This window comes from Phyllopteryx taeniolatus, chromosome 5, assembly GCF_024500385.1.
Source record: "Phyllopteryx taeniolatus isolate TA_2022b chromosome 5, UOR_Ptae_1.2, whole genome shotgun sequence".
In the NCBI taxonomy this organism is placed as follows: domain Eukaryota; kingdom Metazoa; phylum Chordata; class Actinopteri; order Syngnathiformes; family Syngnathidae; genus Phyllopteryx; species Phyllopteryx taeniolatus.
Genome location: NC_084506.1, coordinates 10,274,982 through 10,347,070, shown reverse-complemented (window position 1 = coordinate 10,347,070; position 72,089 = coordinate 10,274,982). Strand labels below are relative to the sequence as shown.

Below are 72,089 nucleotides of genomic sequence, written 5' to 3'. Positions count from 1 at the left end.
CTCAGAGTTGTGGCCGGGCGGATGCATAGTGTGGAGCTTGGGGGATGGACAGTGCATTTTCTTCCTCTCGGGGGCGCTCTTCCCCCGAGGGGGAGGCTCGGTTTCACTCCCCTAACCTCGCCAGTGCCTCCCCTCGCTCTCTTCCGCCCGGACTTTTTTTCACTCGGATTCAGCGCCATTTGGCTTGGATACGGCGGGGTCCCTCGCCAGTGTGCTCGTCCCCTGGCGCGGGCCCCGGTCGCCTCGTCTCGCCTTCCGGACCTACCTATTGTGGAGTCGCGCCGCCGAAGAGCAGTAAGACGCGTGAATACGAGTCGCGCCGCCGCCGAGCCGTAAGTCGCGTGAATACGAGTCGCGCAGCCAGAGAGCCAGTAAGACGCGTGAAGAGAGACGCGCCGCCGGAGAGCTTGTAAGCCGCGTGAATTGGAGTCGTGACTAGGATCCGAAGGAGCCAGCCGCAACAGAGGAGGTGATGCCGGACCAGCACGTGAACCAACAAATTGGACCTTAGTCAGGTTGGTGGGATGAGGGTGGCTGGGGTTGGTGCTAGTGGGGGGGGGTCGCGTGGTGGGTGGATTCCGGCCGGGTCCACTATGGAGGACCGGACACCTCACCCATTCCGGATCCTAATCTTAACCTCAGTGGGAGTCCAGCCCTAAACCTAATTTTTGGAGATGCGCGACACTAGTTGTGCCAGTAAATTCGGGGGAGGTGGCCTTAATTCCGAGGCCCCTCAACCCTAACCCGAACGGGCTATAACCCCAATATGGGAGAAACCGTTAACCCCTGGGATGGGCCGACATTAAGGTCTCAAAATAAATAAATAAATAAATAAATTAATTAACTAAAATTGAACTAAAGTTAACTAAAACAATGGAAAAACACCAAATTGGGTCAAATAATACAAACAGACTGCGGGGAAAATTCAACTTAACTGAAAAAACAATTGAAAAACACCAAATGGAGTCAAATAAAACAAACAACACTATTTTTTTGTAAAATAAGCACAAACAACACAAATTTTGGTAAAAGATAGGGTTAGTAGACAAAATGCATACTTACTGGTTCCGGGTTGGATGCTCTAAATGAGCCGCCCGATGAAGTGAGCTGCGCCTGATGAAGACCAAAATCGGTCGAAATATTGCGCAACAGGCTTACTTGGAGTTAGGGAGAGCTAGAGGAAGGATGTAATGGGGGTGCCACATCATTATAATATGGTTGTTTTTGGGCGGATATGCCATTTGTTGTTTTTGGTGTGGGGGTGCCTTTTTTGTGTGTGTGTGTGCTGTTTCAAATGGGGTGACTCTTGAACCTAAAATTAGGACATCATTAAAATAATACAAAAAAATCAATTCAACCAAAATGGAGGAAGGCTATATATAAAAAAATCAATTCAACTAAAATGGAGGAAGGCTGGAGCCAATTGGAATGGATGGAGGATGGACCCTAAATTAACATCAGGTAAAAAAACTAAATTAAAGGTGACTCAACCAAAATAGGAAAACAAATACAATGTAGGGTAAACAAATACTCACAATCTCATTGGACAAAATGGAGGACGGACGGAGCCAATTGGAATGGATGGAGGATGGACCCAAAATTTACATAATGCAAAAAAAACTAAATTAAAGGTGATTCAACCAAAATAAGTCAAAACAAATACAAAGTAGGGTGAAAAATACTCACACTTTCATTGGACAAAGTAAACAAACAGAAAAGTCAAATAAGGACACAGTGGGAACAAAAATAATTTTATTAAACGGAACTAAAACCGCGTCTCAGAGTTGTGGCCGGGCGGATGCATAGTGTGAGCTTGGGGGATGGACAGTGCATTTTCTTCCTCTCGGGGGCGCTCTTCCCCCGAGGGGGAGGCTCGGTTTCACTCCCCTAACCTCGCCAGTGCCTCCCCCTCGCTCTCTTCCGCCCGGACTTTTTTTCACTCGGATTCAGCGCCATTTGGCTTGGATACGGCGGGGTCCCTCGCCAGTGTGCTCGTCCCCTGGCGCGGGCCCCGGTCGCCTCGTCTCGCCTTCCGGACCTTACCTATTGTGGAGTCGCGCCGCCGAAGAGCAGTAAGACGCGTGAATACGAGTCGCGCCGCCGCCGAGCCGTAAGTCGCGTGAATACGAGTCGCGCAGCCAGAGAGCCAGTAAGACGCGTGAAGAGAGACGCGCCGCCGGAGAGCTTGTAAGCCGCGTGAATTGGAGTCGTGACTAGGATCCGAAGGAGCCAGCCGCAACAGAGGAGGTGATGCCGGACCAGCACGTGAACCAACAAATTGGACCTTAGTCAGGTTGGTGGGATGAGGGTGGCTGGGGTTGGTGCTAGTGGGGGGGGTCGCGTGGTGGGTGGATTCCGGCCGGGTCCACTATGGAGGACCGGACACCTCACCCATTCCGGATCCTAATCTTAACCTCAGTGGGAGTCCAGCCCTAAACCTAATTTTTGGAGATGCGCGACACTAGTTGTGCCAGTAAATTCGGGGGAGGTGGCCTTAATTCCGAGGCCCCTCAACCCTAACCCGAACGGGCTATAACCCCAATATGGGAGAAACCGTTAACCCCTGGGATGGGCCGACATTAAGGTCTCAAAATAAATAAATAAATAAATAAATTAATTAACTAAAATTGAACTAAAGTTAACTAAAACAATGGAAAAACACCAAATTGGGTCAAATAATACAAACAGACTGCGGGGAAAATTCAACTTAACTGAAAAAAACAATTGAAAAACACCAAATGGAGTCAAATAAAACAAACAACACTATTTTTTTGTAAAATAAGCACAAACAACACAAATTTTGGTAAAAGATAGGTTAGTAGACAAAATGCATACTTACTGGTTCCGGGTTGGATGCTCTAAATGAGCCGCCCGATGAAGTGAGCTGCGCCTGATGAAGACCAAAATCGGTCGAAATATTGCGCAACAGGCTTACTTGGAGTTAGGGAGAGCTAGAGGAAGGATGTAATGGGGGTGCCACATCATTATAATATGGTTGTTTTTGGGCGGATATGCCATTTGTTGTTTTTGGTGTGGGGGTGCCTTTTTTGTGTGTGTGTGTGCTGTTTCAAATGGGGTGACTCTTGAACCTAAAATTAGGACATCATTAAAATAATACAAAAAAATCAATTCAACCAAAATGGAGGAAGGCTATATATAAAAAAATCAATTCAACTAAAATGGAGGAAGGCTGGAGCCAATTGGAATGGATGGAGGATGGACCCTAAATTAACATCAGGTAAAAAAACTAAATTAAAGGTGACTCAACCAAAATAGGAAAACAAATACAATGTAGGGTAAACAAATACTCACAATCTCATTGGACAAAATGGAGGACGGACGGAGCCAATTGGAATGGATGGAGGATGGACCCAAAATTTACATAATGCAAAAAAACTAAATTAAAGGTGATTCAACCAAAATAAGTCAAAACAAATACAAAGTAGGGTGAAAAAATACTCACACTTTCATTGGACAAAGTAAACAAACAGAAAAGTCAAATAAGGACACAGTGGGAACAAAAATAATTTTATTAAACGGAACTAAAACCGCGTCTCAGAGTTGTGGCCGGGCGGATGCATAGTGTGGAGCTTGGGGGATGGACAGTGCATTTTCTTCCTCTCGGGGGCGCTCTTCCCCCGAGGGGGAGGCTCGGTTTCACTCCCCTAACCTCGCCAGTGCCTCCCCCTCGCTCTCTTCCGCCCGGACTTTTTTTCACTCGGATTCAGCGCCATTTGGCTTGGATACGGCGGGGGTCCCTCGCCAGTGTGCTCGTCCCCTGGCGCGGGCCCCGGTCGCCTCGTCTCGCCTTCCGGACCTTACCTATTGTGGAGTCGCGCCGCCGAAGAGCAGTAAGACGCGTGAATACGAGTCGCGCCGCCGCCGAGCCGTAAGTCGCGTGAATACGAGTCGCGCAGCCAGAGAGCCAGTAAGACGCGTGAAGAGAGACGCGCCGCCGGAGAGCTTGTAAGCCGCGTGAATTGGAGTCGTGACTAGGATCCGAAGGAGCCAGCCGCAACAGAGGAGGTGATGCCGGACCAGCACGTGAACCAACAAATTGGACCTTAGTCAGGTTGGTGGGATGAGGGTGGCTGGGGTTGGTGCTAGTGGGGGGGGTCGCGTGGTGGGTGGATTCCGGCCGGGTCCACTATGGAGGACCGGACACCTCACCCATTCCGGATCCTAATCTTAACCTCAGTGGGAGTCCAGCCCTAAACCTAATTTTTGGAGATGCGCGACACTAGTTGTGCCAGTAAATTCGGGGGAGGTGGCCTTAATTCCGAGGCCCCTCAACCCTAACCCGAACGGGCTATAACCCCAATATGGGAGAAACCGTTAACCCCTGGGATGGGCCGACATTAAGGTCTCAAAATAAATAAATAAATAAATAAATTAATTAACTAAAATTGAACTAAAGTTAACTAAAACAATGGAAAAACACCAAATTGGGTCAAATAATACAAACAGACTGCGGGGAAAATTCAACTTAACTGAAAAAACAATTGAAAAACACCAAATGGAGTCAAATAAAACAAACAACACTATTTTTTTGTAAAATAAGCACAAACAACACAAATTTTGGTAAAAGATAGGGTTAGTAGACAAAATGCATACTTACTGGTTCCGGGTTGGATGCTCTAAATGAGCCGCCCGATGAAGTGAGCTGCGCCTGATGAAGACCAAAATCGGTCGAAATATTGCGCAACAGGCTTACTTGGAGTTAGGGAGAGCTAGAGGAAGGATGTAATGGGGGTGCCACATCATTATAATATGGTTGTTTTTGGCGGATATGCCATTTGTTGTTTTTGGTGTGGGGGTGCCTTTTTTGTGTGTGTGTGTGCTGTTTCAAATGGGGTGACTCTTGAACCTAAAATTAGGACATCATTAAAATAATACAAAAAAATCAATTCAACCAAAATGGAGGAAGGCTATATATAAAAAAATCAATTCAACTAAAATGGAGGAAGGCTGGAGCCAATTGGAATGGATGGAGGATGGACCCTAAATTAACATCAGGTAAAAAAAACTAAATTAAAGGTGACTCAACCAAAATAGGAAAACAAATACAATGTAGGGTAAACAAATACTCACAATCTCATTGGACAAAATGGAGGACGGACGGAGCCAATTGGAATGGATGGAGGATGGACCCAAAATTTACATAATGCAAAAAAACTAAATTAAAGGTGATTCAACCAAAATAAGTCAAAACAAATACAAAGTAGGGTGAAAAAATACTCACACTTTCATTGGACAAAGTAAACAAACAGAAAAGTCAAATAAGGACACAGTGGGAACAAAAATAATTTTATTAAACGGAACTAAAACCGCGTCTCAGAGTTGTGGCCGGGCGGATGCATAGTGTGGAGCTTGGGGGATGGACAGTGCATTTTCTTCCTCTCGGGGGCGCTCTTCCCCCGAGGGGGAGGCTCGGTTTCACTCCCCTAACCTCGCCAGTGCCTCCCCCTCGCTCTCTTCCGCCCGGACTTTTTTTCACTCGGATTCAGCGCCATTTGGCTTGGATACGGCGGGGTCCCTCGCCAGTGTGCTCGTCCCCTGGCGCGGGCCCCGGTCGCCTCGTCTCGCCTTCCGGACCTTACCTATTGTGGAGTCGCGCCGCCGAAGAGCAGTAAGACGCGTGAATACGAGTCGCGCCGCCGCCGAGCCGTAAGTCGCGTGAATACGAGTCGCGCAGCCAGAGAGCCAGTAAGACGCGTGAAGAGAGACGCGCCGCCGGAGAGCTTGTAAGCCGCGTGAATTGGAGTCGTGACTAGGATCCGAAGGAGCCAGCCGCAACAGAGGAGGTGATGCCGGACCAGCACGTGAACCAACAAATTGGACCTTAGTCAGGTTGGTGGGATGAGGGTGGCTGGGGTTGGTGCTAGTGGGGGGGGTCGCGTGGTGGGTGGATTCCGGCCGGGTCCACTATGGAGGACCGGACACCTCACCCATTCCGGATCCTAATCTTAACCTCAGTGGGAGTCCAGCCCTAAACCTAATTTTTGGAGATGCGCGACACTAGTTGTGCCAGTAAATTCGGGGGAGGTGGCCTTAATTCCGAGGCCCCTCAACCCTAACCCGAACGGGCTATAACCCCAATATGGGAGAAACCGTTAACCCCTGGGATGGGCCGACATTAAGGTCTCAAAATAAATAAATAAATAAATAAATTAATTAACTAAAATTGAACTAAAGTTAACTAAAACAATGGAAAAACACCAAATTGGGTCAAATAATACAAACAGACTGCGGGGAAAATTCAACTTAACTGAAAAAACAATTGAAAAACACCAAATGGAGTCAAATAAAACAAACAACACTATTTTTTTGTAAAATAAGCACAAACAACACAAATTTTGGTAAAAGATAGGGTTAGTAGACAAAATGCATACTTACTGGTTCCGGGTTGGATGCTCTAAATGAGCCGCCCGATGAAGTGAGCTGCGCCTGATGAAGACCAAAATCGGTCGAAATATTGCGCAACAGGCTTACTTGGAGTTAGGGAGAGCTAGAGGAAGGATGTAATGGGGGTGCCACATCATTATAATATGGTTGTTTTTGGGCGGATATGCCATTTGTTGTTTTTGGTGTGGGGGTGCCTTTTTTGTGTGTGTGTGTGCTGTTTCAAATGGGGTGACTCTTGAACCTAAAATTAGGACATCATTAAAATAATACAAAAAAATCAATTCAACCAAAATGGAGGAAGGCTATATATAAAAAAATCAATTCAACTAAAATGGAGGAAGGCTGGAGCCAATTGGAATGGATGGAGGATGGACCCTAAATTAACATCAGGTAAAAAAACTAAATTAAAGGTGACTCAACCAAAATAGGAAAACAAATACAATGTAGGGTAAACAAATACTCACAATCTCATTGGACAAAATGGAGGACGGACGGAGCCAATTGGAATGGATGGAGGATGGACCCAAAATTTACATAATGCAAAAAAACTAAATTAAAGGTGATTCAACCAAAATAAGTCAAAACAAATACAAAGTAGGGTGAAAAAATACTCACACTTTCATTGGACAAAGTAAACAAACAGAAAAGTCAAATAAGGACACAGTGGGAACAAAAATAATTTTATTAAACGGAACTAAAACCGCGTCTCAGAGTTGTGGCCGGGCGGATGCATAGTGTGGAGCTTGGGGGATGGACAGTGCATTTTCTTCCTCTCGGGGGCGCTCTTCCCCCGAGGGGGAGGCTCGGTTTCACTCCCCTAACCTCGCCAGTGCCTCCCCCTCGCTCTCTTCCGCCCGGACTTTTTTTCACTCGGATTCAGCGCCATTTGGCTTGGATACGGCGGGGTCCCTCGCCAGTGTGCTCGTCCCCTGGCGCGGGCCCCGGTCGCCTCGTCTCGCCTTCCGGACCTTACCTATTGTGGAGTCGCGCCGCCGAAGAGCAGTAAGACGCGTGAATACGAGTCGCGCCGCCGCCGAGCCGTAAGTCGCGTGAATACGAGTCGCGCAGCCAGAGAGCCAGTAAGACGCGTGAAGAGAGACGCGCCGCCGGAGAGCTTGTAAGCCGCGTGAATTGGAGTCGTGACTAGGATCCGAAGGAGCCAGCCGCAACAGAGGAGGTGATGCCGGACCAGCACGTGAACCAACAAATTGGACCTTAGTCAGGTTGGTGGGATGAGGGTGGCTGGGGTTGGTGCTAGTGGGGGGGGTCGCGTGGTGGGTGGATTCCGGCCGGGTCCACTATGGAGGACCGGACACCTCACCCATTCCGGATCCTAATCTTAACCTCAGTGGGAGTCCAGCCCTAAACCTAATTTTTGGAGATGCGCGACACTAGTTGTGCCAGTAAATTCGGGGGAGGTGGCCTTAATTCCGAGGCCCCTCAACCCTAACCCGAACGGGCTATAACCCCAATATGGGAGAAACCGTTAACCCCTGGGATGGGCCGACATTAAGGTCTCAAAATAAATAAATAAATAAATAAATTAATTAACTAAAATTGAACTAAAGTTAACTAAAACAATGGAAAAACACCAAATTGGGTCAAATAATACAAACAGACTGCGGGGAAAATTCAACTTAACTGAAAAAAACAATTGAAAAACACCAAATGGAGTCAAATAAAACAAACAACACTATTTTTTTGTAAAATAAGCACAAACAACACAAATTTTGGTAAAAGATAGGGTTAGTAGACAAAATGCATACTTACTGGTTCCGGGTTGGATGCTCTAAATGAGCCGCCCGATGAAGTGAGCTGCGCCTGATGAAGACCAAAATCGGTCGAAATATTGCGCAACAGGCTTACTTGGAGTTAGGGAGAGCTAGAGGAAGGATGTAATGGGGGTGCCACATCATTATAATATGGTTGTTTTTGGGCGGATATGCCATTTGTTGTTTTTGGTGTGGGGGTGCCTTTTTTGTGTGTGTGTGTGCTGTTTCAAATGGGGTGACTCTTGAACCTAAAATTAGGACATCATTAAAATAATACAAAAAAATCAATTCAACCAAAATGGAGGAAGGCTATATATAAAAAAATCAATTCAACTAAAATGGAGGAAGGCTGGAGCCAATTGGAATGGATGGAGGATGGACCCTAAATTAACATCAGGTAAAAAAACTAAATTAAAGGTGACTCAACCAAAATAGGAAAACAAATACAATGTAGGGTAAACAAATACTCACAATCTCATTGGACAAAATGGAGGACGGACGGAGCCAATTGGAATGGATGGAGGATGGACCCAAAATTTACATAATGCAAAAAAACTAAATTAAAGGTGATTCAACCAAAATAAGTCAAAACAAATACAAAGTAGGGTGAAAAAATACTCACACTTTCATTGGACAAAGTAAACAAACAGAAAAGTCAAATAAGGACACAGTGGGAACAAAAATAATTTTATTAAACGGAACTAAAACCGCGTCTCAGAGTTGTGGCCGGGCGGATGCATAGTGTGGAGCTTGGGGGATGGACAGTGCATTTTCTTCCTCTCGGGGGCGCTCTTCCCCCGAGGGGGAGGCTCGGTTTCACTCCCCTAACCTCGCCAGTGCCTCCCCCTCGCTCTCTTCCGCCCGGACTTTTTTTCACTCGGATTCAGCGCCATTTGGCTTGGATACGGCGGGGTCCCTCGCCAGTGTGCTCGTCCCCTGGCGCGGGCCCCGGTCGCCTCGTCTCGCCTTCCGGACCTTACCTATTGTGGAGTCGCGCCGCCGAAGAGCAGTAAGACGCGTGAATACGAGTCGCGCCGCCGCCGAGCCGTAAGTCGCGTGAATACGAGTCGCGCAGCCAGAGAGCCAGTAAGACGCGTGAAGAGAGACGCGCCGCCGGAGAGCTTGTAAGCCGCGTGAATTGGAGTCGTGACTAGGATCCGAAGGAGCCAGCCGCAACAGAGGAGGTGATGCCGGACCAGCACGTGAACCAACAAATTGGACCTTAGTCAGGTTGGTGGGATGAGGGTGGCTGGGGTTGGTGCTAGTGGGGGGGGGTCGCGTGGTGGGTGGATTCCGGCCGGGTCCACTATGGAGGACCGGACACCTCACCCATTCCGGATCCTAATCTTAACCTCAGTGGGAGTCCAGCCCTAAACCTAATTTTTGGAGATGCGCGACACTAGTTGTGCCAGTAAATTCGGGGGAGGTGGCCTTAATTCCGAGGCCCCTCAACCCTAACCCGAACGGGCTATAACCCCAATATGGGAGAAACCGTTAACCCCTGGGATGGGCCGACATTAAGGTCTCAAAATAAATAAATAAATAAATAAATTAATTAACTAAAATTGAACTAAAGTTAACTAAAACAATGGAAAAACACCAAATTGGGTCAAATAATACAAACAGACTGCGGGGAAAATTCAACTTAACTGAAAAAACAATTGAAAAACACCAAATGGAGTCAAATAAAACAAACAACACTATTTTTTTGTAAAATAAGCACAAACAACACAAATTTTGGTAAAAGATAGGGTTAGTAGACAAAATGCATACTTACTGGTTCCGGGTTGGATGCTCTAAATGAGCCGCCCGATGAAGTGAGCTGCGCCTGATGAAGACCAAAATCGGTCGAAATATTGCGCAACAGGCTTACTTGGAGTTAGGGAGAGCTAGAGGAAGGATGTAATGGGGGTGCCACATCATTATAATATGGTTGTTTTTGGGCGGATATGCCATTTGTTGTTTTTGGTGTGGGGGTGCCTTTTTTGTGTGTGTGTGTGCTGTTTCAAATGGGGTGACTCTTGAACCTAAAATTAGGACATCATTAAAATAATACAAAAAAAATCAATTCAACCAAAATGGAGGAAGGCTATATATAAAAAAATCAATTCAACTAAAATGGAGGAAGGCTGGAGCCAATTGGAATGGATGGAGGATGGACCCTAAATTAACATCAGGTAAAAAAACTAAATTAAAGGTGACTCAACCAAAATAGGAAAACAAATACAATGTAGGGTAAACAAATACTCACAATCTCATTGGACAAAATGGAGGACGGACGGAGCCAATTGGAATGGATGGAGGATGGACCCAAAATTTACATAATGCAAAAAAACTAAATTAAAGGTGATTCAACCAAAATAAGTCAAAACAAATACAAAGTAGGGTGAAAAAATACTCACACTTTCATTGGACAAAGTAAACAAACAGAAAAGTCAAATAAGGACACAGTGGGAACAAAAATAATTTTATTAAACGGAACTAAAACCGCGTCTCAGAGTTGTGGCCGGGCGGATGCATAGTGTGGAGCTTGGGGGATGGACAGTGCATTTTCTTCCTCTCGGGGGCGCTCTTCCCCCGAGGGGGAGGCTCGGTTTCACTCCCCTAACCTCGCCAGTGCCTCCCCCTCGCTCTCTTCCGCCCGGACTTTTTTTCACTCGGATTCAGCGCCATTTGGCTTGGATACGGCGGGGTCCCTCGCCAGTGTGCTCGTCCCCTGGCGCGGGCCCCGGTCGCCTCGTCTCGCCTTCCGGACCTTACCTATTGTGGAGTCGCGCCGCCGAAGAGCAGTAAGACGCGTGAATACGAGTCGCGCCGCCGCCGAGCCGTAAGTCGCGTGAATACGAGTCGCGCAGCCAGAGAGCCAGTAAGACGCGTGAAGAGAGACGCGCCGCCGGAGAGCTTGTAAGCCGCGTGAATTGGAGTCGTGACTAGGATCCGAAGGAGCCAGCCGCAACAGAGGAGGTGATGCCGGACCAGCACGTGAACCAACAAATTGGACCTTAGTCAGGTTGGTGGGATGAGGGTGGCTGGGGTTGGTGCTAGTGGGGGGGGTCGCGTGGTGGGTGGATTCCGGCCGGGTCCACTATGGAGGACCGGACACCTCACCCATTCCGGATCCTAATCTTAACCTCAGTGGGAGTCCAGCCCTAAACCTAATTTTTGGAGATGCGCGACACTAGTTGTGCCAGTAAATTCGGGGGAGGTGGCCTTAATTCCGAGGCCCCTCAACCCTAACCCGAACGGGCTATAACCCCAATATGGGAGAAACCGTTAACCCCTGGGATGGGCCGACATTAAGGTCTCAAAATAAATAAATAAATAAATAAATTAATTAACTAAAATTGAACTAAAGTTAACTAAAACAATGGAAAAACACCAAATTGGGTCAAATAATACAAACAGACTGCGGGGAAAATTCAACTTAACTGAAAAAACAATTGAAAAACACCAAATGGAGTCAAATAAAACAAACAACACTATTTTTTTGTAAAATAAGCACAAACAACACAAATTTTGGTAAAAGATAGGGTTAGTAGACAAAATGCATACTTACTGGTTCCGGGTTGGATGCTCTAAATGAGCCGCCCGATGAAGTGAGCTGCGCCTGATGAAGACCAAAATCGGTCGAAATATTGCGCAACAGGCTTACTTGGAGTTAGGGAGAGCTAGAGGAAGGATGTAATGGGGGTGCCACATCATTATAATATGGTTGTTTTTGGGCGGATATGCCATTTGTTGTTTTTGGTGTGGGGGTGCCTTTTTTGTGTGTGTGTGTGCTGTTTCAAATGGGGTGACTCTTGAACCTAAAATTAGGACATCATTAAAATAATACAAAAAAATCAATTCAACCAAAATGGAGGAAGGCTATATATAAAAAAATCAATTCAACTAAAATGGAGGAAGGCTGGAGCCAATTGGAATGGATGGAGGATGGACCCTAAATTAACATCAGGTAAAAAAACTAAATTAAAGGTGACTCAACCAAAATAGGAAAACAAATACAATGTAGGGTAAACAAATACTCACAATCTCATTGGACAAAATGGAGGACGGACGGAGCCAATTGGAATGGATGGAGGATGGACCCAAAATTTACATAATGCAAAAAAACTAAATTAAAGGTGATTCAACCAAAATAAGTCAAAACAAATACAAAGTAGGGTGAAAAAATACTCACACTTTCATTGGACAAAGTAAACAAACAGAAAAGTCAAATAAGGACACAGTGGGAACAAAAATAATTTTATTAAACGGAACTAAAACCGCGTCTCAGAGTTGTGGCCGGGCGGATGCATAGTGTGGAGCTTGGGGGATGGACAGTGCATTTTCTTCCTCTCGGGGGCGCTCTTCCCCCGAGGGGGAGGCTCGGTTTCACTCCCCTAACCCTAACCTAACCCTAACCCTAACCTAACCTAACCTAACCTAACTAACCTAACCCTAACCCTAACCCTAACCCTAACCCTAAAAAATTGTTCTGTCGTTTGGCATCAGTAGCCGATGCAATAAATCCAAAGAGACAACGATTAAAACGGTACAAGGAGCAATTAAGGCCTCGAAGAAAAAGTTTCCATATGCGGAAATTTGGGTGCCGCTCATTAATTTCTCAGCCGCTCTCCCAGCGGATGAGAAAGAAAATCTACAGACCCTCAATGACCATATTGAGAGGAATATGGGTCACATTCCACTCTTGCCGGAGGGTCTGTTCGAGGTGGAGGACGATGAGGTCCATTGGACCCGGGAAACCGCGGCGGCTATGCTGGACCATTGGATCCGCTTTTTAAACTCCATCGCCCTCTAAGGCTACACAAAGAGGGGGGCGAGAGACCCAAGTCCTTCGTCGCACAAGATGTGGTCGTCCTAGCCAAAAATTTCCTTCTAACGGAACCACAGCATCGGTTACTCAGCAGAGGCTTATCATTTATACCATCTATAGATATCGAACGTGATCAGAAAACACAATTCCAATTTGACATACAAAATTACCATCGCAGATTAAAATTGGCTTTTTATTTCAGAAATTCACATAGGAGGGAACGGCCGCCTTTTGTCGCCCCTTCCATCTGGACACCGGCTACGACGGATATGCCGCCACAAGTCCAGCAGGTGATTGAAGAGGATCTGGTAACAATTAAAAAACATTTCATTCCGAAAAAAGAGAAATACAATTTAGCACCGGAAGAGGTGAAGGCGCTGCGGGATTTAATTTATGCCAAACACATTGTGATTAAGCCGGCCGACAAGGGGTCGGCAATGGTCGTGCTCGGACGGGACCAGTATATCATGGAAGCACAGAGACAATTAGACGATAAAAACTATTATAAAAAATTGGACAAACCCATATTTTGGGAAACAATGCCAAAAGTGGCTCAAATTGTTCGGGAATTAAAAAAGAAGAAATTTATCAATGGGAAACAATCACGCTATTTAATAGGGGAATCGGAACCGAGGGAACGTCGGTTTTATATTTTGCCAAAAATACATAAGGATCCTACCACATGGACTGTACCTTATGAAGTCCCTCCAGGCAGACCGATCGTCTCAGATTGCGGCAGTGACACGTATGCCACAGCAGAGTTTCTGGATTTCTATCTCACCCCGCTGTCCACAAGACACCCGTCGTATGTGCGAGATACGTACCAATTCGTAGACATGGTCAAAAAGATTAGGACAAAAACGGACTTCTTCTTCTTCACAATGGACGTAGAGAGCCTGTACACCAACATTCCGATCCAGGCGGGAATGGAGAGTGTGAGGAAGATCTTACAAAGATATCCGGATCCAAAACGACCGGATGTGGAATTACTACAGTTGCTAGAAATAAATCTGACGAGAAATGATTTTATCTTTAATGAAAATTATTATCTACAAATTAAAGGGACAGCTATGGGGAAGAAATTCGCCCCAGCGTATGCAAACATTTTTATGGCTATATGGGAAGAAGAGGTTTTTACAAAGTGTGATAAAAAACCAGACCGCTACATCCGTTACCTGGACGACATATTTGGAATTTGGACATATTCGGAGGAAGAATTTCACCAATTTGTGGATACTTTGAATGCACACAACAATTCGATACAGCTCAAGACGGAGGTCAACCGCCAATCGATTGACTTTTTGGATACCACCGTCTTCAAAGGGACAAAATTTCAACAAAATTATAAATTGGATATAAAAGTGCACTTCAAAATTACTGACACGCATGCATTGGTTCATAAAACCAGCTTTCATCCAACGCATATGTTTCGGGGAATCGTGAAGTCACAGATTTTGCGCTTTGCTCGGATATGCACAAAAAGGCAAAACTTTCACGAGGCGGTGACGATTTTGTTTAAGGTTTTACGGAAAAGAGGATATGGGAGGTCATTTCTCAGACGTTGCCTAAGGACATTTTTGGAGAGAAGAGAAGAAACAAAGGAGGACATTCTCCCCTTGATCACCTCATACTTCACAGTTGGGAATTTATTACACAAAAAAATAAAAGCAGATTTTGAGGGAAAATTGGGATGTGCTGCAGGAGGGCCAAATTTTAGAATCATATCGGCATATCGGCGGAACAAAAATTTAAAGGACTTACTTATTCGGGCAAGGTTACCGTCGTTGAAAATTAAAAAACCACAACCATTGAGCAAATATTTTATTAAACTCAAATTCGTCAGGAATGCAGTGGATAAAACAATCATTAAAATTGAACAAGGATTTAGTCCCAAATCAACCAACTGTGTCTATCTCATATTGTGCAAGAAGTGTGGACTGCAGTATGTCGGGGAAACTTCCAACACATTGATGACCCGCATCACACAACACAGATATAATGTGAACCACAAGAAAGATTTACACACACCACTGGTTCAGCATTTCTTGATCCATGGATTGGGAGCGTTGAGGGTAGCGGGATTACAAAGGAATATCCTGTGGACAGAGAGAGAGAGAAAGACCATGGAACGGCGATGGATATTCCGATTGGGGTCTAAAGTGCCAGGGGGATTGAATGTAGCGCACCATTAGGGAATACGGTTCGGATACCCTACCCTAAAGGCCACCCTAATCCTACAAACCCCTCCTCTCTCTTATCTGACTAAATTCTATCCATTCATAACCCACACCCCCTTACCTGTCTAACCCGAACCCTAGTCCTATCCTATCCCCATTTCCAACCCTAACCCTAACCACTTCCATCTTCCTGTCCCCAATTCCCAACCATTTCCTATCTTTCTATTTCACCCCCTTATCCAACACTATCCCCTTATCTTAACATTCTATCCACTTATCCTACCCTAACCCTAATCTTAACCACTCCCTTTTAATTCTTAATTTTTAATTCTTAACTCTATTATATCTCCTTATCCAAACCTAACTCCTAATCTTAACCACTCACATCCCTATCTAACTCTAGCCCTATCCTATCCCCATTTCCAACCCCTAATCTTAAACCCTAACCACTTCAAACCCTAACCACTTCAAACCCTAACCACTTCATTCCTATCCCTATTTCCAACTTTAACCCTAGGGGGAACAAAGTTTATTACAATTACATCACAAAAAGTTAAAAAGACCCAAAAAAGCAAAACAATTGGTAAAATACATTAAAAAATATAAAACAGCATAAAAAGCCAAAAAAACTATACAATTATTAAAATGTTATTAAACGAGTTATAAGGTTAAAATATCAATACATGGACAAAGGTTCAATTGCAAGATGGCAATTATGCAGAAGGATTGGCAATTATGGGGTTAATTTAAAGTGGGTTTTACTTTGCACATATTCTTTTAAAAGATCTTTTTTAAAATAGGACCAAAAAACAACGGGTATAAAAGGGGAGGGCGTTTTCACTAGCTCAGTTTGGTTTGGGAGTTTGAACAGTCAACATCACTTATTTTTACAGTGCATTTATTAAATTCAGTGTGCCAGGACCTGAGGAAGGCTCCTTAGAGCCGAAACGTTGTCAAGGCACACCGTTTGGTCGACAAAAGTTTTTTTTGGGGATTTTCTCTTTTTTTGTTTTTTGTTGTTATAATTAGAGATATATTACAAATTCATAACTGTTAATAAATAGCACGTCCAAAACATAAATTATTACATAAATAACAAAGGCGACTCTATAAAACTCAATTGAAAATACAAAAAAGAAAATTTGAACTAAGATGACTGGTGGAGAGTGGAAAGTGGTCCACTATGACCGGCGTGGCCAGCAGGCACGCCGCCAGGAATGGGGAAATGGAGACGGGAGATGGCGTAGGGGGATGGACCGTGCATCTCCCCCCCGATCCCGGAAGGGGAATTATTTCCCCTATACTGGGAGAGGGAGGGTTCGGTTCCCCTCACCTACCCAGCCAGTGCCTCCCCCACGCCCACCCCGTCAAAATTATCCCCCTTACCGCTCATATGCGGCAGTAGTACGCCAGGGCCGACCAGCCCCGACGAGACAGGGGTTCATGCCGTCAGTTGGGGACACCAACGTTAAGCGACAAGCGGCCACTCCTGAATTCAGGAAGTTGGCACAGAAATTTCTTGCTGTCATCAAGGTGGTTCACCACTTAAATAATGTGGATCGGAGTGGGGACAAACCGGAGCCTAGGATGATAGCTAGGATGGTTGAAGTCTTGTCATCCATGATAAGACCAGCCTTACCAAGGGCAAATACATTACAGTACGTGGTGGCCAACGCAAAAAACTGGGGCCACACGACGTGTCAAATTCTGGCAGAACACTATGAAGAAGTGTTGGGGGAACTATTGGATGATCTCACAGCCCTCCTCACCCCAGATTGGAAGGTAGCCTACGAGGTGGCAGTCCGTTGGGCTAGGAGGAGATTCAGCCATATTACACAGGAGGTTATTGATCATGCGGAAGCAATCATTGTAGAAAGAGCGGACTCCAGAGACGCGGATAGGGCGCCTGCTCCGCGACAACTCCTGCCGGTGGTGCAGCCGGCCCGGGCCCCTCGTCTGCCTCAAGCGAGTCAGACGATGGATACCCGGGACCAGGTTTTGCCCACCGCGGAGGACCCGCGGGAGCAGAGACAAGTCAAAAGACAGGGGACCAGGCCCAGTGGGGGGCTTAGGACAACGGTAGTGCCTGTACAGCCTCCTCCAACGGAGGAGGAGCTGGAGACACCGCGGTTGTCCAGGCGTACCCGGGGAGTGGTCCTCACTGAAGACAATATAGAGGAGGAACTGGGGTTACCTCAAATTGAGGACCCAGAGAACAGGGTAGTCCTGGAATCACAGGCGCGCACCTCCTCTCCTGTAGGTAGGGTAGTGCGTACACCGATTCCGTTGGGGTTCGATCACCTCTTTGATGGGTCCATGTCAGACCAGGAGGGGGAGACAAATTTGACCCTGGGCCCGGACCAGGTCCAAGTGCATAGGGAGGCGGAAGACGGTGAGATCTTCCAGGACTCCTCGGACCGGTTCGTAGAGCCGGAACCCCAACGTTTCTCGGTGACCGCACATCGCCATACCCAGAGACGCTTGATGGACTGGAATCTCACAGTTAAAAAGAAATGGCTTATTATCGGGGACTCGAATCTCACCAAGATTCCCGATTTTTTTAATGCAAACTTGCAGATTGACGCCTATCCGGGGGGTCATTTCCGCCATGGGCAAACGCTGATGGAAAAGACAGAGGCATCACCGGAATTGATTGTGGAAAAAATTGTTCTGTCGTTTGGCATCAATAGCCGATGCAATAAATCCAAAGAGACAACGATTAAAACGGTACAAGGAGCAATTAGGGCCTCGAAGAAAAAGTTTCCATATGCGGAAATTTGGGTGCCGCTCATTAATTTCTCAGCCGCTCTCCCAGCGGATGAGAAAGAAAATCTACAGACCCTCAATGACCATATTGAGAGGAATATGGGTCACATTCCACTCTTGCCGGAGGGTCTGTTCGAGGTGGAGGACGATGAGGTCCATTGGACCCGGGAAACCGCGGCGGCTATGCTGGACCATTGGATCCGCTTTTTAAACTCCATCGCCCTCTAAGGCTACACAAAGAGGGGGGCGAGAGACCCAAGTCCTTCGTCGCACAAGATGTGGTCGTCCTAGCCAAAAATTTCCTTCTAACGGAACCACAGCATCGGTTACTCAGCAGAGGCTTATCATTTATACCATCTATAGATATCGAACGTGATCAGAAAACACAATTCCAATTTGACATACAAAATTACCATCGCAGATTAAAATTGGCTTTTTATTTCAGAAATTCACATAGGAGGGAACGGCCGCCTTTTGTCGCCCCTTCCATCTGGACACCGGCTACGACGGATATGCCGCCACAAGTCCAGCAGGTGATTGAAGAGGATCTGGTAACAATTAAAAAACATTTCATTCCGAAAAAAGAGAAATACAATTTAGCACCGGAAGAGGTGAAGGCGCTGCGGGATTTAATTTATGCCAAACACATTGTGATTAAGCCGGCCGACAAGGGGTCGGCAATGGTCGTGCTCGGACGGGACCAGTATATCATGGAAGCACAGAGACAATTAGACGATAAAAACTATTATAAAAAATTGGACAAACCCATATTTTGGGAAACAATGCCAAAAGTGGCTCAAATTGTTCGGGAATTAAAAAAGAAGAAATTTATCAATGGGAAACAATCACGCTATTTAATAGGGGAATCGGAACCGAGGGAACGTCGGTTTTATATTTTGCCAAAAATACATAAGGATCCTACCACATGGACTGTACCTTATGAAGTCCCTCCAGGCAGACCGATCGTCTCAGATTGCGGCAGTGACACGTATGCCACAGCAGAGTTTCTGGATTTCTATCTCACCCCGCTGTCCACAAGACACCCGTCGTATGTGCGAGATACGTACCAATTCGTAGACATGGTCAAAAAGATTAGGACAAAAACGGACTTCTTCTTCTTCACAATGGACGTAGAGAGCCTGTACACCAACATTCCGATCCAGGCGGGAATGGAGAGTGTGAGGAAGATCTTACAAAGATATCCGGATCCAAAACGACCGGATGTGGAATTACTACAGTTGCTAGAAATAAATCTGACGAGAAATGATTTTATCTTTAATGAAAATTATTATCTACAAATTAAAGGGACAGCTATGGGGAAGAAATTCGCCCCAGCGTATGCAAACATTTTTATGGCTATATGGGAAGAAGAGGTTTTTACAAAGTGTGATAAAAAACCAGACCGCTACATCCGTTACCTGGACGACATATTTGGAATTTGGACATATTCGGAGGAAGAATTTCACCAATTTGTGGATACTTTGAATGCACACAACAATTCGATACAGCTCAAGACGGAGGTCAACCGCCAATCGATTGACTTTTTGGATACCACCGTCTTCAAAGGGACAAAATTTCAACAAAATTATAAATTGGATATAAAAGTGCACTTCAAAATTACTGACACGCATGCATTGGTTCATAAAACCAGCTTTCATCCAACGCATATGTTTCGGGGAATCGTGAAGTCACAGATTTTGCGCTTTGCTCGGATATGCACAAAAAGGCAAAACTTTCACGAGGCGGTGACGATTTTGTTTAAGGTTTTACGGAAAAGAGGATATGGGAGGTCATTTCTCAGACGTTGCCTAAGGACATTTTTGGAGAGAAGAGAAGAAACAAAGGAGGACATTCTCCCCTTGATCACCTCATACTTCACAGTTGGGAATTTATTACACAAAAAAATAAAAGCAGATTTTGAGGGAAAATTGGGATGTGCTGCAGGAGGGCCAAATTTTAGAATCATATCGGCATATCGGCGGAACAAAAATTTAAAGGACTTACTTATTCGGGCAAGGTTACCGTCGTTGAAAATTAAAAAACCACAACCATTGAGCAAATATTTTATTAAACTCAAATTCGTCAGGAATGCAGTGGATAAAACAATCATTAAAATTGAACAAGGATTTAGTCCCAAATCAACCAACTGTGTCTATCTCATATTGTGCAAGAAGTGTGGACTGCAGTATGTCGGGGAAACTTCCAACACATTGATGACCCGCATCACACAACACAGATATAATGTGAACCACAAGAAAGATTTACACACACCACTGGTTCAGCATTTCTTGATCCATGGATTGGGAGCGTTGAGGGTAGCGGGATTACAAAGGAATATCCTGTGGACAGAGAGAGAGAGAAAGACCATGGAACGGCGATGGATATTCCGATTGGGGTCTAAAGTGCCAGGGGGATTGAATGTAGCGCACCATTAGGGAATACGGTTCGGATACCCTACCCTAAAGGCCACCCTAATCCTACAAACCCCTCCTCTCTCTTATCTGACTAAATTCTATCCATTCATAACCCACACCCCCTTACCTGTCTAACCCGAACCCTAGTCCTATCCTATCCCCATTTCCAACCCTAACCCTAACCACTTCCATCTTCCTGTCCCCAATTCCCAACCATTTCCTATCTTTCTATTTCACCCCCTTATCCAACACTATCCCCTTATCTTAACATTCTATCCACTTATCCTACCCTAACCCTAATCTTAACCACTCCCTTTTAATTCTTAATTTTTAATTCTTAACTCTATTATATCTCCTTATCCAAACCTAACTCCTAATCTTAACCACTCACATCCCTATCTAACTCTAGCCCTATCCTATCCCCATTTCCAACCCCTAATCTTAAACCCTAACCACTTCAAACCCTAACCACTTCAAACCCTAACCACTTCATTCCTATCCCTATTTCCAACTTTAACCCTAGGGGGAACAAAGTTTATTACAATTACATCACAAAAAGTTAAAAAGACCCAAAAAAGCAAAACAATTGGTAAAATACATTAAAAAATATAAAACAGCATAAAAAGCCAAAAAAACTATACAATTATTAAAATGTTATTAAACGAGTTATAAGGTTAAAATATCAATACATGGACAAAGGTTCAATTGCAAGATGGCAATTATGCAGAAGGATTGGCAATTATGGGGTTAATTTAAAGTGGGTTTTACTTTGCACATATTCTTTTAAAAGATCTTTTTTAAAATAGGACCAAAAAACAACGGGTATAAAAGGGGAGGGCGTTTTCACTAGCTCAGTTTGGTTTGGGAGTTTGAACAGTCAACATCACTTATTTTTACAGTGCATTTATTAAATTCAGTGTGCCAGGACCTGAGGAAGGCTCCTTAGAGCCGAAACGTTGTCAAGGCACACCGTTTGGTCGACAAAAGTTTTTTTTGGGGATTTTCTCTTTTTTTGTTTTTTGTTGTTATAATTAGAGATATATTACAAATTCATAACTGTTAATAAATAGCACGTCCAAAACATAAATTATTACATAAATAACAAAGGCGACTCTATAAAACTCAATTGAAAATACAAAAAAGAAAATTTGAACTAAGATGACTGGTGGAGAGTGGAAAGTGGTCCACTATGACCGGCGTGGCCAGCAGGCACGCCGCCAGGAATGGGGAAATGGAGACGGGAGATGGCGTAGGGGGATGGACCGTGCATCTCCCCCCCGATCCCGGAAGGGGAATTATTTCCCCTATACTGGGAGAGGGAGGGTTCGGTTCCCCTCACCTACCCAGCCAGTGCCTCCCCCACGCCCACCCCGTCAAAATTATCCCCCTTACCGCTCATATGCGGCAGTAGTACGCCAGGGCCGACCAGCCCCGACGAGACAGGGGTTCATGCCGTCAGTTGGGGACACCAACGTTAAGCGACAAGCGGCCACTCCTGAATTCAGGAAGTTGGCACAGAAATTTCTTGCTGTCATCAAGGTGGTTCACCACTTAAATAATGTGGATCGGAGTGGGGACAAACCGGAGCCTAGGATGATAGCTAGGATGGTTGAAGTCTTGTCATCCATGATAAGACCAGCCTTACCAAGGGCAAATACATTACAGTACGTGGTGGCCAACGCAAAAAACTGGGGCCACACGACGTGTCAAATTCTGGCAGAACACTATGAAGAAGTGTTGGGGGAACTATTGGATGATCTCACAGCCCTCCTCACCCCAGATTGGAAGGTAGCCTACGAGGTGGCAGTCCGTTGGGCTAGGAGGAGATTCAGCCATATTACACAGGAGGTTATTGATCATGCGGAAGCAATCATTGTAGAAAGAGCGGACTCCAGAGACGCGGATAGGGCGCCTGCTCCGCGACAACTCCTGCCGGTGGTGCAGCCGGCCCGGGCCCCTCGTCTGCCTCAAGCGAGTCAGACGATGGATACCCGGGACCAGGTTTTGCCCACCGCGGAGGACCCGCGGGAGCAGAGACAAGTCAAAAGACAGGGGACCAGGCCCAGTGGGGGGCTTAGGACAACGGTAGTGCCTGTACAGCCTCCTCCAACGGAGGAGGAGCTGGAGACACCGCGGTTGTCCAGGCGTACCCGGGGAGTGGTCCTCACTGAAGACAATATAGAGGAGGAACTGGGGTTACCTCAAATTGAGGACCCAGAGAACAGGGTAGTCCTGGAATCACAGGCGCGCACCTCCTCTCCTGTAGGTAGGGTAGTGCGTACACCGATTCCGTTGGGGTTCGATCACCTCTTTGATGGGTCCATGTCAGACCAGGAGGGGGAGACAAATTTGACCCTGGGCCCGGACCAGGTCCAAGTGCATAGGGAGGCGGAAGACGGTGAGATCTTCCAGGACTCCTCGGACCGGTTCGTAGAGCCGGAACCCCAACGTTTCTCGGTGACCGCACATCGCCATACCCAGAGACGCTTGATGGACTGGAATCTCACAGTTAAAAAGAAATGGCTTATTATCGGGGACTCGAATCTCACCAAGATTCCCGATTTTTTTAATGCAAACTTGCAGATTGACGCCTATCCGGGGGGTCATTTCCGCCATGGGCAAACGCTGATGGAAAAGACAGAGGCATCACCGGAATTGATTGTGGAAAAAATTGTTCTGTCGTTTGGCATCAATAGCCGATGCAATAAATCCAAAGAGACAACGATTAAAACGGTACAAGGAGCAATTAGGGCCTCGAAGAAAAAGTTTCCATATGCGGAAATTTGGGTGCCGCTCATTAATTTCTCAGCCGCTCTCCCAGCGGATGAGAAAGAAAATCTACAGACCCTCAATGACCATATTGAGAGGAATATGGGTCACATTCCACTCTTGCCGGAGGGTCTGTTCGAGGTGGAGGACGATGAGGTCCATTGGACCCGGGAAACCGCGGCGGCTATGCTGGACCATTGGATCCGCTTTTTAAACTCCATCGCCCTCTAAGGCTACACAAAGAGGGGGGCGAGAGACCCAAGTCCTTCGTCGCACAAGATGTGGTCGTCCTAGCCAAAAATTTCCTTCTAACGGAACCACAGCATCGGTTACTCAGCAGAGGCTTATCATTTATACCATCTATAGATATCGAACGTGATCAGAAAACACAATTCCAATTTGACATACAAAATTACCATCGCAGATTAAAATTGGCTTTTTATTTCAGAAATTCACATAGGAGGGAACGGCCGCCTTTTGTCGCCCCTTCCATCTGGACACCGGCTACGACGGATATGCCGCCACAAGTCCAGCAGGTGATTGAAGAGGATCTGGTAACAATTAAAAAACATTTCATTCCGAAAAAAGAGAAATACAATTTAGCACCGGAAGAGGTGAAGGCGCTGCGGGATTTAATTTATGCCAAACACATTGTGATTAAGCCGGCCGACAAGGGGTCGGCAATGGTCGTGCTCGGACGGGACCAGTATATCATGGAAGCACAGAGACAATTAGACGATAAAAACTATTATAAAAAATTGGACAAACCCATATTTTGGGAAACAATGCCAAAAGTGGCTCAAATTGTTCGGGAATTAAAAAAGAAGAAATTTATCAATGGGAAACAATCACGCTATTTAATAGGGGAATCGGAACCGAGGGAACGTCGGTTTTATATTTTGCCAAAAATACATAAGGATCCTACCACATGGACTGTACCTTATGAAGTCCCTCCAGGCAGACCGATCGTCTCAGATTGCGGCAGTGACACGTATGCCACAGCAGAGTTTCTGGATTTCTATCTCACCCCGCTGTCCACAAGACACCCGTCGTATGTGCGAGATACGTACCAATTCGTAGACATGGTCAAAAAGATTAGGACAAAAACGGACTTCTTCTTCTTCACAATGGACGTAGAGAGCCTGTACACCAACATTCCGATCCAGGCGGGAATGGAGAGTGTGAGGAAGATCTTACAAAGATATCCGGATCCAAAACGACCGGATGTGGAATTACTACAGTTGCTAGAAATAAATCTGACGAGAAATGATTTTATCTTTAATGAAAATTATTATCTACAAATTAAAGGGACAGCTATGGGGAAGAAATTCGCCCCAGCGTATGCAAACATTTTTATGGCTATATGGGAAGAAGAGGTTTTTACAAAGTGTGATAAAAAACCAGACCGCTACATCCGTTACCTGGACGACATATTTGGAATTTGGACATATTCGGAGGAAGAATTTCACCAATTTGTGGATACTTTGAATGCACACAACAATTCGATACAGCTCAAGACGGAGGTCAACCGCCAATCGATTGACTTTTTGGATACCACCGTCTTCAAAGGGACAAAATTTCAACAAAATTATAAATTGGATATAAAAGTGCACTTCAAAATTACTGACACGCATGCATTGGTTCATAAAACCAGCTTTCATCCAACGCATATGTTTCGGGGAATCGTGAAGTCACAGATTTTGCGCTTTGCTCGGATATGCACAAAAAGGCAAAACTTTCACGAGGCGGTGACGATTTTGTTTAAGGTTTTACGGAAAAGAGGATATGGGAGGTCATTTCTCAGACGTTGCCTAAGGACATTTTTGGAGAGAAGAGAAGAAACAAAGGAGGACATTCTCCCCTTGATCACCTCATACTTCACAGTTGGGAATTTATTACACAAAAAAATAAAAGCAGATTTTGAGGGAAAATTGGGATGTGCTGCAGGAGGGCCAAATTTTAGAATCATATCGGCATATCGGCGGAACAAAAATTTAAAGGACTTACTTATTCGGGCAAGGTTACCGTCGTTGAAAATTAAAAAACCACAACCATTGAGCAAATATTTTATTAAACTCAAATTCGTCAGGAATGCAGTGGATAAAACAATCATTAAAATTGAACAAGGATTTAGTCCCAAATCAACCAACTGTGTCTATCTCATATTGTGCAAGAAGTGTGGACTGCAGTATGTCGGGGAAACTTCCAACACATTGATGACCCGCATCACACAACACAGATATAATGTGAACCACAAGAAAGATTTACACACACCACTGGTTCAGCATTTCTTGATCCATGGATTGGGAGCGTTGAGGGTAGCGGGATTACAAAGGAATATCCTGTGGACAGAGAGAGAGAGAAAGACCATGGAACGGCGATGGATATTCCGATTGGGGTCTAAAGTGCCAGGGGGATTGAATGTAGCGCACCATTAGGGAATACGGTTCGGATACCCTACCCTAAAGGCCACCCTAATCCTACAAACCCCTCCTCTCTCTTATCTGACTAAATTCTATCCATTCATAACCCACACCCCCTTACCTGTCTAACCCGAACCCTAGTCCTATCCTATCCCCATTTCCAACCCTAACCCTAACCACTTCCATCTTCCTGTCCCCAATTCCCAACCATTTCCTATCTTTCTATTTCACCCCCTTATCCAACACTATCCCCTTATCTTAACATTCTATCCACTTATCCTACCCTAACCCTAATCTTAACCACTCCCTTTTAATTCTTAATTTTTAATTCTTAACTCTATTATATCTCCTTATCCAAACCTAACTCCTAATCTTAACCACTCACATCCCTATCTAACTCTAGCCCTATCCTATCCCCATTTCCAACCCCTAATCTTAAACCCTAACCACTTCAAACCCTAACCACTTCAAACCCTAACCACTTCATTCCTATCCCTATTTCCAACTTTAACCCTAGGGGGAACAAAGTTTATTACAATTACATCACAAAAAGTTAAAAAGACCCAAAAAAGCAAAACAATTGGTAAAATACATTAAAAAATATAAAACAGCATAAAAAGCCAAAAAAACTATACAATTATTAAAATGTTATTAAACGAGTTATAAGGTTAAAATATCAATACATGGACAAAGGTTCAATTGCAAGATGGCAATTATGCAGAAGGATTGGCAATTATGGGGTTAATTTAAAGTGGGTTTTACTTTGCACATATTCTTTTAAAAGATCTTTTTTAAAATAGGACCAAAAAACAACGGGTATAAAAGGGGAGGGCGTTTTCACTAGCTCAGTTTGGTTTGGGAGTTTGAACAGTCAACATCACTTATTTTTACAGTGCATTTATTAAATTCAGTGTGCCAGGACCTGAGGAAGGCTCCTTAGAGCCGAAACGTTGTCAAGGCACACCGTTTGGTCGACAAAAGTTTTTTTTGGGGATTTTCTCTTTTTTTGTTTTTTGTTGTTATAATTAGAGATATATTACAAATTCATAACTGTTAATAAATAGCACGTCCAAAACATAAATTATTACATAAATAACAAAGGCGACTCTATAAAACTCAATTGAAAATACAAAAAAGAAAATTTGAACTAAGATGACTGGTGGAGAGTGGAAAGTGGTCCACTATGACCGGCGTGGCCAGCAGGCACGCCGCCAGGAATGGGGAAATGGAGACGGGAGATGGCGTAGGGGGATGGACCGTGCATCTCCCCCCCGATCCCGGAAGGGGAATTATTTCCCCTATACTGGGAGAGGGAGGGTTCGGTTCCCCTCACCTACCCAGCCAGTGCCTCCCCCACGCCCACCCCGTCAAAATTATCCCCCTTACCGCTCATATGCGGCAGTAGTACGCCAGGGCCGACCAGCCCCGACGAGACAGGGGTTCATGCCGTCAGTTGGGGACACCAACGTTAAGCGACAAGCGGCCACTCCTGAATTCAGGAAGTTGGCACAGAAATTTCTTGCTGTCATCAAGGTGGTTCACCACTTAAATAATGTGGATCGGAGTGGGGACAAACCGGAGCCTAGGATGATAGCTAGGATGGTTGAAGTCTTGTCATCCATGATAAGACCAGCCTTACCAAGGGCAAATACATTACAGTACGTGGTGGCCAACGCAAAAAACTGGGGCCACACGACGTGTCAAATTCTGGCAGAACACTATGAAGAAGTGTTGGGGGAACTATTGGATGATCTCACAGCCCTCCTCACCCCAGATTGGAAGGTAGCCTACGAGGTGGCAGTCCGTTGGGCTAGGAGGAGATTCAGCCATATTACACAGGAGGTTATTGATCATGCGGAAGCAATCATTGTAGAAAGAGCGGACTCCAGAGACGCGGATAGGGCGCCTGCTCCGCGACAACTCCTGCCGGTGGTGCAGCCGGCCCGGGCCCCTCGTCTGCCTCAAGCGAGTCAGACGATGGATACCCGGGACCAGGTTTTGCCCACCGCGGAGGACCCGCGGGAGCAGAGACAAGTCAAAAGACAGGGGACCAGGCCCAGTGGGGGGCTTAGGACAACGGTAGTGCCTGTACAGCCTCCTCCAACGGAGGAGGAGCTGGAGACACCGCGGTTGTCCAGGCGTACCCGGGGAGTGGTCCTCACTGAAGACAATATAGAGGAGGAACTGGGGTTACCTCAAATTGAGGACCCAGAGAACAGGGTAGTCCTGGAATCACAGGCGCGCACCTCCTCTCCTGTAGGTAGGGTAGTGCGTACACCGATTCCGTTGGGGTTCGATCACCTCTTTGATGGGTCCATGTCAGACCAGGAGGGGGAGACAAATTTGACCCTGGGCCCGGACCAGGTCCAAGTGCATAGGGAGGCGGAAGACGGTGAGATCTTCCAGGACTCCTCGGACCGGTTCGTAGAGCCGGAACCCCAACGTTTCTCGGTGACCGCACATCGCCATACCCAGAGACGCTTGATGGACTGGAATCTCACAGTTAAAAAGAAATGGCTTATTATCGGGGACTCGAATCTCACCAAGATTCCCGATTTTTTTAATGCAAACTTGCAGATTGACGCCTATCCGGGGGGTCATTTCCGCCATGGGCAAACGCTGATGGAAAAGACAGAGGCATCACCGGAATTGATTGTGGAAAAAATTGTTCTGTCGTTTGGCATCAATAGCCGATGCAATAAATCCAAAGAGACAACGATTAAAACGGTACAAGGAGCAATTAGGGCCTCGAAGAAAAAGTTTCCATATGCGGAAATTTGGGTGCCGCTCATTAATTTCTCAGCCGCTCTCCCAGCGGATGAGAAAGAAAATCTACAGACCCTCAATGACCATATTGAGAGGAATATGGGTCACATTCCACTCTTGCCGGAGGGTCTGTTCGAGGTGGAGGACGATGAGGTCCATTGGACCCGGGAAACCGCGGCGGCTATGCTGGACCATTGGATCCGCTTTTTAAACTCCATCGCCCTCTAAGGCTACACAAAGAGGGGGGCGAGAGACCCAAGTCCTTCGTCGCACAAGATGTGGTCGTCCTAGCCAAAAATTTCCTTCTAACGGAACCACAGCATCGGTTACTCAGCAGAGGCTTATCATTTATACCATCTATAGATATCGAACGTGATCAGAAAACACAATTCCAATTTGACATACAAAATTACCATCGCAGATTAAAATTGGCTTTTTATTTCAGAAATTCACATAGGAGGGAACGGCCGCCTTTTGTCGCCCCTTCCATCTGGACACCGGCTACGACGGATATGCCGCCACAAGTCCAGCAGGTGATTGAAGAGGATCTGGTAACAATTAAAAAACATTTCATTCCGAAAAAAGAGAAATACAATTTAGCACCGGAAGAGGTGAAGGCGCTGCGGGATTTAATTTATGCCAAACACATTGTGATTAAGCCGGCCGACAAGGGGTCGGCAATGGTCGTGCTCGGACGGGACCAGTATATCATGGAAGCACAGAGACAATTAGACGATAAAAACTATTATAAAAAATTGGACAAACCCATATTTTGGGAAACAATGCCAAAAGTGGCTCAAATTGTTCGGGAATTAAAAAAGAAGAAATTTATCAATGGGAAACAATCACGCTATTTAATAGGGGAATCGGAACCGAGGGAACGTCGGTTTTATATTTTGCCAAAAATACATAAGGATCCTACCACATGGACTGTACCTTATGAAGTCCCTCCAGGCAGACCGATCGTCTCAGATTGCGGCAGTGACACGTATGCCACAGCAGAGTTTCTGGATTTCTATCTCACCCCGCTGTCCACAAGACACCCGTCGTATGTGCGAGATACGTACCAATTCGTAGACATGGTCAAAAAGATTAGGACAAAAACGGACTTCTTCTTCTTCACAATGGACGTAGAGAGCCTGTACACCAACATTCCGATCCAGGCGGGAATGGAGAGTGTGAGGAAGATCTTACAAAGATATCCGGATCCAAAACGACCGGATGTGGAATTACTACAGTTGCTAGAAATAAATCTGACGAGAAATGATTTTATCTTTAATGAAAATTATTATCTACAAATTAAAGGGACAGCTATGGGGAAGAAATTCGCCCCAGCGTATGCAAACATTTTTATGGCTATATGGGAAGAAGAGGTTTTTACAAAGTGTGATAAAAAACCAGACCGCTACATCCGTTACCTGGACGACATATTTGGAATTTGGACATATTCGGAGGAAGAATTTCACCAATTTGTGGATACTTTGAATGCACACAACAATTCGATACAGCTCAAGACGGAGGTCAACCGCCAATCGATTGACTTTTTGGATACCACCGTCTTCAAAGGGACAAAATTTCAACAAAATTATAAATTGGATATAAAAGTGCACTTCAAAATTACTGACACGCATGCATTGGTTCATAAAACCAGCTTTCATCCAACGCATATGTTTCGGGGAATCGTGAAGTCACAGATTTTGCGCTTTGCTCGGATATGCACAAAAAGGCAAAACTTTCACGAGGCGGTGACGATTTTGTTTAAGGTTTTACGGAAAAGAGGATATGGGAGGTCATTTCTCAGACGTTGCCTAAGGACATTTTTGGAGAGAAGAGAAGAAACAAAGGAGGACATTCTCCCCTTGATCACCTCATACTTCACAGTTGGGAATTTATTACACAAAAAAATAAAAGCAGATTTTGAGGGAAAATTGGGATGTGCTGCAGGAGGGCCAAATTTTAGAATCATATCGGCATATCGGCGGAACAAAAATTTAAAGGACTTACTTATTCGGGCAAGGTTACCGTCGTTGAAAATTAAAAAACCACAACCATTGAGCAAATATTTTATTAAACTCAAATTCGTCAGGAATGCAGTGGATAAAACAATCATTAAAATTGAACAAGGATTTAGTCCCAAATCAACCAACTGTGTCTATCTCATATTGTGCAAGAAGTGTGGACTGCAGTATGTCGGGGAAACTTCCAACACATTGATGACCCGCATCACACAACACAGATATAATGTGAACCACAAGAAAGATTTACACACACCACTGGTTCAGCATTTCTTGATCCATGGATTGGGAGCGTTGAGGGTAGCGGGATTACAAAGGAATATCCTGTGGACAGAGAGAGAGAGAAAGACCATGGAACGGCGATGGATATTCCGATTGGGGTCTAAAGTGCCAGGGGGATTGAATGTAGCGCACCATTAGGGAATACGGTTCGGATACCCTACCCTAAAGGCCACCCTAATCCTACAAACCCCTCCTCTCTCTTATCTGACTAAATTCTATCCATTCATAACCCACACCCCCTTACCTGTCTAACCCGAACCCTAGTCCTATCCTATCCCCATTTCCAACCCTAACCCTAACCACTTCCATCTTCCTGTCCCCAATTCCCAACCATTTCCTATCTTTCTATTTCACCCCCTTATCCAACACTATCCCCTTATCTTAACATTCTATCCACTTATCCTACCCTAACCCTAATCTTAACCACTCCCTTTTAATTCTTAATTTTTAATTCTTAACTCTATTATATCTCCTTATCCAAACCTAACTCCTAATCTTAACCACTCACATCCCTATCTAACTCTAGCCCTATCCTATCCCCATTTCCAACCCCTAATCTTAAACCCTAACCACTTCAAACCCTAACCACTTCAAACCCTAACCACTTCATTCCTATCCCTATTTCCAACTTTAACCCTAGGGGGAACAAAGTTTATTACAATTACATCACAAAAAGTTAAAAAGACCCAAAAAAGCAAAACAATTGGTAAAATACATTAAAAAATATAAAACAGCATAAAAAGCCAAAAAAACTATACAATTATTAAAATGTTATTAAACGAGTTATAAGGTTAAAATATCAATACATGGACAAAGGTTCAATTGCAAGATGGCAATTATGCAGAAGGATTGGCAATTATGGGGTTAATTTAAAGTGGGTTTTACTTTGCACATATTCTTTTAAAAGATCTTTTTTAAAATAGGACCAAAAAACAACGGGTATAAAAGGGGAGGGCGTTTTCACTAGCTCAGTTTGGTTTGGGAGTTTGAACAGTCAACATCACTTATTTTTACAGTGCATTTATTAAATTCAGTGTGCCAGGACCTGAGGAAGGCTCCTTAGAGCCGAAACGTTGTCAAGGCACACCGTTTGGTCGACAAAAGTTTTTTTTGGGGATTTTCTCTTTTTTTGTTTTTTGTTGTTATAATTAGAGATATATTACAAATTCATAACTGTTAATAAATAGCACGTCCAAAACATAAATTATTACATAAATAACAAAGGCGACTCTATAAAACTCAATTGAAAATACAAAAAAGAAAATTTGAACTAAGATGACTGGTGGAGAGTGGAAAGTGGTCCACTATGACCGGCGTGGCCAGCAGGCACGCCGCCAGGAATGGGGAAATGGAGACGGGAGATGGCGTAGGGGGATGGACCGTGCATCTCCCCCCCGATCCCGGAAGGGGAATTATTTCCCCTATACTGGGAGAGGGAGGGTTCGGTTCCCCTCACCTACCCAGCCAGTGCCTCCCCCACGCCCACCCCGTCAAAATTATCCCCCTTACCGCTCATATGCGGCAGTAGTACGCCAGGGCCGACCAGCCCCGACGAGACAGGGGTTCATGCCGTCAGTTGGGGACACCAACGTTAAGCGACAAGCGGCCACTCCTGAATTCAGGAAGTTGGCACAGAAATTTCTTGCTGTCATCAAGGTGGTTCACCACTTAAATAATGTGGATCGGAGTGGGGACAAACCGGAGCCTAGGATGATAGCTAGGATGGTTGAAGTCTTGTCATCCATGATAAGACCAGCCTTACCAAGGGCAAATACATTACAGTACGTGGTGGCCAACGCAAAAAACTGGGGCCACACGACGTGTCAAATTCTGGCAGAACACTATGAAGAAGTGTTGGGGGAACTATTGGATGATCTCACAGCCCTCCTCACCCCAGATTGGAAGGTAGCCTACGAGGTGGCAGTCCGTTGGGCTAGGAGGAGATTCAGCCATATTACACAGGAGGTTATTGATCATGCGGAAGCAATCATTGTAGAAAGAGCGGACTCCAGAGACGCGGATAGGGCGCCTGCTCCGCGACAACTCCTGCCGGTGGTGCAGCCGGCCCGGGCCCCTCGTCTGCCTCAAGCGAGTCAGACGATGGATACCCGGGACCAGGTTTTGCCCACCGCGGAGGACCCGCGGGAGCAGAGACAAGTCAAAAGACAGGGGACCAGGCCCAGTGGGGGGCTTAGGACAACGGTAGTGCCTGTACAGCCTCCTCCAACGGAGGAGGAGCTGGAGACACCGCGGTTGTCCAGGCGTACCCGGGGAGTGGTCCTCACTGAAGACAATATAGAGGAGGAACTGGGGTTACCTCAAATTGAGGACCCAGAGAACAGGGTAGTCCTGGAATCACAGGCGCGCACCTCCTCTCCTGTAGGTAGGGTAGTGCGTACACCGATTCCGTTGGGGTTCGATCACCTCTTTGATGGGTCCATGTCAGACCAGGAGGGGGAGACAAATTTGACCCTGGGCCCGGACCAGGTCCAAGTGCATAGGGAGGCGGAAGACGGTGAGATCTTCCAGGACTCCTCGGACCGGTTCGTAGAGCCGGAACCCCAACGTTTCTCGGTGACCGCACATCGCCATACCCAGAGACGCTTGATGGACTGGAATCTCACAGTTAAAAAGAAATGGCTTATTATCGGGGACTCGAATCTCACCAAGATTCCCGATTTTTTTAATGCAAACTTGCAGATTGACGCCTATCCGGGGGGTCATTTCCGCCATGGGCAAACGCTGATGGAAAAGACAGAGGCATCACCGGAATTGATTGTGGAAAAAATTGTTCTGTCGTTTGGCATCAATAGCCGATGCAATAAATCCAAAGAGACAACGATTAAAACGGTACAAGGAGCAATTAGGGCCTCGAAGAAAAAGTTTCCATATGCGGAAATTTGGGTGCCGCTCATTAATTTCTCAGCCGCTCTCCCAGCGGATGAGAAAGAAAATCTACAGACCCTCAATGACCATATTGAGAGGAATATGGGTCACATTCCACTCTTGCCGGAGGGTCTGTTCGAGGTGGAGGACGATGAGGTCCATTGGACCCGGGAAACCGCGGCGGCTATGCTGGACCATTGGATCCGCTTTTTAAACTCCATCGCCCTCTAAGGCTACACAAAGAGGGGGGCGAGAGACCCAAGTCCTTCGTCGCACAAGATGTGGTCGTCCTAGCCAAAAATTTCCTTCTAACGGAACCACAGCATCGGTTACTCAGCAGAGGCTTATCATTTATACCATCTATAGATATCGAACGTGATCAGAAAACACAATTCCAATTTGACATACAAAATTACCATCGCAGATTAAAATTGGCTTTTTATTTCAGAAATTCACATAGGAGGGAACGGCCGCCTTTTGTCGCCCCTTCCATCTGGACACCGGCTACGACGGATATGCCGCCACAAGTCCAGCAGGTGATTGAAGAGGATCTGGTAACAATTAAAAAACATTTCATTCCGAAAAAAGAGAAATACAATTTAGCACCGGAAGAGGTGAAGGCGCTGCGGGATTTAATTTATGCCAAACACATTGTGATTAAGCCGGCCGACAAGGGGTCGGCAATGGTCGTGCTCGGACGGGACCAGTATATCATGGAAGCACAGAGACAATTAGACGATAAAAACTATTATAAAAAATTGGACAAACCCATATTTTGGGAAACAATGCCAAAAGTGGCTCAAATTGTTCGGGAATTAAAAAAGAAGAAATTTATCAATGGGAAACAATCACGCTATTTAATAGGGGAATCGGAACCGAGGGAACGTCGGTTTTATATTTTGCCAAAAATACATAAGGATCCTACCACATGGACTGTACCTTATGAAGTCCCTCCAGGCAGACCGATCGTCTCAGATTGCGGCAGTGACACGTATGCCACAGCAGAGTTTCTGGATTTCTATCTCACCCCGCTGTCCACAAGACACCCGTCGTATGTGCGAGATACGTACCAATTCGTAGACATGGTCAAAAAGATTAGGACAAAAACGGACTTCTTCTTCTTCACAATGGACGTAGAGAGCCTGTACACCAACATTCCGATCCAGGCGGGAATGGAGAGTGTGAGGAAGATCTTACAAAGATATCCGGATCCAAAACGACCGGATGTGGAATTACTACAGTTGCTAGAAATAAATCTGACGAGAAATGATTTTATCTTTAATGAAAATTATTATCTACAAATTAAAGGGACAGCTATGGGGAAGAAATTCGCCCCAGCGTATGCAAACATTTTTATGGCTATATGGGAAGAAGAGGTTTTTACAAAGTGTGATAAAAAACCAGACCGCTACATCCGTTACCTGGACGACATATTTGGAATTTGGACATATTCGGAGGAAGAATTTCACCAATTTGTGGATACTTTGAATGCACACAACAATTCGATACAGCTCAAGACGGAGGTCAACCGCCAATCGATTGACTTTTTGGATACCACCGTCTTCAAAGGGACAAAATTTCAACAAAATTATAAATTGGATATAAAAGTGCACTTCAAAATTACTGACACGCATGCATTGGTTCATAAAACCAGCTTTCATCCAACGCATATGTTTCGGGGAATCGTGAAGTCACAGATTTTGCGCTTTGCTCGGATATGCACAAAAAGGCAAAACTTTCACGAGGCGGTGACGATTTTGTTTAAGGTTTTACGGAAAAGAGGATATGGGAGGTCATTTCTCAGACGTTGCCTAAGGACATTTTTGGAGAGAAGAGAAGAAACAAAGGAGGACATTCTCCCCTTGATCACCTCATACTTCACAGTTGGGAATTTATTACACAAAAAAATAAAAGCAGATTTTGAGGGAAAATTGGGATGTGCTGCAGGAGGGCCAAATTTTAGAATCATATCGGCATATCGGAGAAACAAAAATTTAAAGGACTTACTTATTCGGGCAAGGTTACCGTCGTTGAAAATTAAAAAACCACAACCATTGAGCAAATATTTTATTAAACTCAAATTCGTCAGGAATGCAGTGGATAAAACAATCATTAAAATTGAACAAGGATTTAGTCCCAAATCAACCAACTGTGTCTATCTCATATTGTGCAAGAAGTGTGGACTGCAGTATGTCGGGGAAACTTCCAACACATTGATGACCCGCATCACACAACACAGATATAATGTGAACCACAAGAAAGATTTACACACACCACTGGTTCAGCATTTCTTGATCCATGGATTGGGAGCGTTGAGGGTAGCGGGATTACAAAGGAATATCCTGTGGACAGAGAGAGAGAGAAAGACCATGGAACGGCGATGGATATTCCGATTGGGGTCTAAAGTGCCAGGGGGATTGAATGTAGCGCACCATTAGGGAATACGGTTCGGATACCCTACCCTAAAGGCCACCCTAATCCTACAAACCCCTCCTCTCTCTTATCTGACTAAATTCTATCCATTCATAACCCACACCCCCTTACCTGTCTAACCCGAACCCTAGTCCTATCCTATCCCCATTTCCAACCCTAACCACTTCCATCTTCCTGTCCCCAATTCCCAACCATTTCCTATCTTTCTATTTCACCCCCTTATCCAACACTATCCCCTTATCTTAACATTCTATCCACTTATCCTACCCTAACCCTAATCTTAACCACTCCCTTTTAATTCTTAATTTTTAATTCTTAACTCTATTATATCTCCTTATCCAAACCTAACTCCTAATCTTAACCACTCACATCCCTATCTAACTCTAGCCCTATCCTATCCCCATTTCCAACCCCTAATCTTAAACCCTAACCACTTCAAACCCTAACCACTTCAAACCCTAACCACTTCATTCCTATCCCTATTTCCAACTTTAACCCTAGGGGGAACAAAGTTTATTACAATTACATCACAAAAAGTTAAAAAGACCCAAAAAAGCAAAACAATTGGTAAAATACATTAAAAAATATAAAACAGCATAAAAAGCCAAAAAAACTATACAATTATTAAAATGTTATTAAACGAGTTATAAGGTTAAAATATCAATACATGGACAAAGGTTCAATTGCAAGATGGCAATTATGCAGAAGGATTGGCAATTATGGGGTTAATTTAAAGTGGGTTTTACTTTGCACATATTCTTTTAAAAGATCTTTTTTAAAATAGGACCAAAAAACAACGGGTATAAAAGGGGAGGGCGTTTTCACTAGCTCAGTTTGGTTTGGGAGTTTGAACAGTCAACATCACTTATTTTTACAGTGCATTTATTAAATTCAGTGTGCCAGGACCTGAGGAAGGCTCCTTAGAGCCGAAACGTTGTCAAGGCACACCGTTTGGTCGACAAAAGTTTTTTTTGGGGATTTTCTCTTTTTTTGTTTTTTGTTGTTATAATTAGAGATATATTACAAATTCATAACTGTTAATAAATAGCACGTCCAAAACATAAATTATTACATAAATAACAAAGGCGACTCTATAAAACTCAATTGAAAATACAAAAAAGAAAATTTGAACTAAGATGACTGGTGGAGAGTGGAAAGTGGTCCACTATGACCGGCGTGGCCAGCAGGCACGCCGCCAGGAATGGGGAAATGGAGACGGGAGATGGCGTAGGGGGATGGACCGTGCATCTCCCCCCCGATCCCGGAAGGGGAATTATTTCCCCTATACTGGGAGAGGGAGGGTTCGGTTCCCCTCACCTAACTCTAACCCTAGCATAGAAATAAATAAATAAAAAGATATCATTGGGTAAAACAGAGATAAAAACCATTAAAATACTTGAACTACACATGGAAAACAATTAAAACACCAATACATTCGAACAAACTTTAGATAAAAAGTAAAAAAATCAAAAGTGGTATAAGGATTAAAAACAATTAAAAAATAAGGAATATAGTTAAAATACATTATAGTTGTAGTTTTCCAATAGGGAAACTCATTAACACTAAATGGCATGGGGGGATTATAGGGTTAATGGAAAAAGTGAAAAATAAATTCAGTTCATTGTTGGGAGAAAACTTTATGCAAATGAGGGAGTATATAAAAGCCAGCGCACACTAAGAGCCTCAGTTCGTTTTTGACCAGTGTAGTGTTAACATCAATAGCTGTGCTTGGGGAATCTGTGTGCCAGGGACCTGAAGAAGGCTCACAAGAGCCGAAACGTCGTCCAGGCACACGGGGATACAATTCTTGGGGGGTTTTTTTTGGTTGTTTTTGTGTTTTGGTTTTTTTCAATTGTTTTTGGTCTTTTGGTTGGTTATTATAAAAATACATTACAAATTGATACCTTGGCTAATAGATACAAAACAAAGCAAACAATTCATTACTTATATAACCAAGGCGAATTCATTAATTATATAACCAAGGCGAATTCATTAATTATATAACCAAGGCGAACTCAGAATTGGTGGACCAATAATAAAAAAGTAAAAAATACAAATAAACAAATAATTAAATAATTACATCATAAGTGACAGAGCATGGGTTGGGATGGCCAGTGGACTACGGTCCGCTATGGAGGACGTGGCCGGGTGGACCGTCAACAACAGGGGCGGCGGGAGGACGGGTATTGGCGCGGGGGGATGGACCGTGCACTTCCTTCCCAATCCCGGAGTGGGGATTATATCCCCAACCCCGGGAGAGGGAGGGATCGGTTTCATTCCCCTAACCTAACCCTAACCCTAAGGGAAATGGGTTTAATCAAGTAGGGCGATAGGATAGGGAATTCATATAGGTATAAAAACAATTAGAGGATGATTTTGGGTTATAGGACAGTTAAAACACTATATAACAATAAAAAAACAGAAAAACTATAAAACATATTAAAAAACAAAAACAGTTAATAAGATATAAATAAAGTTTCAATTTTGGTTAAAAGGGTTAAATACAGTTAAAATAGAGCTTATTTGGTGCATATAGGAGTAAAAGACAACAATATAGGGTTAATTTGAAGTTATGTTACTTTTAACATATGTTACTTTAAACACAAGTTAAAAAGTTGGTTTAAAAAAAGAGAAGCATAGAAAAGGCAGACATGCCCAGAAGCCTCAGTTTGTTTTGGATTTCGGAGGGAGAACATCACCAAAGAGTATAGCTGCTTCGCTGTTGTTTTATTAAAAGTAAGTGTGCCACGACCTGAAGGCCCTTACAGGCCGAAACGTTGTCAGGGCACACGCATAATAGGCTGGTTATAGGTATTTTGTTTTGAATTGCAGATTTTTTTTTTTTATTGACCTGTTTGGTTTCTTTCATTCTAATACATAAATTGATACCGAAACTAATAAGAAACAACAAAAATAAAGATTACTTAAATAGCCAAGGCGAACTCAAATAAAACAAACAAATACCATGGAAGGTGGGGGTTTGACAGAGGTCCGCTATGGGCGGGGCCGCCAGCCCGCATACCCCAGGGATTATAACCAGGGTTATGGTAAGCAGAACCATGGGTGATGGACCGTGCACCATCCTTTCCCTCAGGAAGAGGGGGCAATGCCCCCAATTCCTGGTGGGGAAGAGTTCAGTTCCCCAAACCAACACGAAGTAGAAACTGTAAATCCATTGACAACTAAGCAAGTTACAGCTAAATTTCGGGCTTCTATTTTGAAATTTGGGGAAGGGGAGTTGTTCACAGTTTAATTTGAATGAGCTGAACAGAAATAGGAACGGTACAAATCCATTGACATACGTTACAGCAAAATTTGGAATTTCAGGCTTTTATTTACAAATTCCATCAAATTTCGGGAAGGGGAGTTCACAGCTTGGTTTGAGTGAGCTCAACACGTACAAGTACGAACAGTGCAAATCCACTGAAAATTAAGTTATGGCAAAAATACGAATTTCAGGCTTTTATTTTGAAATTGTCAAATTTGAGGAAGGGGAGTTGGTCACAGCTTGGTTTTAATGAGCTCACATAAGTAGGAACAGTGCAAATCCACTGAAATTAAAAAAGTAAGCTAAATTTGTAATTTCGGGCTTTTATTTTTAAATTTCGGGAAGCAGAGTTCTTCACAGGTTGGTTTGAATGAGCTGAACACTTACAAGTTCGGAAAGTGCAAATGGACATTCTTTATAATTTTAAAACAGGCCAAGTAAACAGCAGGTATAAAAAGGAATAACCTTTTCACTGACTCAGTTTGGTTTGGGAGTTAGTACATTAAACATCGCCGATTTGTGCATTGAATTTGGTGTGCCAAGATTTGAGAGGGAAACTGTCGAGGCACAAATAAAATTACATAAAGCAGACTCTATACAGTTAATTGGAAATTAAAAATTAAGAATGTAAGACAGTAAACATACGACAGTTGAAACATTGCTCAAAATGGCAACCGCGTTGACATCATATACAACCGACACTCCCGCCACGAGAACGACGGCAATTGTGCATTACAACGCCGCTAAAACAACAACACTCAAACTGCTTCGCGCCACACGCAAAGTGTAAAACGCCAAGCCAGCGACGCCATGTCGTCCATTATTCATTTGGCCGTCGAGTAAAGTTCAAACTTTGCTCAACAAAATGGCGACCACGTCGCAGCAGCGGCGACGTCATAGTCAAGCGACACTCCCGCCACGAGGACGACGGTAATTGTGCATTACAACACCGCTAAAACACCACGTAAACACTCAAACTACTTCGCGCCACACACGCAAAGTGTAAAACGCCAAGCCAGCGACGCCATGTCGTCCATTATTCATTTGGCCGTCGAGTAAAGTTCAAACTTTGCTCAACAAAATGGCGACCACGTCGCAGCAGCGGCGACGTCATATTCAAGCGACACTCCCGCCACGACGACAATTGTGCATAACACCGCTAAAACACCACATAAACACTCAAACTGCTTCGCACCACACGCAAAGTGTAAAACGCCAAGCCAGCGACGCCATGATGTCCATTATTCATTTGGCCGTCGAGTAAAGTTCAAACTTTGCTCAACAAAATGGCGACCACGTCGCAGCAGCGCCGACGTCATATTCAAGCGACACTCGCCACGAGGACGATGGTCAATTGTGCATTGCAACACCGCTAAAACCACAAAAACGCTCGAGACTCATTCGCGCAAAGTGTAAAACCCCAAGCCAGCGACGCCACGAAGCCAATTATGCACTCAGGCGTCGAACAAAGTTCAAACTTTGCTAAACAATGACTAACGCGGAGCTGCAGCGCTGCCGCGGTGACGTCATGTTTAAGGTCCAGTCCCGCCACGAGGACGACGGCAATTGTACGTTACAACACCGCTGAAACACTCAAAACGCCTTAACACCACTCACTCAAACGTGTAAAACGCCAAGCCCGGGACGCCACGGAGGCTATTACGCATCTGGCCGTCGAGTAAAGTTAAAACCTTGCGCTACAAAATGGCGACCCCGCATGTTCACTCAGCTGTATAAGCACAAATTAACGCATGTCAAATCACTCACAAGACGCTATCACAGTCCGAGTGCGTGCCAGAGTCAAACATGTCAAAAACACGCTCAAATAAGTCAAGACACAGCAAAAACAACGTTAATTGCTAGAGAGCATGAAGCAGCGTTCTTACCTTGGCTGGAACAGATGAAGGAGACATTAACATCACTCGCCTCAGCCGGTTAAGCGATCCAAACGGAAATAGATGTTTTGCATTAACCAATCATAGATGTTTTGCATTAACCAATCAGCTTAGTGTGCGCCAAATGCGACCAATCAGATGACCAAGTCCTAATTATGTCCTAGAACAGTCCATTTCTCGTGCTTGATTAAAGTCATTCACGTGATGCCAAAGTCTGCATTGTGCAAATAAAGTGAAAAATACCTCCACTTCTAAATAGAAAAGTAATGCACTTATATCCCAATTGTAGCCTCATGAGAATCAATGCAAATTAATTAAAACTGTAAAAATTGTACTACATTTATGGCAAAAGCTGCAGAATCCAAACTGTTTGGGGAATATTTGTTTTCTAAATATCTTTGAAAATATCACATTCGAATGAAAGACTTCCATTGTGTGTAGTGACCCTGAGCCATTCAGTTATTTCAAAAATAAAAACTGTGATGAAAATGAAACATATTCGACAACCTTTCCTCCTAGTACTAGTACAATGCACTGCAACAATCACTTAGTTTTCCAATACGGTTTATTCCTTACTGGATGGATTCACAAACATACAGAACACACTGAGGCATTTGACACGCACACCTGTCATGCAATAGTCCAGCTGAAAGCGGAGTTGTGTTGGGAAAAGAGGCAGAGTCAGTTTATGACAGAACACCTTTATAGCTCCTCACTCTAAACATTTCATTTATCAACAATTAAGAGAAATGACAACTTCATAGTGTCAGCTTTGTTGGTCACAATGTAGGGAGAATCTGCGACAAGCATTTTCATACAAACCCAACAAACTTGCATGCAGGTAATAAAACTTAAGTCAGACACGTCGGAAGCAGCAGCAGACGCACATTTATCACACCAAGTCATTTTAATTTCCAAAGCTTAGTTACATGACGGAAAAACTGGCAACACGCACACACTCGTGCAAACACCCAGCATTGCGGAATCATTGTTAACCCCATAAAATACTTTTTGGATTGAAAATGTCAGAGAGGTATTAATTATTTTTTTTTATTTTATTTTTTTTTTTAAATCACTACGCTTGCTACTTTGTGTTGAAAACAATCGGAGCTGGCACGCTGACATTCAATTATGTTAATGTCGCAACCTACATCGGCAGTGCGCAAACACGCGTGTTCTCAGGACAAAGGCTATTTCGGTGGGTGAGGCTCTCAAAAAGGAAAGGAGAATAAATTGGTGGACAATATGGAAAGGGGGGGAAAAGGAATGCTGTGTGAAAGCAGCTTCAAGTAGCTGGTCATGCAGCTGCAAATTTGACCTCACCAGGCCACTAGAGGGAAGCAAAGTAACCTGCTCAAAACAAGTCCACATTCCAATTTGTCTGCTAGATGACTTTGGGTGTGTTTTATCGGCTGTTCCAACCTGAGAGCGAGCGAGCGGTTTGACTTCTGCTTGTGGAGCTGTTCCTTCTCCCTCTTCACCTTGGGCATGATCTTAAGCTTCATGCTGCTTTTACTACAGGGACGCACCAACCCCTGGATGCACACACAATCACGTGTGGCACAACTCACACAAGCACGCACGCCAGGGTGTTTCGCAATCCTTACCTCCTCAGCACAGTGCATTAGTGGACACATCCAGTGGATGTCATGAAATGGTTTAAATACAGTTAAAATAGGTTATTTCATGGATATAGTAGTAAAAGACAACAACATGGGGTTAATTTGAAGTTATGTTACTTTTAACACAAGTTAAAATGTTTTAAAAAGAGGAGCATATAAAAGGCGGACAAGCCTCGAAGCCTCAGTTTGTTTTGGATTTCGGAGGGAGAACATCAAAGAGTATAGCTGCTTCGCTGTTGTTTTATTAAAAGTAAGTGTGCCACGACCTGAAGGCCCTTACAGGCCGAAACGTTGTCAGGGCACACGCATAATAGGCTGTTATAGGTATTTTGTTTTGAATTGCAGATTTTTTTGTTTTATTGACTTGTTTGGTTTCTTTCATTCTAATACATAAATTGATACCAAAACTAATAAGAAACAACAAAAATAAAGATGACTTAAATAGCCAAGGCGAACTCAAATAAAAGAAACAAATACCATGGAAGGTGGGGGTTTGACAGGTCCGCTATGGGCGGGGCCGCCAGCCCGCATACCCCAGGGATTATAACCAGGGTTATGGTAAACAGAACCATGGGTGGATGGACCGTGCACCATCCTTTCCCTCAGGAAGAGGGGGCAATGCCCCCAATTCCTGGTGGGGAAGAGTTCAGTTCCCCAAACCAACACGAAGTAGAAACTGTAAATCCATTGACAACTTAGCAAGTTACAGCTAAATTTCGGACTTATATTTTGAAATTTGGGGAAGGGGAGTTCAGTTTAATTTGAATGAGCTGAACAGAAATAGGAACGGTACAAATCCATTGACATACGTTACAGCAAAATTTGGAATTTCAGGCTTTTATTTACAAATTCCATCAAATTTCGGGAAGGGGAGTTCACAGCTTGGTTTGAGTGAGCTCAACACGTACAAGTACAAACAGTGCAAATCCACTGAAAATTAAGTTATGGCAAAAATACGAATTTCAGGCTTTTATTTTGAAATTGTCAAATTTGAGGAAGGGGAGTTGGTCACAGCTTGGTTTTAATGAGCTCACATAAGTAGGAACAGTGCAAATACACTGAAAATAAAAAAGTTATAGCCAAATTTGTAATTTCGGGCTCTTATTTTGAAATTTCGGGAAGCAGAGTTGTTCACAGGTTGGTTTGAATGAGCTGAACACTTACAAGTTTGGAACATGCAAATGGACATTCTTTATAATTTTAAAACAGGCCATGTAAACAGCAGGTATAAAAAGGAATAACCTTTTCACTGACTCAGTTTGGTTTGGGAGTTAGTACATTAAACATCGCCGATTTGTGCATTGAATTTGGTGTGCCAAGACCTGAGAGGGAAACTGTCGAGACAAATAAAATTACATAAAGCAGACTATACAGTTAATTGGAAATTAAAAATTAAGAATGTAAGACAGTAAACATACGACAGTTCAAACATTGCTCAAAATGGCAACCGCGTTGACATCATATACAACCGACACTCCCGCCACGAGAACGACGGCAATTGTGCATTACAACGCCGCTAAAACAACAACACTCAAACTGCTTCGCGCCACACGCAAAGTGTAAAACGCCAAGCCAGCGACGCCATGTCGTCCATTATTCATTTGGCCGTCGAGTAAAGTTCAAACTTTGCTCAACAAAATGGCGACCACGTCTCAGCAGCGGCGACGTCATATTCAAGCGACACTCCCGCCACGAGGACGACGGTAATTGTGCATTACAACACCGCTAAAACACCACGTAAACACTCAAACTACTTCGCGCCACACACGCAAAGTGTAAAACGCCAAGCCAGCGACGCCATGTCGTCCATTATTCATTTGGCCGTCGAGTAAAGTTGAAAGTTTGCTCAACAAAATGGCGACCACGTCGCAGCAGCGGCGACGTCATATTCAAGCGACGCTCGCCACGAGGACGATGGCAATTGTGCATTACAACACCGCTAAAACCACGAAAACGCTCGAGACTCATTCGCGCCACTCGCGCAAAGTGTAAAACCCCAAGCCAGCGACGCCACGAAGCCAATTATGCATTCGGGCGTCGAACAAAGTTCAAACTTTGCTAAACAATGACGAACGCGGAGCTGCCGCGGTGACGTCATGTTTAAGCGAGAGTCCCGCCAGGAGGACGACGGCAATTGTACATTAAAACACCGCTAAAAAACAAAAAATGCATTCACCCCACTCACGCAAAGTGTAAAAACACAAGCCAGCGACGCCACAAAGCCAATTATGCATCTGGGCGTCGAATAAAGTTCAAACCTTACGCTACAAAACGACGACCCCGCATGTTCACTCAGCTGTATAAGCACAAATTAACGCATGTCAAATCACTCACAAGACGAATCAAACATGTCAAAAACACGCTCAAATAAGTCAGTACACAGCAAAAACAACATTAATTGCTAGAGAGCGTGAAGCAGCGTGCTTACCTTGGCTGGAACAAATGAAGACGAAAGTAACGGCACTGGCCTCACCCGTTTAAGCGATCCAAACCGGAACTAGATGTTTTGCATTAACCAATCATAGATGTGTTGCATTAACCAATCAGCTTAGTCTGCGTATATTTTGGCGCCAAATGCGACCAATCAGATGACCAAGTCCTAATTATGTCCTAGAACTGTCCATTTCTCGTGCTTGATTCAAGTCATTCACGTGATGCCGAAGTCTGCTGTACTATTACTAGTAAATATTTTCAAAGACATTTAGAAAACAAATATTCCCCAAAAAGTTTGGATTCTGCAGCTTTTGCCATAAATGTAGTACAATTTTTACATAGTTGTTTAATTAGTTTGCATTGATTCTCATGAGGCCACAATTGGGATATAAGTGCATTACTTTTCTATTTACAAGTGGAGGTATTTTTCGCTTTATTTGCACAATGCACTGCAACAATCACTTAGTTTTCCAATACTGTTTATTCCTTACTGGATGGATTCACAAACAACATACAGAACACACTGAGGCATTTGACACGCACGCCTGTCATGCAATAGTCCAGCTGAAAGCAGAGTTGTGCTGGGAAAACAGGCAAAGTCAGTTTATGACAACACCTTTATAGCTCCTCACTCTAAACATTTCATTAATCAACAATTAAGAGAAATGACAAATTCATATTGTGTCAGCTTTGTTGGTCACAATGTATGTAGGGAGAAGCTGCGCCAAGCATTTTCATACAAACCGAACAAACTTACATGCGGGTATTAATAAAACTTACTTTTAAGTCAGACACGTTGGAAGCAGCAGCAGACGCACATTTATCACACCATCAAGTCATTTTAATTTCCAAAGCTTATCTTTGTTACATGACGGAACAACTGGCAACACGCACACACTCGTGCAAACACCCAGCATTGCGGAATCATTGTTAACCCCATTAAACCCTAACCCTGTAAAATACTTTTTGGATTGAAAATGTCAGAGAGGTATTCATTTTTTTTTAAATCACTACGCGTGCTACTTAGTGTTGAAAACAATCGGAGCTGGCACGCTGACATCTAATTATGTTAATGTTGCAAGCTACATCGGCAGTGTGCAAGCACGCATGTTCTCAGGACAAAGGCTATTTCGGTGGGTGAGGCTCTCGAAAAGGAAAGGAGAATACATTTGTGGACAATATGGAAAGGGGGGAAAAGGAATGCTGTGTGAAAGCAGCTTCAAGTAGCTGGCCATGCAGCTGCAAATTTTACCTCACCAGGCCACTAGAGGGAAGCAAAGTAACCTGCTCAAAACAGTCCACATTCCAATTTGTCTGCTAGATGACTTTGGGTGTGTTTTATCGGCTGTTCCAACCTGAGAGCGAGCGAGCGGTTTGACTTCTGCTTGTGGAGCTTTTCCTTCTCCCTCTTCACCTTGGGCATGATCTTAAGCTTCATGCTGCTTTTACTACAGGGACGCACCAACCCCTGGATGCACACCTCACACAAGCACGCACGCCAGGGTGTTTCGCAATCCTTACCTCCTCAGCACAGTGCATTAGTGGACAGATCCAGTGGATGTCATGAAATACAGTTAAAATAGGTTATTTAATGGATATAGTAGTAAAAGACAACAGGGTTAATTTGAAGTTATGTTACTTTTAACAACTTAAAATGTTTTAAAAAGGAGCATATAAAAGGCGGACAAGCCTCGAAGCCTTAGTTTGTTTTGGATTTCGGAGGGAGAACATCAAAGAGTATAGCTGCTTCGCTGTTTTATTAAAAGTAAGTGTGCCACGACCTGAAGGCCCTTACAGGCCGAAACGTTGTCAGGGCACACGCATAATAGGCTGTTATAGGTATTTTGTTTTGAATTGCAGATTTCTTTGTTTTATTGACTTGTTTGGTTTCTTTCATTCTAATACATAAATTGATACCAAAACTAATAAGAAACAACAAAAATAAAGATGACTTAAATAGCCAAGGCGAACTCAAATAAAAGAAACAAATACCATGGAAGGTGGGGGTTTGACAGGTCCGCTATGGGCGGGGCCGCCAGCCCGCATACCCCAGGGATTATAACCAGGGTTATGGTAAGCAGAACCATGGGTGGATGGACCGTGCACCATCCTTTCCCTCAGGAAGAGGGGGCAATGCCCCCAATTCCTGGTGGGGAAGAGTTCAGTTCCCCAAACCAACACGAAGTAGAAACTGTAAATCCATTGACAAATAAGGAAGTTAAAGCTAAATTTAGGGCTTAGATTTTGAAATTTGGGGAAGGGGAGTTGTTCACAGGTTAATTTGAATGAGCTGAACAGAAATAGGAACGGTACAAATCCATTGACATACGTTACAGCAAAATTTGGAATTTCAAGCTTTTATTTACAAATTCCATCAAATTTGGGGAAGGGGAGTTCACAGCTTGGTTTGAGTGAGCTCAACACGTACAAGTACGAACAGTGCAAATCCACTGAAAATTAAGTTACGGGAAAAATACGAATGTCAGGCTTTTATTTTGAAATTGTCAAATTTGAGGAAGGGGAGTTGTTCACAGCTTGGTTTGAATGAGCTCACAGAAGTAGGAACAGTGCAAATCCACTGAAAATAAAGTTACAGCTAAATTTAGAATTTTGGGCTTTTATTTTGAAATTTCGGGAAGCAGAGTTGTTCACAGGTTGGTTTAAATGAGCTGAACAATTAGAAGTTTGAACAGTGCGAATGGACATTCTTTAAAATTTTAAAACAGGCCAAGAAAACAGCGGGTATAAAAAGTAATAACCTTTTCACTGACTCAGTTTGGTTTGGGAGTTAGTACATTAAACAGCCCATTTGTGCATTGAATTTGGTGTGCCAAGACCTGAGAGAGGGAAAATGTCGAGGCACAGCATTTGGTTTATTGGGGGATTTTTATTAGAAATACATTATAAATTCATACCTATTAATATAGCACATCTAAAATAAATTACATAAGACTATACAATTCAGGGAATTTAAAAAATAATTTGAGACAGTAAACATACGACAGTTCGAACTTTCCTCAAAATGGCAATCGCGAAGCAGCAGCGTTAACGTCATATATAAGCGACAATCCCGCCACGAGGACGACGGCAATTGTGCATTACAACGCCGCTAAAACACCACGTAAAACACTCAAACTGCTTCACGCCACACGAAAAGTGTAAAACGCCAAGCCAGCGACGCCATGATGTCCATTATTCATTTGGCCGTCGAGTAAAGTTCAAACTTTGCTCAACAAAATGGCGACCACGTCGCAGCAGCGGCGACGTCATATTCAAGCGACACTCCCGCCACGAGAACGATGGCAATAGTGCATTATAACACCGCTAGCTAAAACACCACGTAAACACTCGAACTGCTTTGTGCCACACACGCAAAGGGTAAAACGCCAAGCCATCGACGCCACGAAGTCAATTATTCATTTGGCCGTCGAGTAAAGTTCAAACATTGCTCAACAAAATGGCGACCACGTCGCTGCAGCGGCGACGTCATATTCAAGCGACACTCCCGCCACGACGACAATTGTGCATAACACCGCTAAAACACCACGTAAACACTCAAACTGCTTCGCGCCACTCGCAAAGTGTAAAACGCCAAGCCAGCGACGCCATGATGTCCATTATTCATTTGGCCGTCGAGTAAAGTTCAAACTTTGCTCAACAAAATGGCGACCACGTCGCAGCAGCGCCGACGTCATATTCAAACGACACTCTCGCCACGAGGACGATGGTCAATTGTGCATTACAACACCGCTAAAACCACTTGACTCCTTCGCGCCACTCGCCCAAAGTGTAAACCCCAAGCCAGCGACGCCACTAAGCCAATTATGCATTTGGGCGTCGAACAAAGTTCAAACTTTGCTAAACACAATGACGACCGCGGAGCAGCAGCGCTGGCGCGTTGACGTCATGTTTAAGCGACAGTCCCGCCACGAGGACAACGGCAATTGTACGTTACAACACCGCTAAAACACTCAAAACGCCTTCACACCACTCACGCAATGTGTAAAACGCCAAGCCAAGAAGCCAATGATGCATTTGGGCGTCGAACAAAGTTCAAACTTTGCTAAACACAATGACCGCGGAGCAGCAGCGCTGCCGCGGTGACGTCATGTTTAAGCGACAGTCCCGCCACGAGGACGATAGCAATTGTACGTTACAACACCGCTAAAACACTCAAAACGCCTTCACACCACTCACTCAAATGTGTAAAACGCCAGGCCAGGGAAGCCACGAAGCCTATTACACAGCTAGCCGTCGAGTAAAGTTCAAACCTTGCGCTACAAAATGGCGACCCCGCATGTTCACTCAGCTGTATAAGCACAAATTAACGCATGTCAAATCACTCACAAGACGCTATCACACTCCGAGTGCGTGCCTGAATCAAACATGTCAAAAACACGCTCAAATAAATCAATACACAGCAAAAACAACATTAATTGCTAGTGCGTGAAGCAGCGTGCTTACCTTGGCTGGAACAAATCAAGAAGAAAGTAACGTCACTCGCCTCACCCGTTTAAGCGATCCAAACCGGAAATAGATGTTTTGCATTAACCAATCATAGATTTTTTGCATTAACCAATCAGCTTAGTGTGCGCCAAATGCGACCAATCAGATGACCAAGTCCTAATTATGTCCGACAACTGTCCATTTCTCGTGCTTGATTGAAGTCATTCACGTGATGCCGAAGTCTGCATTGTGCAAATAAAGTGAAAAATACCTCCACTTCTAAATAGAAAAGTAATGCACTTATATCCCAATTGTGGCCTCATGAGAATCAATGCAAATTAATTAAACAACTATGTAAAAATTGTACTACATTTATGGCAAAAGCTGCAGAATCCAAAATGTTTGGGGAATATTTGTTTTCTAAATTTCTTTGAAAATATCACATTCCAATGAAAGACTTCCATTGTGTGTAGTGACCCTGAGCCATTCAGTTATTTCAAAAATAAAAACTGTGATGAAAATGAAACATATTCGACAACCTTTCCTCCTAGTACAATGCACTGCAACAATCACTTAGTTTTCCAATACGGTTTATTCCTTACTGGATAGATTCACAAACAACATACAGAACACACTGAGGCATTTGACACGCACGCCTGTCATGCAATAGTCCAGCTGAAAGCAGAGTTGTGTTGGGAAAAGAGGCAAAGTCAGTTTATGACAGAACACCTTTATAGCTCCTCACTCGAAACATTTCATTAATCGACAATTAAGAGAAATGACAACTTCATATTGTGTCAGCTTTGTTGTATGTAGGGAGAAGCTGCGGCAAGCATTTTCATACAAACCGAACAAACTTACATGCAGGTATTAATAAAACTTACTTTTAAGTCAGACACGTTGGAAGCAGCAGACGCACATTTATCACACCATCAAGTCATTTTAATTTCCAAAGCTTATCTTTGTTACATGACGGAAAAACTGGCAACAAGCACACACTCGTGCAAACACCCAGCATTGCAGAATCATTGTTAACCCCATTAAATTACGTTCAAACAATCATTGATCAAATTAAATATACATGAGCTTTCTTTTTAAAACCCATATACACATTTCATTCATATGTTCAGAACAAGTTGATGATACAATTTCAAAAAGTTACACATTGTACACAAACATTTTATCTTCATCAATAAGTGATTCATGAGTCTACTTAAGCTTTGGCTTTAAGCTTCAAATGGATAACGTGTTCACCATGGTAACACGTTGGCCCAGCGCATCAGTGGACACAGGAGCAGGAACGCCACAGCCATGGATCACATCGATGGGTGTGCATTTTTACATTACATATTTAATAACCTCATCACAAATAAAAATTCATATTTTTCACCTAATTTGACGTAAACGCATGTACACGCACATTTCCCCCATCAAGGAGTCTGTAAAGTGCGAGCCCAGACACAGTAAACTTGAAATGAACGCCACATTGCACACACCACTGGAGTGTGTCGCTCTACTTGGCACAACACCACAAAAGCCATGAAGGCAAAAAGGCATCAGCACACACTGGATGCAGAAACAGCACCCGACGACAGTGGAGCTTGGCAATGCTCGACCGTGAGCGGAAACGAGCATGTTCCTGCACGCGCTATCATTTAGTATGCCCCCCACAGCAAGCATCAGCTTAGACTAAACATGCTTATGCAAACGACAAATTTGCCCAACTTTATTTCTTGATTGAGCCTATCGTGTTTATGAACGCACGGGGGGGGATGGTTGGGGGGACCTGGGTGTGGTGGGGTATTGTACAGCAAACCCACAAGAGCAAGACGCTAAGAACAGTTGGGAACTACTGGCAAAGCAAACATTCACATTGGTGCATTACATCTCGAGTCAGCTGATCGTGAACCACCCCCATGACCTCTTTAGTTGAGGTCACGACAAGCCAAACAAAGTCAAAACCACTTGAGCACCTTGCATGTGCACATCATTATCAGTATTATTATCAGTAGTATTATTAACAGCTCAACACACAAATACATTCAATGTTCTTTTCTGTTCAACGTCCAAGATTTCTGCACATCGGCTTCTGGTGTCATTGAAGGTTGCATGATGTAGAAACAAGGTGTCCCCGAAAAGTCTCATTTCAGTGTGAAGGCGGTTTCGATCGTGTCGTTTCTAAAAGATGGCTGCACTCTGCTGCATGCAAGCAACGTGTAGACACTGTTTATGACAAAATGACTTAATTGTAGGCTCTTTCATTAGCACAGCAGGCCAGTGGAGGAGAAATGCAAGTGACACCGCTTCGAAAAATAAATGCACAGTAAGGAAACGCAAAACAGCTAATCCTTGCCGCCTAGGCCGCAGTCAGGACAGCGGGTGCCGGCAGATAAGAGCACGGCCTCTCCTCACTCGCGGCGGTCAAGGTGAGGGGCCGGAAAAGATCATCAGTTGCCTGGCGATTCTGCTTCAGGAGTCGTGCACTTGACATCCCATGTTCCTAAAGTGGCACGACCACAGGCGATTACAAACTCCAAATGCACGCTCATACAAAAACAACACTGTATCCTATAGGTTGGATATCATTGCCGTTGGGTGGAATACTTGCATGTGCAAAACCATTACTTTTCAGGAAAACAAAATAACTACATCTTTATTAACACTGCATCATCAAAGAGCAAGTAATTTACAACGCTCAGTCATTTTTAAGAATAACAGTCCCACGTGTGGACTGAACAAGCGTATCAATTGGTGAAAAAATATGAAATTGAACAGATTTGGGTAAGTCACTGATGGTATAAAAAGGGAAGAACCCCCAGCTTTGTCACTTTGCATTTAGTTGTTGAACAAGTAACATCTCTTGAGAAACTGTATATATTGTTGAATTGTGTGCTCAGACCTGAGGAAGGCTTGGGTTAAGCCGAAACATAGTCAAGAGTGCACATAGGTAGAAATTGGAATTAAAACAAGTACATTAGATTAGGAACAGTTAGATTAGGAATCGTTAAAAACGATTTTGTTTGGTTAAAACTATTAATTTAGACTAAAACATTGATAAAAACACTCTTTTTTGATTTATTTGAGTTACACATACACAGAGGATACTATATCCGTTAAATAATAGTAGAAAACAAAAATATTGTTAGAATATAAAAAGTATTACTTATATAGCAAAGGCGAAACGATCATTATCTAAATAACCAAGGCGATATAAAAGGAAAAACTTAACGAACACAACGAAGTAAATTTAAAATTAAAAATTAAAAAGAAAAAAATACATACTAAAAAATAAAAGAAAAATAATAATATATTTACAAAACTATAAAAATAAAAACAAAATGACAGATGAGAGGTGGTCAGTGGTCCAGTGTGGACAACGTGGCCAAAATGGGAGACAAAGAGGTGGGAATCAGGGGGACTGGAGGTACCAGGGGTGGAAGGCCAGTGCATCTCCTTTTCTTACCGGGGGTCGGGCAGAGGTCTATCACCCTCGGAGAGGAAGGGTTCAGCCTTCTTTTCCTAACATCTCCTAAGCCGCTGAAGCCAATTCAAACAGTAAGACAGTTAATTAGCCACTTTACTGTCAATTATTCTCTCTTTCTTTTCTTCTCTTCCTTGGTGCCCACGCCTGAGGAAGACCCTAAAAGGGGCGAAACGTCGCGACGGGCACTCTATATCTCTCTCTCTCTCTCTCTGTCTCATTTCTTTTGGGCTCTTTTTCTTTTTTTCGTTTTTCAATTAGCTCATTTATTTACACATCTCACCACTAGAGGGCAATACAGCCCCACACATAATCCATGACACACACATAAATACAACATACCGTTCTTGTTTAAAAAAACAAAGCAATACAAGAAAATTGGATACAAGTAATAAAAAATAAATTCAGATAAAAGACAATACAACCAAAAAAAGTAAAAAAAAAAATTTTGGGGGGTTTGAATTGAGGATTTTTTTTTATTTTGACTTTTTGTTTTGTTTCTTTGATTCAAATACATTATAAATTAATACCAAAACTAATAAGAAACAAGAAAAATAAAGATTACTTATATAGCCAAGGCGAACTCAAATTAAGGAGGCAAATATCATGGGGGGTTGGAGAGAGGTCCGCTATGGGCGGGGCCGCCAGCCCACATACCCCAGGGATTGGAACCAGGATTACGGGAGGCGGAACCATGCACCATCCTTTCCTACAGGAAGAGGGGGCAATGCCCCCAATTCCTGGTGGGGAAGAGTTCAGTTCCCCAATCCTAACCTAACCCTAAGAACAAAATGATATAAAAGTCAAATTAGGACAAACAAACTTAAAACCTAAATTGGAGGATGGACGGAACACATTGTAACTAATGGCACGCCAAATTCGACGAAAAACAAAAAGAAAATTCTAAATTTAGAAAGTTAAGAAAAACTAAACAAAGACAATAAGAATAGAAAGTAGAGGGTTAGAAGAACAAAAAGAGAAACAACATAAGATAAACCCTAAACAAATAAAAAGAAGCCAAAAGAAAAGGAAAGAAACAGAGGAAGGGGAATTGGCGGAGTGGGGACTGGGGCAACATACGGGAGGGAGCGCTGTTTGAGGACCGTGCAACTATCCAGACCCTCGCAGGTCAGGAACTCAGTTTCTTACCCTAACCCAGAATGATAAAGAGAGTCCTTTGAATTGACTTCATTTGAACATGTACATCGGTTGCACGTGATTCAAATAGGTTAAAAATTATTTTATTTTTTTTTAGGAAAAGAGGGGTAAATGTCATTTTAACACATTTTAATAATGTGCAACCGATGTACATTTTCAAATGAAGTCAATTCAAAGGACTCTTTTTTTCAGTCCATGTGCTGGAGTAACAAGAAGCGATGAGGGCAATAGGCGGCATAAATGTTTGCCTTGATCAATTAATAGGGTTCCTCACAAATATCAGTGATTCATTAAATACACTGGTTAACAAATGAATTCCGAATCCTTGCCTCTATTACATTGTTGAAATCAAATGTTGCCAGGCATTAATTGTTCATCAGTGATAATTGGTCATGTGTCTCTGATGTGCAGGTTTATTATAAGTTTCACCTCTAAGTATCCCCAAAGCACCAACAGCTGCTGAAACGTGCGTACGCCAGCCAAGAAGTTGGCGTGAGGCACCACACATTTCCAGCCATTTCACTATTGATACATCTGACTTATTAACAGCAGAAGTGCCAAAAAAAATTTTCTTCTGGTCTCATCAACTCCTGTGACTTCGAGGGCACAGGCGGAACCTCAGGCCTCATATTAGTCCGCTGCGGAGTAATATTCACAATTACATCTGTGTGTTGATGGTGGATGCGTGGAATGGATCTAGCTGCCAGCGTTCAAGGAGTACGAAACAGTCTATGGCATCAGTGACGACGTATCCCCCCACCCCACCTCCAGGAAAGAAAAAAAAATAAATCAGAGCTATACGATTTACATCCCCAATTCCAATGAAGTTTGTACATCCATCCATCCATCCATCTTCTGAGCCGCTCATCCTCACAAGGGTCGCGGGAGTGCAGGAGCTTATCCCAGCTATAATCGGGCAGGAGGCGGGGTACACCCTCAACTGGTTGCCAGCCAATCGCAGGGCACATATAAACAAACATCCAGTTGCACTCATATTCACACCTACGGACAATTAACCTAGCATGCATGTTTTTGGGATGTGGGAGGAAAGGTGAACATGCAAACGCCACACAGGTGGGGCTGGGGATTGAACCCTGAGGCAGACGCTCTAACCAGTAGTCCACCGTGCCTGCGAAAAAAAAAGTAAAATTGAAACCGTAAATGAACAAAACTGAAAACCGAAAAAGCAGTCATCGCGTTTGAGATTTAAAAACTTTTGTGAGAATCTTTTTGGCACAAATCTGATTCCATAAGTATATACCAATATACTGTAGTCTATCTGCGTCTATGAATGGGTCACAGTCGAAGGACGCAAAGTGAAATATTCAGTCAAAGTCTGTAGGTGGCAGTATCACCCTAGAAGATGAACCCAACGAACGGAGAACAAGCTTCGAATAAATTACGTGATTACGTCACCTTTAGACCAGGAAGTGCTGTCGAATTGTCGGTTAAGCGAAACAATTCAAAGAGACTACCAATAGGTTGCGACATGGACGGTAGGTTATAATTTTAATTGTTTATCGGTTTAGCCTTACCAGCAACATAACTGTTTTGTGACAGGTAATGATTTTGTAGCTTGAGCTAGGATGTAGTTGTTTACACAACGTCAATGACAATGTGGGTCACTCCCTGAGAAACGTTTTAGCATGTCATTTCCCCGCATCTTCAAAAATGTGGTGTGCATTTCTTTTTAGCCGCCTTGCGTCAGTATTTGGATACAGTGGGTATGGAAAGTATTCAGACCCACTTAACCTTTTCACTCTTTGTTATATTGCAGCCATTTTCTAAAATCATTTAAGTTAAAAATTTCCCTCATTAATGTACACACAGCACCCCATATTGGAAGAACAAAACGGAATTGTTTAAATCTTTGCAGATTTATGAAAAAAAAACTGAAATATAACACAGCCATAAGTATCCACACCCTTTGCAGTGACACTCGTGTATGTATGTGTGTGTGTGTGGACACTCTCCATTTCTTCTGATCATGCTTGAGGTGGTTCACCTTCATTGGAGTCCAGCTGCATTTGATTATACTGATTCGACTTGATGAAGAAAGCCACACACGTCTATATAAAGACCTTACAGCTCACACAAATGAGAATCATGAGGTCAACAGAACTGCCTGAAGAGCTCAGAGACAGAATTGTGGCAAGGCACAGATCTGGCCAAGGTTAAAAAAAATAATTCTGCTGCACTTAAGGTTCTTAAGAGCATAGTGGCCTCCATAATCTTGAAATCAAAGACGTCTGTGACAACCAGAACCCTTTCTTGATCTGGCCATCCAGCCAAACTGAGCAATCGGGGGAGAAGAGCCTTAGTGAAAGAGGTAAAGAAGAACCCCAAGATGACTGTGGCTAAGCTCCAGAGGTGCAGTCGGGAGGAGGGAGAAAGTTCTAGAAAGTCAACTACTGCAGCCCTCCACCAGTCAGGGCTTTATAACACTTTATAACAGAGTGGCCCGACGGAAGCCTCTCCTCAGTGCAAGACACATGAAAGGCCACATGGAGTTTGCTTAAAAAAAAAAAAAAAAAAAAAAAAAAAAAAAAATTGGACTTTACACCGATCTTATTGGTATCTGCCAATAATTAGAATTTTATGCTGATCGGCTTTGTCATTCGCCAATCCGATCAATGGAGTCATTGATCAGCTCCGCAAAAGACATTTACTCCTCGTCGCCATCGTGTATGGTATATTTGTATCCAAAAGCTAGTTTGTTTTTAGCCTTGTCATGTGTCTTTTGACGTAGTACTGTAAATATCTGACCACCAATTAAGTTATTTATTAAAAAAAAAAAAAAAAAAAAAAACCTGTGGGACAGACAACACGTAATTCGTGGATCAGACTACAAGACAAATTTTGGTCTTTCATGTCAGACTACTGCAATAAAATATTGTATTCCGGTACCACCGCATCCTGTTCTTTTTACCATCGCTTGGCTTTATCTTGTCAACTTAAATGTGACCGGATACACCCGTTACCACGGCAACAGCAATTGATCGCGCCGTGTGCATTATAAGAGGTAAATGGGGAAAAATGTGTGTTGATAGTCACCGGTGCTCGGCAGAGGACTTTAATTCAAAGATTGCTTGGTGTGTTCATACTTTTAATACGATACGGCTCGGAAGCAGGCAACAAAACGTTACGTGGCCTAGCAAGCTAGTGCTACCACTAACCGTTTTCCCAGCGTTCTGTTGAATCATGCTCTAAAGTTCCGATGTGTGTGATGTAATTACAATAAAGTAATTTCATTACAGTAAATTACCACCCATTATTTCTGTCATGTTAGTTTGACCTGATAGATTAGAATATGTGACCCGACTAGAGGTCTGATTTCCAACCTTTATGGAGCCAAGGCACATATTTTACAATTGAAAAATCTCACGGCACACCAACAAACAAAAATGTCACAAAAAGCAGGTACATTAATTACTGTATGTACTAACCTGCCATCAAATATAAGAGCATGTCACCATGCCTCACTGGCATAAATAGATGAACAAAGATGTCCATCCATTTTCCGTAACGCTTCTCCTCACTAAGGTCGCGTGCGTGCTGGAGCCTATCCGAGCTATCTTCGGGCGCAAGCCAATCGCAGGGCACATAAACAAACAACCATTTGCACTCACATTCACACCTCCAGGCAATTTAGAGTCTCCAATTAATACATGTTTTTGAGATGTGGGAGGAAACCGGAGTGCCCGGAGAAAATCCACGCAGGCACGGGGAGAGCGTGCAAACTGCACACAGGCGGGGCCGGGATTTGAACCCTGGTCCTCAGAACTGTGAGGCAGACTCTCTAACCAGTCGCTTACCGTGCCGCCGCCCTTATAATAATAACTATTTATATCGCACATTTAAAAACATGTTCACAAAGTGCTTTGACAGACAGAATAAAACGTATATCATGAACAACAAAGCAGAGCAAAAAACAGTGAAGCCCCAGGCAATGAAAGCCCAAGCAATGGAAGAACCCAGCTTGTCGTCCAACTGAGACCAAGAGGGTAGATGTAGGATGAACAGTTAAGTAACAAGGTCCGACGTTTAGCCTTTTTGATTGGTGGCCCTGTCACAATTTGCACTGACCGCTTATATTAATTAATTAATAATACTCTGCTAATGGAATTACGTGCACGTTTGGCTGATGCAGGTGTGCAACCCAATGTCACGCCGATTTCAAATTGATCCCACAGGCCCGATGAAATTCCTGCGTAGTCTGGGAGCTTGACATGTCCGACATCACAAATCATTCACCACATAAAACTGAGAAAATTAGTTTTAAACTGCAATGTAGTTGTCAGATACGTTAAGTAAATTAATTAATTGGAAAACCTCTACCTTTGCTTAGTTGTGGCGCAAAAGCATTTAGAATATCAGACTGTTCTGTTCTGTTTACCATGTTATGGAGTGAGTAATCCTAATTTTGCTTATTTTTCTTTCCACAGACACACTTTTCCAATTGAAGGTATGTATCCAATATTTAGAAACGTGGCATGCATCTTAATTTCTTGCTTATGTGAGGATAAGCGGTACAGAAAATGGATAGATTGATGTTCTCTTTGGTTACCAGTTCACTTCTAAACAACTGGAGAGACTAGCCAAAAAGGCAGAGAAGGAGTCCGAAAAGGAGCAGAGAAAGGTCCAAAAGGTGAGCAAAATACTACATTGCCATTGGTTGTTTTAGATTCACTATGCATTTGTAACGTAGTACTAAGTAGCTTTAATGGTGATATTTTAAGTTGTTAAACCAGCAAAGTTTCACTTAGCCCGTGTTCACACTTTGGTTCCGTTAACACTGGTACTGCACCACGTATGTGATCATGTCTGACTAAATGTAGCAGAAATACAGTGGGTATGGAAAGTATTCAGACGCCTTTAAATCTTTCACTCATTGTTATATTGCAGCCATTTGCTAAATTATTAATGTACGCACAGCACCCCATATTGACAGAAAAAAATTGAATTGTTGAAATGTTTGCAGATTTATTAAAAAAGAAAAACTGAAATATCACACAGCCATAAGTATTCAGACCCTTTGCTCAGTATCAGAATCATCTTTATTTGCCTTTTGAGTCTTTTTGGGAATGATAACACGTTTTTCACACCTGGATTTGGGAATCCTCTGCCATTCCTCCGTGCAGATCCTTTCCAGTTCTGTCAGGTTGGATGGTGAACAGCCATTTTCAGGTCTCTCCACAAACTCCCTAAATACAAGCAGCACAATAGACCGTCCTTCCAGAGAAAATAACATTTTAGCCCACTGCTATACTATGCTAAATAACTCATACCGTACCATACCTTGTGCACCCCTGGGCTCGTCTGATCACTGCTTAATTCACTTAATACCGACAAGAGCTTACATGTGTGAAGCCTACGGTGAAAACAATGAAAAAGTGGACCAACGAAGCAAGATAGAACTTCAAGACAAAGCTGTCAAGACTGCACAGACTGGAGTCTCTTTGAAAATTCAGCTGGCAGCCTGGATTAATATACGGACACTGTCACATCCTATATCAGTTTCTGTGAAGTGATGAGTGTACCAACAGTCATTTCGCACGTTCAATAAACCATGGTTCACTGCTAAACTTAAGCAACTTCGCCAGGCTAAAGAGAACTTGTATCGAAGTGGGGATAGGACCTTGTATTATCGCGCTAGAAACCAGCTGACTAAAGAAATTAACATTGCAAAGAGAAACTATGCAGTAAAGTTAGAAAAACAGTTTACCGCTAACGACTCTAAATCAGTTTTGCATGCATTACAATCGCTAACCAATTACAAGCGACCATTTTGACCCCACGGGGTGAGCTCTTGCGTGGCGCCCCAGATCGAGGGAGATTATCGGTGGTCTTGTATGTCTTCCATTTTCTAATAATTGCTCCCACAGTTGATTTCTTCACACCAAGCTGCTTACCTATTGCAGATTTAGTCTTCCCAGCCTGGTGAAGGTCTACAATTTTGTTTCTGGTTCCCTTTGACAGCTCTTTGGTCTTGGCCATGGTGGAGTTTGGAGTGTGACTGTTTGAGGTTGTGGACAGGGGTCTTCTATACTGATAAGTTCACACAGGTGCCGTTAATACAGGTAACGAGTGGAGGACAGAGGAGCCACTTAAATGAGTTACAGGTCTGTGAGAGCCACAAATCCTGCTTGTTTGTAGGTGACCAAATACTTATTTTACTAAGGAATTTACCAAATAATTAATAAAAAATCAGACAAGTTGATTTTCTGGATCATCATTATTATTTTTTTCTCATTTTGTGTCTCATAGGTGAGGTATACCTATGATGAAGATTACAGGCCTCACTCATCTTTTGAAGTGGGAGAACTTGCACAATTGCTGGCTGACGAAATTCTTTTTGCCCCACTGTGTATATGAAGCTAAATTTGTGAAGTACAGCTAAAAGAAAAGACCAGTTCACTTTTTCAAGAGGTTTTTGTGCATCAAGTGAGAAGACAATTGTTTTTAGATTATGTTTCGACATAGTTAAGTTTATCGTTGAAGTTGGTTTGCGAGAAATGTTCCTAATTTATTATTGTGCTCAAAGTTAGTGATTCTTAGCTGTTGTAGTTGGAACTCTGTTCTTTTTTTTATATGCAATCAAGTTGTTTGGCATTATAAAGTTGGTTCCTAAGTAGGTCTGTTGGATTTATTGCATATTCTTATGTGAGTTGTTTGATTTTCATCTCCAATTCGCTTTCTAATTTTTGTTCAAAATAATTTTGACACTAATTACAGCTTTCTGTTAACCAAAATAAGGATGGGGATATAGTTGTGGAATCATTCATATCTAGAAAATCTTTCCAATCCTACCTTACAAATAGACTGCACTTATATAGCACTTTATCTACACTACCACAGTGCCGAAAAGGGCTTTACAAAGCCTCACATTCACCCACTCATACACACATTTATACACCAGTGGACAACGGCTGCCATGCAAGGTGCTGCCAGGCCCACTGGGAGCAAATTAGGGTTCAGTGTCTTGCCCAAAGACACTTAGACATGCGGACAGTCAGAGCCGGGATTTGAAGCAGTTACCCTTGGGTGACTGGACAACCCGCTCTACCTACTGAGCCACAGCCGCCCCAACACGTGGGGGACGGTCTTAGTCAAATATGGACAAAGTAGCTACAAAACTGTCAACTAGAAGTAGCTGTCAGAGGGGGCCTTTTCTGGACACTCGCATGGTGATTTTGAAATGAAATTGACACTCTCATACTAAGTCCATGTTAGAGAGTCACTCTATGCAGGTCTAAATAGCCAAAATAAGGGACCTTTAAAATTCACCTCAAATCAACAGCTCGAGAACTATAACTTGGACACAATTATAATTGGATCAACAGTGATCCCAAACACACATCAGAACCGGTTTACAATGGATAAAGCAGCCAAACATTAAGCTTCTGGAATGGCCTTCCCAAAGACCCATTCCAATTAAACATTGGTAGACTAAAAGCAGTGCAAAGAAACCAACCAGTTTAAATGAATGCTTGACAATTTCAGACAGAATTATTGCAGACGCTTGTTGATTGCTACAAAATTGAGGTGAAGAATTGAAGGACATTTTGACCAAATATTGGTGGGTGTGAGTGCCTGAACGAATACATTTGACCCTGTGTGGACAAATGAAAGTTGTGCACTCAATTCTTGTTTTTAATTGGAAACGTATGCCGTATAATCGTTTCACCCTAAAAAGGGAACGATTCAGATGAATTGCAAAAAAAGCCCCAATATTATCCTTTGAAACTTCTATTCAACTGTAGGTAACCAGATACTTGACTTAAAATTAGAGCACAGATGTAATTAGAACTTTTTTTTTAATGCTTTTATCACAGGCTCTGCAACAGAAAAATGTGGAATGTGCGAGAGTTTATGCTGAGAATGCCATCCGTAAAAAAAATGAAGGACTGAACTGGCTGCGCATGGCATCTCGAGTTGACGCTGTGGCCTCTAAAGTCCAGACTGCTCTCACAATGAAATCGGTAAGTTAAGCTTGGTACATTGATACTTTGGAATAGACTACGTGCAATTGTGCATGCAATACCATATCTTTCTGCACTCAGCTGAATGTAAAAATGCAGTACAGTGGACTCCTGTTATCCGCAGGTGATAGGACCGCGAATAGCAAAAATCAGCTGATAATTGATCGCCATTATAATTGCAAATGTTTTTTTTGTTTGTTTGTTTTTTTGAAACCCCCACATTTCTTGAATAAGCGGGGATTAACCACCACTAAGCATTTTCTGTGTTGGTCCCCCCCCCCCCCCCCCCCCCAAAAAAATGAAAACAATTTGGAAAAAAAATCAGCAAATATGTGAATCCGCAGTTGCCGAAGCGCGAGTATGCGGGGGTCCACTGTAAGCTAAACATAAATGGCTTCTGTTAGCACTCAGGAGACATGTCACATTCTTCAGAGCTTTACAGATGTACCATTTAGTATTTTTAACTTTAATGATAGAAATCGAATAAAGACCATTCCGTGTACCATAATTTATCGTGTATAATGCGCACCCATGTACAACTCCAATTCCAATGAAGTTGGAATGTTGTGTTAAACATAAATAAAAACAGAATAAACTGATTTGCAAATCATGTTCAACCTATATTTAATTGAATACACTACAAAGACAAGATATTTAATGTTCAAACTGATCAACTTTATTGTTTTTAGTAAATCATCATTAACTTAGAATTTTATGGTTGCATCACGTTCCAAAAAAGCTTGGACGGGTGGCAAAAAAGACTGAGAAAGTTGAGGAATGCTCATCAAACACCTGTTTGGAACAGAACTCTGGAGTCCCACAGGCCAAAATATTAATATTATCATTAATAAATAAAATCACTATTTAGAAACGCAGCACGGTGGTCGATTGGTTAGAGCGTCAGCCTCACAGTTCTGAGGACCCGGGTTCAATCCCTGGCCCCGCCTGTGTAGAGTTTGTATGTTCTCCCCGTGCCTGCGTGGGTTTTCTCCGGGCACTCCGGTTTCCTCCCACATCCCAAAAACATGCATTAATTGGAGACTCTAAATTGCCCGTAGGTGTGAGTGCGACTGTTTGTTTGTATGTGCCCTGTGATTGGCTGGCAACCAGTTCAGGGTGTACCCCGCCTCCTGCCCGATGACACCGGGGATAGGCTCCAGCATGCCCGCGACCCTAGTGAGGAGAAGCAGCTCAGAAAATGGATGGATGGATATATATATATATATATGTGTGTATATATATGTATGTATATATATATGTGTGTGTATATATAAATATATATATATCCATCCATTTTCAACACCGCTTATCCTGGTTAGGGGCGCTGGAGCCTATCCCAGCAGACTTCGGGCGAAAGGCAGACTACACTCTGAACTGGTCGCCAGTCAGTCGCAGTCACATATAGACACGGACAACCATTCACACTCACATTTATACCGTCACTGAGTGGGAACTGAACCCACGCTGCCTGCACCAAAGTCAGGCGAGTGTACCACTACACCATCAGTGACTGCGTGCGTGCGTGCGTGCGTGTATCTGATCTTATGATTTCTCTAAAAGGTGACAAAAAATATGAGCCAGGTGACCAAGGCTCTGGATAAAGCTCTGAACTCTATGGACCTTCAAAAGGTCTCTGTTGTCATGGATAAGTTTGAAAGCCAAGTCCAGAACCTTGATGTCCACACCTCAGTAAGTGACCGCAGCCTTGTTTCTTGTTTTATGTTTTTGGCGCTGTCCTTTCAACTGTCTTTGCAGACATTCTACTAAAGGCTTTTGAGGACATCTGGTCTTATGTAGTTCTGTTTTCCTAACACCAGGTGATGGAGGACTCCATGAGCTCTGCAATGACACTGACCACGCCACAAGATCAGGTAGATGAATTGATCCACCAAATAGCTGAGGAGAGTGGCCTGGAGTTGATGGACCAGCTCAACAAGTTGCCCGCAGGAGCCACCTCAGTGGGTGCAGAAAGTTCACGTAGCCAAGAGAAGGAAGACCAGCTTTCTAGACGGTAAGGGCCAGTGTTGGTAATTGATTGTTTCTTGTTAGCTGTACACACATTCTTACCATTGGGTTACTGAACACAACCCCTTACAAAAATTATGGAATCCCCACTCCTGGAGGATTATCTTTTAAATGTTTAATTTTGGGGAAAAAAAATGCAAATCGTTGATGTTCCACAATTTTTTTAAATTAAAAATACCACCGTTCTGGCATAAAAAAATAACTTAAAATAAAAAGAAAGAAAACTGTTGTCATCAGTCAATTTTTGGACAACTTTTTCATTGTCCTGGCTTTGTAAGCAGCTGCTATGACACTAAGGCTTGTTCAATAAATCAAATAAGTGTCTCGAAGTCTTCATTCATTCCTGCCTAACGGAAGCCGGTGTTCTCCTAGGGGACCATCGACTCAGAACCACAGGCGAACAAAATCCACCCCACCTACAACACAAAAAATAGTCCAAATCTGCAGTAAAGTAGCATATGATTGCCAGCACTTGCTGAAATTACGATCATTCAGTGAATTTGACTTCCTAACTACGACACTCGCTACTGACCATTTACGTCCTTCGGCGCGTAGCTCTTGGCAAGACCCAGTGGCCTACAAATCAGCGGGCATGCATAGCGCCGTAAGCTGACAGAGGAGCAAGCGGAGGCGGCTTAGTTGGATGCAGAAATGCAGTTGTCGGGGCGGACTAACAACTATTCCTAAAGCTTAACCCCCACAGGGCACCACTCTTGTCAAGCTACCTCTACCTGGGGCAGCCGTGGCCCAATGGTTAAGAGCATCGCCTGCCATCGTGGGGGACCTAGGTTCAAGACCCCGACTGGACCATCCACCAACATCCCCTGGACTCAGGGCTGTGGTGTCCTTGAGCAAGACACTGATACCCCGAAATGCTCCCTGGGCGCTTCAGCTGCCCCCTCCTCCAGTGTGTTCCACTACATGCTTTATGCCCCTGGCAGGGTCACCCAGGGCAAACAGGTCCTAGGTGAGGGACCAGACAAAGCACAGCTCCAAAACCCCCTATGATGTTAAAAAATTCAGGATGACGTTTTCCCCTCTGGAGCCTGGCCTGGAGGTGGGGCTCGAAGGCGAGCGCCTGGTGGCCGGGCCTGCACTCATGGGGCCCGGCCGGTCACAGCCCGAAAGGGTAGCTTGGGTCCCCCTTCCCATGGGCTCACCACCTGTGGGAGGGGCCGTAGGGGTCGTGTGCAGTGCGAGCTGGGCGGTGGCCGAAGGCAGGGACCTTGGCGATTCGATCCCGGCTACAGAAGCTGGCTCTCGGGACGTGGAATGTCACCTCTGGCAGGGAAGCACCCCAAGTTGGTGTGTGACGTTGAGAAGTTCCGACGAAATATAGTCGGGCTCGCCTCCACACACGGTTTGGGCTCTGGTACCAGTCTTCTTGAGAGGGGTTGGACTCTCTTCCACTCTAGAGTAGCCAACGGTGCGCCGGGCAGATGTAGGTATACTTAATGATCCCCCCGGCTCGGCACCTGTACGTTGGGGTTCACCCCTGTGGATGAGAAGGTAGCCTCCCTCTGTCTTCGGGTGGAGGTATGGGTCCTGACTTTTGTTTGTGCCTATGCACCAAAAAGCAGTTCAGAGTACCCACCCTTTTTGGAGTCCTTGGAGGGGGTGCTGGGGAGCGCTCCTGCTGGGGACTCCATCGTTCTGCTGGGAGACTTCAATGCTCACGTGGGCAATGACAGTAAGACCTGGAGGGGCGTGATTGGGAGGAACGGCCCCCCCGATCAGAACCCGAGTGATCTTCTCTTATTGGACTTCTGTCCTCACCACGGATTGTCCATAACGAAACCATGTTCAAGCATAAGGGTGTCCACACGTGCACTTGGCACCAGGACACCCTAGGTCGCAGTTCGATGATCGACTTTGTGGTCGTGTCATCGGACTTGTGGCCGTATGTTTTGGATACTCGGGTGAAGAGAGGGGCGGAGCTGTCAACCGATCACCACCTGGTGGTGAGTTGGCTCCGATGGTGGGGGAATATGCCGGTCCGACCTGGCAGACCCAAAAGTATTGTGAGGGTCTGTTGGGACTATCTGGCCTGGCCGTGGAACAGTGGACCAGCAATCAGGTCATTTGAATTTCTCGAGCTTATCTATGTCACTAGCGAAGATCTCCACCTTCCCTTTCCGCTCCCGAGCCAGCGCTCTCTCACAAGTATGTCTTCTACATGGAGGCAACCAATCAGAGGAAAGGGGGCGGTCTTAGCCAAATATGGACAAAGCAGATACTAAACTGGGTCAAACACAAGCAGCTGCCAGAGGGGCTTTTTGTCAACACTCGTATGACAAAACCAAGCTGTTTTTTTTAATGAAATTGACACTTTTATACTAAGTCCATGTTAAAAGAGTCACTCTGTGGAGGTCTAAATAGCCAAAATACGGGACCTTTTAAGGTTGTCGGACCCTATAATTGGGACAAATCCACTTTGAACACACCTCAGACCTAAGGATAATCTTATAAGAGATAAGACTGTCTGACGTTTGACGTCCTTAGTCGGGAAAGGGCAAAATCGGGACAAAAACAGCCCAATTGTCTTTGTGTGTGTACCGGGCCTGACTGTGAGTAGTGGGACGATCTCTCTTGCTGGGGGAGTATCTGGGGTGTGGTCCCCTAGGTTCTCTATATCTATGCAGTCTTGCGGAGGTGTCCATGCGCCCGTGTGCTGGCCCTGACAAGTGATTGTAGGATGTTTTGGTCTTCTCCTGGCGTGAAGTTCAGATGGCACTAAGCTCTCGACGGACTCTGCCTTTCTTTTCACTCATAAATGGCTTTCTGATTCTGCCTTTTATTTTTGTTTGTTTGTTTGTTTCGCTTGCTTCATGAATGGTGTATCATTCCCTTTCTTGGTGAGATACAGTTTAGCTCCAAATGAAAAAAAACCAAAACATTTTCGATTTGGAGAGGACAGCTGTCTCTCTCAAACACGGAAATAAAATGTGTCTTCTGCAGAATAAAATGATGTTCTCCCTCAAAAAAATTAAAGAAAAAAAACAATGTACATGCAGACTAAAAAAATTAATCAATCCTACAACTGCTCAAACTCGACAACATTTACACTCCCTCGTGCAGCTCTGTCAACAAACGTGTTTGGGATATGCTTTAAATGTCAGTTCACTTAAACATCTTCTTTAGTTTAGCCAAAAATCTCTCCAGAAAGTCTGTCCTGTTATGTTAGATTTGTGGAATCCTTGTATAATGTCATGCATGACTAATGTTCAAACTCAAATATTTTTCTGAAAATTGTGGTCCAATTCCTAATTGTATGATCCTGATTGCATTTGAATTAAGACGTTCCACTGATGTTTATATTTTTAAAGCACATTTGAACTTATTTTTTTCAATTTCTTAATGGAGGCCTTTGCAATTCGAGCTTGATTGTATCTTTCATGTTGCAGGTTGGCAGCTCTGCGGAACTGAGGGGACTAGGCTCACGGTTGTGTGGAAAAAAAGACAAGTTAGATGGTGGTGGTGGTGGTGGTGGTGGTGGTGGTGGTATTTGTACTGAACTGTTCCTACAAGGAGGATGTATCACTTTCACATTTTCTTGTTTTGGCCTAAAGATTGTGTGCCTGTTCCTTTGTATCCCCTCTGCAAAATGAATCTGTTTTTACTTACTGTGTAATGACAACAATGAAGATGTAAAGTTCTAATTCACAACAATTAAAGTGATTACAAGGGAGTGGGACATGTTTTGCTCTTGTGTACCTGGCTTTGGTCAAATGTTGTTGTAATGTGTGTTACTGTGTGCAAACCAGCCAGGAGTCTCATCCTCTCATCACATTCATCCAAGTCCCAGGTATTTCTAACAATGAATACACCAGTGGACAGTCCTTACATTATTACACTACACTGAGTCATGTTTGATTTGATTTGTTGTTAATTTACACACATGCCACCATCCACACATTGTGTGAAATAGTAAATACCTTACTCTGAATTGAAGTGCCTGAAGGACTGTTGTTGAAAGAGAGAGATGTGAGCTGAGCTCTGCACACTTTTCGTCAAAGTCAGGAATTTTCCTCTTGCTACAAAGCAGAGGAGAGATGTTTTAGCACACAGAACTTTAGCTCACTCTAGCTCAGGCTGTCATACACGTGTTATCCATTTATTTTTGCAGTCTTGAGTTGACCAATCATGTTTGTATTTTTTTCTGTGAACATCGTTATATATCTGTTGTATTTTATAGGTGAGACACCCAAGTGTGGAGGACCAAGAGTCACAAAATAAAATAAAGACACAGATAAAGAATTAAATGTCATTTCATACTTAATGAAACGTTTATTTAATAATGTATTAATTTAATTTTGGCAGTCTTCGTCCTCCATACTCAAGTGTATGGAGCCTAAATGCATGCTAAACCGTATAACGTAAACAAATGATTCTGAAGCTGTAAACCGAAGTTCAATTTTAGGTGAGCAGATAGCTGGGATAGGCTCCAGTACGCCCATGAGCCTGGTGAGGAGAAGCTCTATGGAAATCAGATGGATGGATGGATGTTTTTAAAGGCATCTGAATGGTTTACAATAAGCAGATGTTTGTTGTTGTTGCTTTATACATTTGTTAAGTGCTTTGACTAAAGGATTCTGTCTTTGAAACTTGTAAGAGCAGACATCAGGATAGAAGCTAGGCCTTGACCAGGGACTGAGCAGTTTTACAGTTTCCTGTTTTTCCATTTGTGCATTATTACAAAGGGGTCTTATTTATACTGAGAAAACCATCTTTGTAGCACTTATCTCTCGAAAATAAACGTTCCCAATTGTCCAGCACAGACTTTAATTTGAATACAGTGTTTCTTGTGTTGATTGCAGACATCAATAGTTATTGGTGTATATAGTTTGGCATGCATGCACTCATTTTTCATTTAGTCCTGTTTGAATTGTACATTTTTTCGACAATCACTGCTGTGGAGGCCACCTTAAAGTAACAGTGTTGAATATGGTAAATGGACTGCACGTTGATATAGTGCTTTAGCTACACTATCACAGTGCCCAAAGCGCTTTACAAAGCCTCACATTCACCCGTACACCAGTGGGCGACTGCTCCCAGGACCACTGGAAGCAAATTAGGGTTCAGTGTCTTGCCTAAGCACACTTCGACATGCGGACAGTCGGAGCCGGGATTCGAACCAGCTCCCACTGGACGACTCGCTGTCCCTAGTGATCCACAGCCGCCCAGAAACCACTTGTGATGGACGCTTCCTTTGTTGTGTCTCAATTTGTCGCCTCTTGAACAGGATGGTGCCTTCTGGTGAGTCGCAGTCTCGTCTGTGATCCTCCTGCACCTTGGACCACTCCCCTCAGAAGATGGTGGTCAGTTGATGGGCTTGGATTTGTATTTAACTAATTAAATAAATAAATATATAGTGTCCTAGTGCAAATTCTTGGCATGTGGTCACTATGAATAAGAACATAGTCCTTAATATTTTAACAAGAATTTGACAGGATTCTTTGGCTGTCAAACGGTTCAGGGTGTACCCCGCCTCTCGCCCAAAGTTGGCTGGGATAGGCTCCAGCACGCGCGCGACCTTTGTGAGGATAAGCGGTATGGAAAATGAATGAGTGAATATGAAAGGTCATGTTTACAACTAAATTAAGCATTGACCTGTCCAGGACCTCTTACCCCAAGTCATCCTGGAGCCACTTCAGTTACGAGCTGAAATTGGCAGATGTCGGCGAGTCTTCAATTAACCCAAGAAACGTGTTTTTGGAATGTGGGAGGAAACATAAGTACCTGGAGAAAACAACCCATACAAGCATGGGAAGAACATGCAAAAACTCCATGAAGAAACGCTCAAGCCCAAATTTGAACCCCAAACTCAGAACTGTATCTCCCACTCCTTCACTGTGTGGAGTTTGTATGTTCTCCCCGTGCCTGCATGGTTTTTCTCCGGGTACGCCGGTTTCCTCCCACATCCCAAAAACATGCATGGTAGGTTAATTGAAGACTCTAAATTGCCCGTTGGTGTGAATGTGAGTGCAAATGGTTGTTTGTTTATGTGCCCTGCGATTGGCTGGCGACCGGTTCAGGGTGTACCCCGCCTCTGCCCAAAGATAGCTGGGATAGGCTCCAGCACGCCCGCAACCCTAGTGAGGAGAAGTGGTACAGAAAATTGATGGTGGATAGATGTTTTAGGCTAGGATGCGTTTATTTTTCCACACACAAAAAAAAATACAGCATACACTGAAAATCCCACGATATATCGAATTATGACTGGCCAAAAGCCTCTGATGTCACCAAGAAAGCTGGCCGACTTGCATTCCCATGCTGCAGGACTGAGATGGGCAGTAGTGTCAGGTTTCCCAGTTGTGTGTAACAAACAAGGGATCGTCAACTTGGCAGCAGCCTTTCTGAGAACTGGCAAGAGAAAAGTGGCTGTGCTGATTGTTCAATAAGAGCAGAGTGGATCAGTGCCACGTGATATTGCAGGATTATGGAATGTGACATAAACTCGAAGTCATTAAATGGGAAATGAGGAGTAATACAGATTAAACAGACCAAAGGAGTGTGGTAGTAGATGGGGTAAAAACTGTAGACATAGAAGCTGTTCTTCATTTAGATGAACATATTATTTCTTGTTTGATTTTATAAACTAGTATAGCGTTTTGAAGTGCGTATGACTAATCCTTGCCCCTCCACCGCCTACCCCAAGTGAATACAAATCATGGTATTCCCTTTCCCACTAGACTCCCACGGTTATTGGCTGAGGGAGTAGAGATGCTTTGTGTGCTACTCGGGGGTTTAAGTTAAAATTGTTACCGTAGGCGACACCGGAAGTGGGTTGTAGTTTTAAAATGACACGCATTCTTTTGGTCACAATGACCACCCAAATGCATTACAAATGAGGCTTTGCAATTATAAGTATCACTTACATCTCATTTTAATAGAAAGTGCACAAACACCCACAATATATGGGCTCCTCTCAATTCCCCAATTAATGATTTTTTTTTATTTTGGAAAGCAATAACCGGAATAATAGAATATACATTCAGCCAAACGGGGGTCTTACTCGTCTATGAACCGTAAGCAAACAACAGTAGGTATATAAGATTCTTTCGATTTGCGTCAGCCCATGGATCAACACAGACAAAAAAGGAGTAGAGGAGATGCCGGTTGTTCGAGTCGGACATTTTAGCAGCGAGTATTGCTGGCTGCCACCCCCTTATGGAGAAATCTACGCGGTTGTTGGATTTCCTGTGTGTCGACGTTCGCTGTCAATTGCACGCCTCTGACTGGACAGGGCGGGGTGATGTTTTAGTTCCGGTATAATGGCAGCTCGAAAATGGGAAACGTACGACATGTAGAACCGAAACGCTTTTGTTTTACACCGGAGACAACAATGGCAATGTTTGCCGTCGCGGAGTAACAGCGTGGCAGGGGAGAAGTGTCCGAGAATACAATGAGGACGCTATTTACGATCTGTTGTCTGTTCCTTGTTACCGGCGAAGCGGACCGGGCGTGGGCCACTGTGAATCAGACCGTCAACCACAGCAAGCCCTCCAATTTGACGGCAGATAGCAGCAGGTACATCACGATTGGAGACGGTTCGTCACAGGAATTCGAGTTCCCTGAAAACACCAAGGGCGTGATTGTAATCTCCTGCCAATACCGGAGCCCGGAAGCTAACAGGAAAGGCCGTCAGAGCTGGAAACAGACCGTGAAAGTGCGCTCCTTGGACCCAGAAGTCCTCTCCATCCTGAATGTGAGCGACAGTGGTCATGCAGGACCTGGAAGGAGCTACATTATCGGTATCCACTCCGGTTTCCCAGGAAGGGCTCAGCTTCAGATCAAGCTGTTGGACCTGTCCCAGGACTCTTCGCCCATTCTGATCGAGGAGAGGACAGATTAC

At 43.7% G+C, this 72,089-nt stretch overlaps 2 protein-coding genes and 2 long non-coding RNA genes across 4 annotated transcripts in view; 2 read left to right on the top strand and 2 right to left on the bottom strand.

Annotated features, from left to right (window-relative positions):
- Window positions 1-14,839: 14,839 nt before the first annotated feature.
- Window positions 14,840-35,856, bottom strand: LOC133478677 (uncharacterized). The gene is made up of 5 exons (XR_009788735.1): window positions 35,766-35,856; window positions 30,580-30,647; window positions 25,394-25,461; window positions 20,208-20,275; window positions 14,840-15,089 (listed from the first exon to the last, which is right to left on the bottom strand). It is a non-coding gene; the product is annotated as an uncharacterized LOC133478677 (long non-coding RNA).
- A 17,092-nt stretch (window positions 35,857-52,948) lies between these two features.
- On the bottom strand, window positions 52,949-60,230 carry LOC133478042 (uncharacterized). Its single transcript, XR_009788547.1, has 3 exons — window positions 60,140-60,230; window positions 59,333-59,431; window positions 52,949-55,356 (listed from the first exon to the last, which is right to left on the bottom strand). It is a non-coding gene; the product is annotated as an uncharacterized LOC133478042 (long non-coding RNA).
- On the top strand, window positions 55,587-69,019 carry chmp1a (charged multivesicular body protein 1A). The gene is made up of 7 exons (XM_061773559.1): window positions 55,587-55,723; window positions 58,673-58,692; window positions 58,798-58,875; window positions 62,063-62,209; window positions 63,770-63,898; window positions 64,027-64,220; window positions 67,639-69,019. The coding sequence occupies exons 1-7, from the start codon at window positions 55,591-55,593 to the stop codon at window positions 67,658-67,660; spliced, it is 723 nt and encodes a 240-aa protein (XP_061629543.1). The 5' UTR covers window positions 55,587-55,590; the 3' UTR covers window positions 67,661-69,019.
- A 2,108-nt stretch (window positions 69,020-71,127) lies between these two features.
- Window positions 71,128-72,089, top strand: part of slc10a3 (solute carrier family 10 member 3) — a 2,693-nt gene continuing 1,731 nt past the window's right edge. The window contains exon 1 of the mRNA XM_061772593.1: window positions 71,128-72,089. This exon is cut by the window's right edge and continues 1,731 nt beyond it. Within this exon, the coding sequence (XP_061628577.1) occupies window positions 71,640-72,089 (450 nt within the window). The 5' untranslated portion in view covers window positions 71,128-71,639.

What these genes read in the sequence shown, in the direction of transcription:
- chmp1a (XM_061773559.1), top strand. Translation starts at nt 55,591, where the DNA reads ATGAACCCAACGAACGGAGAACAAGCTTCGAATAAATTACGTGATTAC. An exon ending in AATAGGTTGCGACATGGACG is followed by an intron (nt 55,724 to 58,672) that starts GTAGGTTATAAT and finishes TTCTTTCCACAG; the next exon opens with ACACACTTTTCCAATTGAAG. An exon ending in ACCTTGATGTCCACACCTCA is followed by an intron (nt 63,899 to 64,026) that starts GTAAGTGACCGC and finishes TCCTAACACCAG; the next exon opens with GTGATGGAGGACTCCATGAG.